This window comes from Cibotium barometz, chromosome 35 (assembly GCF_041138505.1).
Source record: "Cibotium barometz isolate CiBa-2024 chromosome 35, ASM4113850v1, whole genome shotgun sequence".
Lineage (NCBI taxonomy): Eukaryota > Viridiplantae > Streptophyta > Polypodiopsida > Cyatheales > Cibotiaceae > Cibotium > Cibotium barometz.
The window spans coordinates 10,283,009-10,355,097 of NC_141080.1; the positions used below are offsets into that span (position 1 = coordinate 10,283,009).

At 38.2% G+C, this 72,089-nt stretch overlaps 1 protein-coding gene and 1 pseudogene across 1 annotated transcript; one reads left to right on the forward strand and one right to left on the reverse strand.

Annotated features, from left to right (window-relative positions):
- Positions 1–10,742: 10,742 nt before the first annotated feature.
- LOC147618141 (E3 ubiquitin-protein ligase PUB22-like) lies at positions 10,743–12,210 on the reverse strand. The gene has a single exon (XM_086775093.1). The coding sequence runs from the start codon at positions 11,914–11,916 to the stop codon at positions 10,882–10,884; it is 1,035 nt and encodes a 344-aa protein (XP_086631219.1). The 5' UTR covers positions 11,917–12,210; the 3' UTR covers positions 10,743–10,881.
- LOC147618142 (U-box domain-containing protein 25-like) lies at positions 11,915–55,672 on the forward strand (annotated as a pseudogene).
- The last annotated feature ends 16,417 nt before the right edge of the window (positions 55,673–72,089 follow it).

Here is a 72,089-nt window from a genome sequence, read left to right on the forward strand (position 1 = left end):
AAACATAGCACAAAAGGCTGCTGTCCTGAAGAAAACAGGCCGCCTATGTCCAATCTCCACGTGGAAAAGAAAACGCTGATCAACAAGTACCTGATGGGGCTGTGTTGATGAAGCCAAACTGAAGGGCGCAACAACCAGCAAGTTCAGTCCAGAAAACACAGCAAAGGAAGCTACAGATCTAAGAGAAAAATGCAGAGGCAAAGTGACCAGGTTCAGTCCAGAAAACGCAGCAGTAAAGGGCTGCAAATCTGAGAGAAAACACAAAGGAGAGAGTGCTGAATCTGGGGCAGCAAAGAGGTTGCAAAACCGGGAGCGATGATACCATGAAAGAGTGCACAGAGCGGAAGCAGAGTGGCACTAGAATGTGCTGAACAGAGAGTGCAAGAGAGAGAGAGAGAGAGAGAGACATGGAGAAAACTATGCTGAATATACTGAAGCAAAACAGTCCCAAGCAAGAGACTACAAGTCTCATAAGTGAGGGAGCAAAATATGTACAAGACTGAATGAACAATGAGAGGCCAGCACACCCACTATTTATAGCATTAGGAAAAATATGGACTCAAAAAGGGGCCGTGTAAGAGAGCCCATGTGGTGGGGACGTGTAAGCAAAAGGCAAATACTTTTGAATATAATATTTGCTTGTGGAGCCTTGGATCCCTCTGAAAGGCCCAATTTTTTATTCAAATGCCTGACATGTGGTGTATTAGTTTATTCTAAAGGCTGACATGGTGTAATAATTTATTCCAATGGCGGGAATCCTAGTTCTTTTGAGCGGGAAGCTCTTTGGGTTTATCTCTTTTCCACCCTTTCTTTCCATTTTTGAGCCGAAATAGCTTGCCTGTTTCTCATTTCCCCTTCCATTTCAATGAGTGTCTCTCCGCCTCCACCTTTGAATTTGTTGCACATTCAATGAAACATTGATTTAGCACACGTCGAGCTTTGATGAGATCTTTGGGCGGCATTTTTGAAAGAAGATGGAAGGGGTCTTGATCTTCAAGCTCTCGCCTCTAGGCGAGAGACCATTCGTGCGCTCCGCTCCGGTAGATGAACATGGGATCTCTCGCCGTCCTCGGACCACAATTCAATTTGGGAATACAAGTTTGAGGTGTAGAATGCTTATTCCCCATGCTGGATGAAGAAGTCCAGATTTTGAATGATCCTCACAAGGAGATGAACGACAAAATCTTGCGGTGTGTTTTGAGGTATGTGATAAAGCTCACCTTCTCCAACCCCTTTTTTTGTAACTTACACTTTGTAACTTACACGATTCATCACAATGCGAGAAAGATAGTCCAGATTTTGAATGATCCTCACAAGGAGATGAACGACAAAATCTTGTGGTGTGTTTTGAGGTATGTGATAAAGCTCACCTTCTCCAACCCCTTTTTTTGTAACTTACACTTTGTAACTTACACGATTCATCACAATGCGAGAAAGATAGTGTTTAATTTTACGTAAGGTTCAACTCGCGTTGTGATGAATCGCGTGTACTCAAGGCTTGAATAAAATCGAGGTCGTGTTTGTCACGTTGGTTGCCACCAGTCATCACGGCGGCATCAACGGCGGAGGGCAATATGAGCGCGTTGATGAGAAGAAGAAAGAAGGCGGTGCACTAGCTAGAACTCATCGAAAGCACGTGGGACCTGATTGATGAGGCCCTGCGGAGTGATGGTGCCGTTGAGGGAGCCATCGTCGTAGGAGAGTACCTCCACCTTGTGGCTGGTGGAGGTGTAGCTGGCCTGGACGGTATAGCCCCGGCAGATGACGCCCAGCTGTGTGGAGGAAGGGTCGGCGCCCTCCGTTACGTTGAGGGCGAATGCTTCAGTCTCACCAAAGCTGTAGGTGGCGTTGGTGTCAAGGGCGTGGATGAGGCAGCCAATGTCATCCCCGCCAACCTCCACCTGGACGTAGTACTCCAACGAGGCCTCATCAGACGAGTTCGAGTTGGTGACATCTGCCCCTGGTTCTGGGATGCTCAAGTGGAACTCGTTGGAGTTGAGGCTTCTAAGACTAGCGCTGAAGTTGTTGGCCAACGCAGTGTCATTGTAAGGAGGAAGGGACACCGCCTGAGTCTTCTTTTTTGCATACTTCGAAGAGTGAGTATTTTTTTTGGAAGATGGCGTATCCATGACATGTGATGTTTTATTCCTCCCGCCACATATCGAAATAAACTAAGATATCCCTACTCATGCAGTTCCCACTGGAGCCTGGTACTCGTTGATGTGCAAACAGCAAGGGTGTACCTCACAAATTCAGTGGCGGGTGTCCACGCCAACGTCGAGCTGTAAGTACAACAAAAGTAATCTCAGACTTAGTTTGTGGATCTATGTAACTAATTCGTTAGTTTTTTATATTGCTGAAGGTCTGACAAACAAAGCTAATAAACATTATTTTATAATATGAGGGGCAGATAGCAGGCGTGACAAAAGAATTTAAAATTATCATAGGACTGACACGCAGGTTTTGTTAATATTTTTTGAAGATTTGGAGTATCTCCACGTTTTGGGTGGGTTTGTACAGAGGACCCACCACCAATGAAGCCCATTGGGAGGATTTCCTGCCACTGAACCCATGTGGTTATTATTATATAGAAGTGTGAAACAACCCCCTTTTGAGTCCAAATTTTTCCTAATATAAGGGAAGGCTAGCCGACTGGAGCTGCAAATTAGGCCCCGACTAGAGCTACTGGACATGGCCGATTGGAAAAAGCCAAAAAGGCTGGGAAAAATCCTAAAAAAAACTAGAAAAAGGGGTGGCCATCCCACAAGCAAGGGCCATGCAAAAGGGACCAAATGGGCACCATAAAAGAGCAAAATATGGGGATGAAAGTGCTAACACATCCAACACCTAGAGATGTTCAAGCAAGTATGTGAAACCTACAGGGAAGTTAATAATGTTACTAAACTTTGTGCCTTTAGTCTAGCTCTAGATGGAAGAGCAGGACAATGGTATCGTGGGTTAAAACTTGGGGAGAAGGTTGACTTTAACTCACTCAAAACACTATTCTTTCTCGGATTTGCACAAAGTGGTGCAAAGTGGAGTGCTCCAATTCAACTTGGTAATCTCCAGCAAAACAAAGGAGAATCTATTCGATATTACATATAGCGCACAAAACACTTGAACTCTCATCACTGCACACCAAGTGAACGGTTGAGTGATGAGATCAACTTTTTCTTAAATTCTAATTGGGAATCCATAACGAAAAACTTCATGACTATTTAGTCTTAAAGGACCCCTCGACTTTCAATGAATGTTGTAAATTGGGAATAAAAATCGACGATAATATGAAAGAGACTGAGGAACAAGGAACTGATTCCACTACTTATCCTATTTCAACCAAAGCCAATAAATCAAAAGACATTAGACTTAGGATATACTTCGATAGAGTAGTGAGTAAAATGATAGTTGATGAGCTTAGTAATGCATTACTAGTTAAAAGGAATCAAAGAAAATAATGTGCATGAACCCATGTGAAATCAGCACTTGTATCCTTGAAGAGATTTAGTTTGGTGCTCAATTTTGTGGAACAATCATTCGGGCAAAGAGTGTCCACATTTGAGAGCTAGAACACAATTGTACTACGCTCATTGTCAACGATATGGTAACCCCACTACACTTCTACTACCAAATAAACTTGCAAATCACAACAACCTAGACAAAGGCAATTTCCTCCCATGAAACAACCATTGGCACTACCTGCACCTCAGTTAGTGCAGCAAACCACTGGCCTTGTAGTTGAACAAGCACGAATACCACAACAAAGAGGATTGATTTGTTTTTTGGAAGCACCCATTCCAGCCCTTTTCTTACCACCCCAACCACCAAATTTCACGAGCGACCCCTATGCACCAAGTTGGAGTGGAAGAGGCACAAAACTTTGAGTAGTATGAAGGAGAATAAGTTGAATACCCAAAGATGCCCAAATTGAGCTACTACTACTGGGTACAAGATGAATCTTCTAAACTTGTTCCAGTCTACTATCAATCTAGCCCATGAGTAAGAGGAACAATGCCCCCATGACACCTGTGCATTAACAACCCATTCAATGTTACCATTGTTAAGGCCCATATAGAATTACCAAACGTCCAAATAAGGGTACACCAATAGCTAATCCAGCTATGCCACAAGCCCGACTTCAACAATCAAATCCATTAGCACCTATAGCTACTTGTAATGAGTGTGGAGTATATTCCCCACTCAAGGCACCTATTATACTTACAAGTGAGCTAACCCCCTCCACTAGCCTTAACTTACTAAGTGTGAGCAATGGTGTGATTTGCATGGTTCCACTCAATTTAATAACAAATCTACAAGCAAAGAATAAGGGAAATGAAGGAAAGTAACAAAATTTGGTGCTCAACCCAATAACAAAAACAAAGAAACCTCTAAACCCATAACTAAAGCCAAACCCACAAGGAACACTTGAAAGCGTGTAGCTAGAAGCTTATGTGAAGGAAATTTACAAAATTTGGTGCTCAACCCAATGACAAAAACAAAGAAACATTTACCCCCATAACCAAACCCAAACCCACAAGGAACACTTAAAAGCATGTAGGTAGCACCTTAGGTGAAGGCCACGAAGAGATCTCAATTCAAAGTGGCTCAGAAGACTTTGATGTTGCATCTCTAGCTTCCCAAGAAAAAGCCATAGCCTTATCTAATCAGAGAATAGCCCCAAAAAAGCTCAAAGGAAAACTTTATTATCCTAATCCCATTGTGGAAAAAGAGCATATTGAACAAGACCAACAACTTTTCCATCAACTCCAACAAGAGATGGAATTGATGCTTGAGCAAGTTTAAGATTACCCTAATTTTATACCCTCACCAACCCCGCCTAATCAAACCTCGACTCATGAGTCTTCTAGAGTATTCTAGTGTGGAAACTCTTCTCCAAGATTTATTGCAAGGACCATTATAACCAAACCACCACCAAATGTTGTTAGTGCAGAAGCCAAGGATAAGGAAAAAGATAATGATGAGTTATCAATGGACCAACACACCCTATTTTCACATGTAATGAGGGATGAGTTTCTAAACGATATAAAAGCATAAGAAATTTTAAAATTTTCCCCAAGTAAAGAGCCTATTCACATTTCATACACCATTTTTGACTAGTCCCCCATCAAGTGAACAAAATTATAGAACCAAGAACGTAATAGGCCTAACAGCTTTTCTATCCAACCATATCTAGGTCGTGATTGGAACCTTATTGATTGCAAGGAAACACTGACTTGTGGGAGGACCTTAGAGACTAGATGGAAGGAAGATTGCGAGACTGTGTAGCCGAGTAGGAGGAGTTTGATGATGACTCAAGTTCACAAGCCTAGTCTACATCGCCTACATCGAAGCCTACATCGCCTACATCGAAGCCTAAGATCGCTAGGGTACCAATGAATAATATTGGGTATTACTTCTGGGGATATGAATCTAATGCCACTCTACTCGTCGTGATCTTTAAGGACAATCAAGTCACCACAGTCCTGGACGATTGAGCTACTATCAGCATCATCACTAAGCAATGCTAGGAATCCAAGGGAAAACCACCTCTAGGGGATACTACAAAAGTGATTGTGAAGTTAGAATATGGAAACACAACTAAACCAATTGGAACCCTCTGAGATGTAAAAATCAAAAACCTTAGGCATGAGCTTTATGCACACCTTTATGGTTATGAATTTTGAGAGGCCAAGTTCCTATGAAATGTTCCTCGAACGACCCTATATGTGTGAAGTGTGTTTAGTGAATGATTGGGACACCAATCAAATCTATTTGTGGAAGGGCGATCAAACAATCAAAGTTGATCTTTGAGCTTGTAAAACCCACCTAATGGCCAAAAATATTCTTTTCGATGAATTTGATACTATGGCTAGGACTACAACAATCAATGTGTGCTAAGCTTGTAATCAAATGATCAAGGACAACAAACTAGAGAAGTCAAAATTTGCTTCAATTCTCGATGACATAGAAAATTGGATGCATATTCTTGTTGCAATGGATACCTTACCTAAAAAACAACGCACAAAATTTAGTCGACTTGGAGGGATAGAAATCACCTCATTATATGGATTACAAACAATTTCGTTAAGTGAGTATGTCTCCACAGAATCATCAATAGATAGTGATTTTTCCATGAGATCATCAACTACATACCAAAGACACTGACGTGATGAATCCGGCTCTAATAAGTTTTTCAATTTCTTCCTTGACCAATTGAGAATATTTTGGATTCATTGCCAATTGGGAAATTGATAAACTGGTCTTGTGTTCTCAACAATAGGAATTGTATGTTTAACAACTTCCATGGGAATACCTTTCATGTTTGTGTATTTCCATGCAAGTATATCCTCAAACTCTTGTATAAGAGTAAGTAACTCCTTTTCTTCGTGAGGGGTGAAGTATTTAGCAATGAATATTAGGATTTTAAGTATTCAGGAACATGTCCAAGATCTTCATCTACTTTTTTTCTTTTAAGCTCTTTCAATTTAGCACGTATTTCAGCATCAGCTTTCGCTTTTTCTTTGTTTTTATGCCGCCTTGCAATTCTTTAAAGCTTTGTTTTGGTGGAGTTATTTGATACCTTATCTTCTTGTGGTGCCACTAACTTGGTTGGAGTGAAAACCTAGCTTAAGTCAATTTCCCATTATTTAGTAAATGAGGTATGGGTTTTGATTGTGTGAAGGTTACTCAACCAATGAGAATGTGCTTGGGAAACTTTATTTCTTCTTTTGGTCTCATAGACCCTTTGGTCTTTTGTGGACATAAATATAACTTTCTTTCTTTCTTCTCTCTCTCTCAACAATTGAGCATATGGAGTGGGTCTTGCAGATTGTTATTGATCGAAAAAAGAATGAAAAATTGAGAGTTTGCGTAGACCTTAAAAAGTTCAATGCTACTACTATCAAAGATATATACCCATTGCCATACACAAAACATTTGTAAGAAAAGAAGCTTATAGCTTCTTAGACAAATTTTTCGGATATAGCCAGATACAAATTGATCCCAAAGATCAACATAAGACATCCTTTCCTAATGAGCAAGGAATCTATTCTTATAGAGTTATGCCATTCTAGCTAACAAATTCCTTAGCCACATTTCAAAGATTGATGTGCATTGCCTTCAAATAGTACCTTGAAAATTTTCTAGAGGTACTCCTTGATGATTTGTGTGTCAATTCCATGTGGCATGAACATATGGCTTGCCTAAGAAAAGTATTTGAAATATGCAGCTTATATCGCATATCCTTAAACCATTGAAATGTCGATTTTGGGTAAAACACGGAGTGATCTTGGGACACATCATCTCAAAAAATGAAATATCCACACACAAAGAAAAAATAAACCTCATTTTGGAATTGCCACCACCAAACAAATTCAAGAAAGTACGATGCTCATACAACGTTTCATGGGACATGTTGGTTACTATGTAGAAGATTCATCTTCATGTATGCAACCTATGCTCGTCTGTTATATAGATTACTGATTATTTCCAATACAAAAAGCTAAAGAAATCTTTAGCTAGTGCTCCAATTCTAAGAGAACCACAATGCCCATGACATTGTGTTTCATGTCCACATTGATGCCTCAGCATTTGCTATTAGATGCATGCTAACACACCACCCAGGGGAACACAACATGGAATTTCCCATGAGTTTTGCTAGTCGATAGCTTGACAAAGCTAAGTGCAATTATAGCACAAATAGAAAGAGAAGGTCTTGCCATGATCTATGTTGTAAAAAAGTATAGACATTACCTCCTGGTGGAAAGAAAACACCTTTGTCTTCTTTCTTGATCATCAAGCCTTGCTTTCCCTTACTACAACAAGCCATGTATGACAGGACACATCACATGTTGTTTTCTCATTTTGTTGGAATTTGATTTCTCTATCACTGTAAGAAAAGGCTCCAAGAATGTACATGTATGCCGATCATTTGCCTAGAATACCTAATGGAGAACCCTCGCTCGACATAGATGATGATCTTCGAGATGCTCTCTTGTTCAAATTGGACCTTGTCCTCGAATGGATCGAAGACATCTCTCACTACCTTGCAAATGGTGTTCCCACAAGATCCACAAATGGATAAAAGTGAAGCAAGACGATTAATAAAAAAAGGCACTCCCTACTATCAATTAACTCCTAGTCATATCAAGCCCTTACTATTTTTTAAGTGTCGAAAGTAGTCGTATTCGGGAGGCTATGTAACTCCTAGTCATATCAAGCCCTTACTATTTTTTAAGTGTCGAAAGTAGCCGTATTTGGGAGGCTATGTAACTCCTAGTCCATGATGTCAATGATGTGGAAAGTAATCAAGCTATTTAAGAAATCCCTAGAGTCGGGAGGCTATGTAACTCCTAGTCCATGATGTCAATGATGTGGAAAGTAATCAAGCTATTTAAGAAATCCCTAGAGTCGGGAGGCTATATCTCCTAGTCCATGATGATTTGGAAAGCAATTAAGCCCTTATTATTTAAAGATCTTGACAAGCTTTACAATTTTTGATGTCACGCTTCTTGTCCCAATGACTTCGTCTCAGGCTTCAAATTCAACATGCAAAAGGTGATGCTTATGGTGGTAATCTAAGAAGAAAATATAGCACAAAATGGCTTGTACACACCCACTGCTCCAAATCTGAAATTCGCTACAACTTTGTTATTCAAGACTTTACCAAACTCTCCATAGCTCAACTCACCTTTGACAATCCATAGCTCAACTCACCTTTGACAACTCACCACCTAACACTTGCACACGTGGGGTTCTCGAGAAAATATATAAGTGTATCACAATTGAGTGTTGAGTACTAGAAGGAGTTTTCAAATTCATATTTTTGGGATAGATTTACCGAAATGTATTTACCAAAGGGGGTTTTGAAATGAATTTTTACATAAATATATTTACCCAAGGGGGTTCTTAGATGAATTTACCTAAGGGTTTTTTTAAATACTAATATCCTTGAACGCATGTGTGTAGTGAAGCCCCAACAAATGTGGTATAACTTTGTTGTTGAAACAAAGCCACAATGCCAGAATCCAATTAATGGATCATTGCTTGTGTGTGTGTGAGAGGGAGGGAGAGAGCCTCGGATAGATATCCCCATAGAGCTTTTTATCAAGCGCTGTGTTTGCCCCAATAAGCTTTTGACACTTGAACTAGTGTGTGTTAAAAGAATTTTTTACACCGGAGAGAGAGAGAGAGAGAGAGAGAGAGAGAGAGAGAGATGTCTTTCCTCAACGTTGTGCTTCAATAGGTATGCAGTGCAGCGTTGTGCTTCGATACGTATGCAGTGCAGCCATTGTCCGTAGAAGAGTGTATAGAGATCAGACATGGAACTTTACATTGAATTAGCCTTGGCTCCTTCAGCTTGGACTGTTGCAAAATTGGGGTGAGGGGGGTTGTCCCCGAGTGTAAACTTTACATTGAATTAGCCTTGGCTCCTTCAGCTTGGACTGTTGCAAAATTGGGGTGAGGGGGGTTGTCCCCGAGTGTAAACTTTACATTGAATTAGCCTTGGCTCTTCGAGCTTGGACTGTTGCGAGACTGTCGTGAGGGGGGGGGGGTTGTCCCCCGGGTGTAAACTAGGCCTGCAGCTGATCATGAGGACTACGCTAGCTGCGGGAGGCTGGGCAGTGGGCAAGCTCTCGCTTAAGGTGGCGGCGATCTTGCGAGCAGCGAACCGTGTTTCATTGGAGGCGGCGCCGTGGCCCACGGCAATGCCCAGAACTGTCCTCAAAGTTGCAACGGGTTGACGCCTCTTTATGCTAACTTTTCGGGTGTTATTGGTTTGCCCGAGTCTTATTATATTAGTGTCCATTGTAGGACGCGGGTCACACTGCCCATTTGTGTTGTTTATTTTTTTTAAAATATTATTATTATTATTTGAAAATATTTTTGTCATATTTGTGTAAAATGATGTGTCTGCATGCAAATAGCTTGAAAGTGTAGGCATGTTTGCACTCACGAATAGCCTGAATATTTAGGCATGTTCGTGATGTGAGTGAGTTATTAAATATAAAAGTAATTTTTGATTGATTATAAAGAAAATATTATTATTTTATATTTAATTAAAAAAAGTGATTGTTATTACTAGTGGAGCACCCTTGGATCATCCTCTTAAGTAGAGAAATATCAAAGTTAAAATTATTTATGTTATTGAAATTATCTATGTTAAAGTTATCTATTTTTAAAATTAAAAAAATAAAAAAAAAGTTATTGTTAGTTGTTTTTTTTTATATAATAATAATAATGAAGGGAGTTGTTTTGTGTATGCGTGAGAAGACGCGGGCAGAAGAGGCTCCTTTTCGGAAGGGACTATGGTTTTATTAATAAGGCTCAATAAGCCTTATTTTAAATAGGATGCACCATTGAACGTAGGAGCAAGAGGGCACACAGGCCAGCACGAAGAAGAGGTAGAGGGCAGGAGGGTGCACAAGCCAGCAGGAAGAAGGAAATTGGTGCAACTACAGATACTGCATTGGGTGGCTGATTATCTAGAGACGGAAGCACGCAAGCCAGGCACCACAAGCACTCCAGGAAAGAGGCGATGTTACCATGTAGAAATGAGGCTACAGCCACATACACTAGAGGGACAAGGAGAGGGAGGCACGTGCTCCTGCAGATGATGAAACCATTCTGATTATATCGATTGATGTTGGTTACATTTATAACAAGTATAATCACCCGTTCATTTGCATCACTTCGTGATGGGCGTTCACACTCGTATAGTGGACACGAGCATTACTTCCCGAGTGTAAACTTTACATTGAATTAGCCTTGGCTCTACACCCCGAGTGTAAACTTTACATTGAATTAGCCTTGGCTCTTCGAGCTGCGAAATTGTCGTGAGGGGAGGGGGGTGTAAACTAGGCCTGCAGCAGCTGATCATGAGGACTACGCTAGCCGCGGGAGGCTGGGCAAGCTCTGGCTTAAGGCGGCGGCGATCTTGCGAGCAGCGAACCGTGTTTCATTGGAGGCGGCGCTGTGCGCCACGGCAATGGCCTTCACCAACGCGCCTTGCTCCAACGCCGTGATCTTCACCTTGGTGTCGTCTGGGGCCCACTTCAGCACCAGCCACACGATGTGTACCGCGTGCTGGGTGGCGCTCTCTGAAACGGAGCTCATGTGCTTCACAACCACGCCCATATGGCTGCATGTGGCGGCCCTTCCTTCGGCACAGTGGCAGAGCGCCTCCAGAGCCTTCATGGCCAGTTCTATGGTGGGCTTGTCCGGCCGCCCGGCCAGCACTTCCGCTAGCGCTTCTGCTGCGCCAGCTTCAGTAGCCAACACACGGTTCGTACTGCTAGCCGAGCAAACCTCCAGCAGCAGGGCGAGCCCCGCTTTGGAAGCCCTTGGAGAAGATCCCGCTTCCTTGATCAGCCCCACAGCCCCGCCCATGAAGCCCTGCACTGCTCCCACTTTTCTCTTCAAGCCATCCGACAGCGCCATCCTGGTTAGAACAAGTGCTGCATTTTGCCTAATTGCATCGGCTCTCCCTCGGACTACTACGTTGGCCAGGCACAAGACGAGCTCTTCGGTGGGCGGCTCCGCTGTTCCACCATGTCCCGCAGCTTCAGTCAAGAGATCCAATAGCCTCAGCGTCTCATCAGCCATGCCCAGAACTGTCCTCGGAGTTGGGCACCCAGTCATGTGAGACATATTATTAGCAGAGCCGTGCGACAGCTGGGTCGACCTGGACAGAAACTTCCCCAACTGAGGCAACGCCCCCGCTTGCACCATGTGCTTGCGAGCCCTGGGCCGATCTAGAGCTAGCCTGCTCAATTTCTGCAGCGCATCCAGGGAATCTCCATTACGTTGCCCGATCTGGTCGATGAGGTGCGGGATCTCCCTCAGAGAGGGGGGCTTCCGGGGGGTCAATACCCTCTCTATGCCTAGGCTCTTATTCTGCAAACACCAGCTCTGGATCATGCGACACCTCCTCCGCGTCAATCGGCTGGCGCGTTACCGGGCAAGTGCTGTGTCCGTCGTCCAGCCACTTCTCGATGCTGCAGCGGTCGAAGGTTTGGCCGGAGCTCAACGTGACGGGGTCTCGCATAAGCTCGAGAGAAATGGGGCAGACGAAATAGGATGGCACGGACACCTGCACCTCAAGCATACTAGTCTTGGACATGTGAAAAGCTGCTCTGGCTGGAGGGGCAGTTCAGTACGGGAATAGGATTTTGTGTGTGTGTGTGCGCGCGCGCTCGCGCGCGCGCGAGAGAGAGAGAGAGAGAGAGATTGCTTATCTGCTGTGAAGCAAACAGGAGAGCGAAGATCGCAATTGCCACAGATTGTTATGTACACTTTGGGGAGAGGGCTAAGTCAAAACAAAGACCACAAAGACGTCAACCCTTGACCCGTGTTATCCGCATGCGGGCTACTATTTGCTTCTATCACTGTTTTTCAACCCCTTCACTTACTTTATTAAATACAAACCTGTCCGTTTCGTCGACCACCAAAAACCTACCTCAATTTCTCTTTATCAATTTAAAAATGCACCTCTCTGAGTTTCCCTTTATCAATTTGAAAAACCTTTATATCTCTATTTAAAATTTCATCGACTTTATTTTGCATAATTTAGTAATGCTAGCTTACATACAAAGACTTTATTTCGGCGGGTGGGTAGGTGGGGGAGCCCTTAATTATTGGCTATGGATGCCCTATACCTAACCCGAAGTTGTCAATGGTCTTTGTTTCTCAAGTCTATGCTTGAGGTAACATGCACATTTGTCTATCAGTTTTTTTTTTCAATGGTGGTAAATGGCGACAAAAAAGTATGCGTTATATTGTAGGAAAAAATGATCGCTTTTCCTATTATGATGCCTCATCCTTGTAGGCTTAAAGAGGTGCTTGAATTCTAGTTGCCCTCTAACAATGCTTACGGTTTCTCCCCTCTCAAGAAAACATCAACATATCTACTATGCACTTCAAAGTTTGCAAGAAAGCATCAACATATCTACTTTGTACTTCAAAGTTTGCAAGAAAACAACTACGGTTTTCCTACCTCTCAAGAAAACATCAACATATCTACTTTGCACTTCAAAATTTTAAGATCCCCTCCGAGATGCCGTTCTACCGATTACTCTCGCCAAATTTACCAATCATTAGAACCTCTCTGCTACTTTGACATCTCACAACATCTAGTAGCTCTGCTAAATTAAAGAGAATCTTCAATATATATAAGCCCACGTGCATGCTCATGTACCAACTTTTGGAATATACAGCTCTCTTAAAGCTAACTGCTCCAAGGTTCATGGTGGTAATCCACTCTTGTGTGCATTCCATGCAATGAAAGCCAGGATGTGTGGACTCCATCCTCATTGAATGCTAACCTTTCTTGCATCGGTATCAAAGCCAAGCCTTTGATCCATGTTCTTCTTCCTTCTTTCTTACACTTCGTGCAAAACTTTAAAAAAAAAATGGGTATGTTTCTTAATTTTCCTGGTTTTCTTGATCTTTCATAACATTTTCTTGAGAATCTTGGTGCCTTTAACAACAACAAACAGGCATTATGCTCATCTACACAGAGTTTGACCGCTCAATCTGATATGGTGTGCATGTCTATGGACATAAGTGCCATGTTCGCAAGAGGCAAGAGCTTCCCAAGGATAAATAATGAAGAATGTATTATGAGAAGTGTATTTGCATATTGTATAAGGCCAAATTATGAGCTCGGGGGGGTCACTCACAAAAAAATGTGAATATCACGTACGTTCAACAGAAGCATAATTTTAATTTATGAAACTTACAGAAATATATTTACATAAGGGTATGATTTAAAAAATTTTCAAAAAAATTTAGAGATTCATAAAGAAAAGGGGATATTATATAGATTAAAAAATTCACAAATAAGGGATTTAAAATATAGGCCTTGAACGCACGCGATAGGGATATTTTACATATAGTGACCCCCCCGAGATTATGAGCCAAGCATTGCATATTGCATTGGGAATCTTGAGTAGACACACTTTGAGTGAGTGTGAACACTATTGCCTTGTATATATATCAAATTTCTATCGTAATTAAGCACTCTCCCCATTTTCCTCTACTACTGGTGTTGCTTTTATTTGCATAGTGTTCGCAATAGGTTTAGGTACCCTAATCCAAAAAAAACACAAAAAAAACCACTTGATATTCACTACTTTCCCTTAATGGACTAGTTTTTTCATTAAGAGAGTGATTAGTGAACTAAAAGTGAGTAATCCCCCCAAAAATGAGCTAAAACGTCTATCTTTAAGTACAAGGATAATTTTTTGATGAACCATAAGCGATTTGGAGTGTTTCTACACATCCACACATTATCTTAACTCAAAGATCAATCAAAAATATGGATTTGAGCTTCATTAAGCTCATTTTTGTCTTGTAAAATTAAGTACTAGTTTTTCATTAACGTATTTACAAATGAGTACTTGAATTGTTATTAATTCCATGAAGAATTCGTTAATATGTTCATTTGCATGCATTTATTAATCAACTAAGATTAATTAGAATTCAAAAATTGCATCACAAAGAGGAAACTTTAGTGGAAAGATTAATTTTTCTTAATCCTTAATTGCTTGATTACACAACTCAGTAGGAGTTAAGGGAATTCATTGAGAAGAATCCAATGGGGCATGTATAAGACAAAGGAGGACAAAATCCAAGGACAAGAAGAAGGGAGTGTCATTTAAGCATTTCCTAGCAGGAGTTGTTGACCTTTGTCACTTTGCACCTTTGCTATTAAAAAATACGCCCCCCCACATTATTTGGAGTGAAAATCACCACTACTATAGGATGACCCATTTTCGATGCCTAGTTTCAATGGTGGGCTACATCGTCGAAATACCCGTTGTCGTCGATATAAACGTCAAAATGATCGTCGAAATCACATGCGAAAATGAAGGTCAAAATAAGTGTCGGTATAAGTGTCAAATTTTTTTTTTTGCTTTTTTTTGTGTGACTTCTTAAAAAAATCAAGTGTGCAAAAAAAGAAACATTGACAAAAACCAAGTATTTCTTGGTAAACAAAAATTAAGTAAGATGTTATAGCTCATCATCGACCCTCTCATCGTCAACTAGATCCATGGCTCCAAATGTACATCTATTTCCAGAAATACCTCCTCATCTGCATCTTCATCAATGGGTGTAGCCTCTGTATCGTCCTCAGATTTCCCTTGCCTTCTTTGCCAATGGTCACCATTAAATTACATATGCAACTCCTAAGGTTTAGCAATGACGCAAGGAAGGGCTCCAAAGGCTTTCCATCAAGATCTTCAACAAATTGTAAGGTAATAAAGTTTTGGAGGTGCTTGAATTCGAGTTTCCCTCTAACAATGCTTACAGTTTCTCACCTCTCAAGAAAACATCAACATATCTACTTTGCACTTCAAAGTTTTAAGATCCCCTCCAAGATGCGATTATACCGAGTACTCACCAAGCTTATCACTCATTAAAACCTCTATGCTACTTTGATGTCTCACGATGTCTTACCACGTTGGTTAACATGGTTTCGGACACCACTCGTCGGCAACGACAAACATGCATTATGCTCATCTACACAAAGTTTGACCTCCCAATCCGATGGTGTGCCTGTCTCTGTGATGGCCATAAGTGACGAGTTTGCAAGAGGCAAGAGTTTCCCAAGGAAAAAATGATCCCTTTTCCTATTATGATGCCTCATCCTTGTAGGCTTAAAGAGGTGCTTGAATTCCAGTTGCCCTCTAACAATGCTTACAGTTTCTCACCTCTCAGGAAAACATCAACATATCTACTATGCACTTCAAAGTTTGCAAGAAAACATCAACATATCTACTTTGCACTTAAAAGTTTGCAAGAAAACAACTATGGTTTTCCTACCTCTCAAGAAAACATCAACATATCTACTTTGCACTTCAAAATTTTAAGATCCCCTCCCTCGGAGATGCCGTTTTTCAAAATTTTAAGATCCCCTCTGAGATGCCGTTCTACCGATTACTCTCACCAAATTTATCAATCATTAAAACCTCTCCGCTACTTTGACATCTCAAGACATCTAGTAGCTCTGCTAAATTAAAGAAAATCTTCAATATATATAAGCCCAGAGACATGCTCATGTACCAACTTTTGGAATATACAATCTCTCTTGAAGCTAACTGCTCCAAGGTTCATGGTGGTAATCCACTCTTGTGTGCATTCCATGCAATGAATGCTAGGATGTGTGGACTCCATCCTCATTGAGTGCTAACCTTTCTTGCATCGGTATCAAAGCCAAGCCTTTGATCCATTTCTTCCTTCTTTCTTTCACTTCTTGCAAAAATTTCAAAAAAAAATCGGTATGTTTCTTAATTTTCATGGTTTTCTTGATCTTTTGTAACATTTTCTTGAGAATCTTGGTGCAAGCATGGAAAATGTTTCAAGAGGATGCTAGGAACCATGGCTATGGTGATCTTAAATCAACCCGACATCAAATAGGAGGGATTTCTGTCAAGTTAGAGCAAATTTGGTCACCAAACAGGCACTTGGAGATGGAGATTTGGGTTTGGACTATTCCTTTTTTTTTTTCCAATGTGGCCATCACATGTGAAAACGTATTCTTCAAGAATTTTTTTTAAATGATGGAAAATGGTGTGAAGTGTTCACCGCCCTCTGGGCTCTATAATCTTCCTATGGCATCTTAGGGTTTTGTAAGCTAAGCTTGGCTTTCTTGCTAGGTGGGTTGAGAAGAATGAAACGGGCAAAATTGGCATCAAATCCAATTTGCAGTGTTTCAGGATTTCACTATGCTTTGCTAAGCTTAGCTAAGAAAAGAAGGCTTGCTTTACAAGTGTGGAAGGGTTGGGAAGGTGAAATCGGGTGAAAACGATGTCTATATCTTCAAAAGGGCAATTGGCAATGCGCATCACTCCTTTGATTGGTTGTTTTTTTTTCTTAAAACAGCATGATTGCGCTACCTCTTTCATAGCAAGATCCAATTTGCTATTCAAGAGGTTTTGATGGTCAACATTCCATTAGGAGGTGTTGATGTTATTGCCATTCATGTTGTAAATAGCCAAAAAATGTAGGGAAGCATTTGCTTGTATATGACATGAGCATTCAATGATATGTCCCACCAAAGATCTCTCTTCACAGGAGTGGATTGAATAGCTATCTCAAGGCAGTTTGGTCCTATTGATCAAATAACAACGCTAATGTTCATCATGAGAACCATCAGCTTAGGGATCTTCATGATTGTAACTCTCTAAGACTAGGCATAATTTTTTTGGAGGCTAGGGTAGTAGGGAGAAATAGAGCTTCATTACCTTTCAGCCATGGAATAGATTTCCCTTGCCTTGTTTGCCAATTCTCACCATTAAATTACATATGCAACTCCTAAGGTTTAGCAATGATGCAAGGAAGCACTCCAAAGGCTTTCCATCAAGATCTTCAACAAATTGCAAGGTAATAAAGTTTTGGAAGTGCTTGAATTCGAGTTTCCCTTTAACAATGCTTATAGTTTCTCACCTCTCCAGAGAACATCAACATATCTAGCACTTCAAAGTTTTAAGATCTCCTCCAAGATGCAATTCTATTGATGAGTACTCATCAAGCTTATCATACATTAAAACCTCTCTACTACTTTGACATCTCACGATGTTTAACCACCTTGGTTAACATAGTTTCGGACACCACTCGACAACAACAAACATACATTATGCTACACAAAGTTTGATGGCCCAATCCGATGGCATGCCTGTCTATGGACATAAGTGACATGTTTGCTAGAGGCAAGAGCTTCCCGAAGGAGGATAAAGAATGAAGAATGTATTATGAGAAGGGTGTTTTCATATTGTATAAGGCCAAATTATATATCAAATGTCTATCATAATTAAGCACTCTCCCCATTTTCCTCTACTACTCGTGTTGAAGAGCCTCTTGTGATTAGCTAATTAGTAAGCTTACAATTATCTAATTAGTGAGCGTGAGAGGTGAGGGAGAGTGATTACCTCAAGACTACCCTTGTGGACGACAAGGAAAGGAGAGGGAACCAAGTTTCCCCTCAACGGAAGTCTTAGGGGGGTCACTCATAAATATGTAAGTGTAGCACGTGGGTTTAACAGAAGGGATTTTTGAAATCCCCTTTTTACATATTTTTTACATACAGAAGAGTACCGTTTAAAGGGGTATTCACAGGTTGAATAGAAAAAGGGTGTGATTTATTCATTAAAAAAATCGCAGATAAGGGATTTTAAAAGTAGGCCTTGAACGCACGTGATCCAAAGAGTTTACATACAGTGAACCCCCCCAAAATGGAAGTAGCGACCTTATGATTCCCGAATGGTGGCAAGTCCCTTAACGACAAATAAGGTAAGGCCCAAGAACATGGATGAGCCTTAACATGGCAACGTTGCCGCGGATTAGCCCCTAGCTTTGTGTTCTTTCTCTTAATTAGTTTTGGGAGACTATTTGTCGTTCATAAAAAAAGGTTGTTTTGCTTATATTTTGATCAATTTGTGGTTTTTGTTGCGATTCGATTGATATGAGTGACTCTTTAGCATTCACATACATGTTGATAAGGTTAGGTTTCATATTGTTTATCAACTTTTGCATTAGGAAGTAAATTAGTATTCTCTTTTGTGCATAAGCATAGGCATATAATGCCTTAATTTTTACATTTTTGAGTGGTTTTGTTGCTTTTATTTGCATTACAATGTTAGCAATAGGTTTAGGTACCCTAATCCAAAAAACAAATAAATTAAAAAACCGCTTGATATTCACTAATTTTCCTTAATGGACTGGTTTTTCCATTAAGAGAGTGATTAGTGAACTAAAAGTGAGTAAGAAATCCCCAAAAAATGAGCTAAAACGTGTATCTTTGAGTACATGGATAATTTTTTGATGAATCATAAGCGATTTGAAGTGTTTATGCACATCCACACATTATCTTAACTCAAAGATCAATAAAAAACCTGGATTTGAGCTTCTTTAAGCTCATTTTTGTGTTGCAAAATTAAGTACTAAATTAATCCTATGTTTTTTATGAGCTTATTTTCAAATGAGTACTTGAATTGTTATAGTTCCATGAGGAATTTGTTAATATGTTCATTTGCATGTGCTTATCAATCAATTAAGATTAATTAGAGTTTAAAAATTATATCACAAAGAGGAAAAACTCGTGGAAGGATTAATTTTCATCAATCCTTAATTACTTAATTACACAAATCATTAGGAGTTAAGGGAATTTAATGAGAAGAATCCTAGTGGGGCATGTGTAAGACAAAGGTGGAAAAAATCCAAGGAAAAGAACAAGGGAGTGTCAGAAGCATTTCCTAGGAGGGGGTATTGACCTTTGTCACTTGCACCTTTGCTATTAAAAAATGCCCACATTATTTGGAGTGAAAATCACCACTACTATAGGATGACCCGTTTCCAATGCCTAGTTTCGACGGTGGCTCACCATTAAAATACTCGTCTATATAAACGTCAGAATGACCGTCGAAATAACAGGAAAAAATGAACGTCAAAATAAGCGTCGAAAAGTGCATCGAAATAAGTGTCGGTATAAGTGTCAAAAAGAGCGTCGATTTTCTTCCTTTTTTTGTGTGACTTCTATAGAAAAATCAAGTGTGGAAAAAAAGAAAACATTGACAAAAACCAAGTATTGCTTGGTAAATAAAAGTGAAATAATATGTTATATCTCATCATCGACTCTCTCATCCTCAACTAGATCCATGGCTCCGAATGTACATCTATTTCTAGAAATACCTCTCCATTTGCATCTTCGTCAATGGGTGTAGCCTCCTATCATCCTCTTTTATTTCATGCATTATAGGTGGTTGTGTTGAAAGTTATTCTTCTATTTCTTCTTCAAATTTTGGATTAGTTGTTGTGTTTGCTTCTAGTTCATGTGCTAGTAATTGTTGAATTACTATACCTTTATTTGGTCCTTCTTCTAGCTGTTTAATTGGATCAATATCTATTTCTTGTGCTTCTTGAGTGGGCTCCTCAACCTCTACTTCATCTGATATTTCCATATCTTCAAATATTTCTTTACTGCATGGATCAATTTTGATTACAAACAACCACATATGATCTCTTAGGTCCACCTTGAAGATGACCTGCTCACAATGCTCTGGTAGCACAATTGTGTTCCTTTGTTTGTCCATATATGTTTGTGGAGTCTACTTGAACAAATCCACTCTTATCTCTGCGCATGGTTGCTTTTGGTCCTTGAGTCACTACCTTGAACCACTTCACATAAAAAATGAACATAGAAAACTTTTTGAACCCAACCTTAATAATGTCTTGTATCGTTCCACAGCATGCCAAATTCACTACTTAGATCACTTGCACTTGAACGGCTTTCTTGCATGAAATCTGCTTTGACACCGTAATCAAATATTTTTCTCTTCTTATCTATTCTCTCCACTTGAATGCGTGACCAAAGTGCACCAAATTTACGAAACTGCAAGCAAAAGAAGATCATGAAATTGTATTAAGAACAAAAACTTATACAAGACTATGTATTATGGTTTCTTGTGTACATATAAAAACTCACATGGTAATCACAACCATATGAAAGCTTTTCTTCCTTGTTGCTTATAACCTCGCCACTCTGTTTTACTTGTTGTATGGTTTGATGATGCCATCTACTAGAAGGAAATTCTAGAAGTTGAGCGAGTGAATCTGGGTATGGCAATGATATAGTTGTTTGACTCTTTCTAAAATTCAACGATCTTGGTCTCTTTCCCTCTTTTATAGGTTATACCTCTTGATCCATTTTAGCATAGCGCTTGAGTTGAGGATGTGAAATTTATTAATCTTTCATAATGACATATCCATTGTTCTGTGAAGCCCTCATCCATGAGGCTATTCCCCAATGAGCCGATCATCCTCTTATTGTGTCCACAATCATGGCATAGCTAGGTTTGACGTACTAAGAAATTATGTTATGTATATAAGAGATTCTTAAACAATAACATACTGTTTGCATTCAACTTGAATATTACCTCCTTTGAGCCTGATTTACAAATGTGCATGTGACACAAAAGCATAGGATCATCGACGATGAGCTATAAGATCTTTCCATTCATCAGGCTTGCACAATTTGCAGTCCTCCACAGTCACTACCGATAGTGCATTGATGAGATTAAATACCCATGATTGGAACAAAATGTTGTAGGTATTTGTGTATCCTAAACCTTAGATCATGTCAACCCTTCTTACATTTATTGAGCTTATGATATATATACATAGTCATTTTACAAAAAATATATAAAATTCTTCCTTACCACTACATTAACGTGCGATTAGTATCTAGTGTTTGTGAGTTAAATTTTCAGCCAAGCATAAATATATGTGTGTGTGTGTGTGTGTGTGTGTGTGTGTGTGTGTGTGTGTGTGTGTGTGTAAATATAGGTAAAATCAATTCAGGGTAGGTTCGTTCTATGTGTAGACATTCGATTACCTCCCTTTCTGTCAAAATTAGTTGGTTAATAAACATATTCTCATTTTGGCTCAATCCCATGACTCTCATGTACACAAAGTACAAGTGCTTGCATGCTAAAGTAGGGTTTTTACTGGTTGATCCTTCCCAAAAAATATGGACATGAGCATGATGGATGCATTGAAAGGCCAACAATCAGTGCTTTGACTAAGTAAATTGCACTCAAAAGTCGATAAAAAGAAGCAGTTGTTCGATGGTATCTCAATGGTATTATCATTAGGAAAAATATGGACTCTCCATTTTGCCCCTTAGGAGTGAATAAAAAAATATTGGCTTGACCAATGAGAGAGCTGGGATTCTAGATCCATGTTACATGGATATTTTTTGTCATATCTTTGCCCAAATCTCTTAAGACAATAAAATAATAGAGCCCATATCTTAAAAAAATAGAGAAATGTCAGATTTCATGTCAAATTCCATATCTTTCATGTCAGCTATACATGGAAGTTTGAAAATCGAATTTCATTTTTTTCCTTTTTTTATGTTTAACTTTTTACTTTCCCTCCTTTTTTGCATTTCACTACCTTTTCATTTCCCCCCTTTTTTTTAGAATTTCATTTTACCATATCTTCTATAACTCTAGTTCTTTCTTCACGAAATTTTACAGGTATGTTGTTCTCCACCATAGCTCTCTCCTCATAAAATTTCATCTCATTTGGACAAAACCTCTATAAGTTATGTACGTTTTATTACATGAACTTTCTCTTCTTTGCGCCATAAAAAGCTATCTTGATTTGAAGTGGCATCAAATTCTTATGAGTAATGATCATGTGCTTAGGGTTTGTTTATGTTTTGTCTTGATATAAGATAGGTTTGTTTAAATGTTTTGTCTTGATGTGTTGTTTATTTTCATAGGAGCAAGGTTGTGAGCAACAAGATTGTGCAAATCAAAGCAGTAAGTTGCTGTTTATTTTGTGTTGTTTTAATATTTATTTGTTGTTTATAATCTTCTCTACACCACAAATAATTATCTTGATTTTAAGTGGCATAAAATACTTGTGAGTAATGATCATAGGTTTAGAGTTTGTTTATGTTTTGTCTTGATGTGTTTATGTTCATTTTCATAGCTTATAAGCAACAAGGTTGTGTGTATCAAAACAATAGGTTGCTATTTATTTCTTATTGTTATAATGTTTATTTGTTTCTTACAATCTTAACATAGATATTTATTAATCATGCAATTTAACTTTATTAATTTGGTGCTTTGTTTTTTATTGTAGATATCCTCAAGGAGGATGAATATCAGTAATATTCACACAGTGGAGGTGTTTAATAGGAGAGATGATGAAGGTAATTTCATCCCTGATTAATACAATAAGTTAAATTGGATTTTAATGAGACCAAGTACTCGTGGGAGTTTCAAGGTCAAGCTCAAAGATGTAACAGACCCCAAAAAACAATGTGATTGTTTATAGTTTTTATTCATAAGTACTTCATTGTTGCAAGACATCGATCGTTGATTGTTGTTGTTGTTTTTATGTTGTTATGTTTGTTGTTGATTGTTGATTGTTGTTTTTATGTTTTTATGTTTGTTGTTGATTGTTGATTGTTGTTTTTATGTTTTTATGTTTTTATGTGACAGGTACTTCATTCCAAGACAAACTTTGTGCATTCGCTTCAAGTATAGGAGGTGACCACTTCTACGAGGGGAGTGGCTCAGCTTGGACTAAGACATGCGAGATGACATGCATTCAGCACTCATTGATGTGAATATTCTTTAGGAGGGTCATGACCCTTTTAGCGTTAATGTAGAAAGTCATTGGCCCCTTGGATTTCTAAGGCAAGAAATCCAACTCATGTTCAATGATCCCCCTTGTAATTTTTTATTTCAAGTTGGATGGTAGGAAGGTTGGGAGTCAAAGTGAACATTGTAAAACATGCAAGTAGTGTGTTGCTCCACACATCCTTGAAATTGTAGAGTCCATGTAATTATATTTCTTCCAAGTAAATATTAAAAACTGTTTCTCTAAAAGTGTTGTAAATTTACTTTTATTTCATTTTCATAAATTGTAGTGGTTTTTTTAATTCTATTGTGTTTTGAACCTATTAATATGTAAGAAAATAAAGATAAGTAGAAGTAAGTACAATTGTAAATATAAGTATAAATATATATTTAAGTGTAAATAATAATATAATTAATTATCCTAGAAATATAAATATGATTTATGATTTCTTATAGTTTAATGAAGTGTCATAAAAACTGTTTCTCTAAAAGTGTTGTAAATTTACTTTTATTTCATTTTCATAAATTATAGTGGTTTTTTTAATTCTATTGTGTTTTGAACCTATTAATATGTAAGAAAATAAAGATAAGTATAAGTAAGTACAATTATAAATATAAGTATAAATATATATTTAAGTGTAAATAATAATATAATTAATTATCCTAGAAATATAAATATGATTTGTGATTTCTTATAGTTTAATGAAGTGTCATTAATTTTAAGTCTATGGATATATAAAAATAAATATAACTTTAAGTATATATTTAAGTGTAAATAATAATATAAGTAACTTTGTAAATGATATAATAATAATAATAATAATAATAATAATAATATATAACAAGAAATAGAAGTATGATTTATTATTTATTATATTTTATTAAAGTGTCCTTTATTTACTAAAGTATAAACATAAGGTGTTAAAATACGTATAAGTTTATAAATATTTTAGGTATAATAATAAACATAAGTATAAATTGCATCCATCCAGCCTCGCGAAACCCCAAGTCATGACCCACCACTAGCGTCATTGAGTGCCATCACCACCACTGAAGGGGTGGAGTACCTCCTCATGTAGGATGTGTTGGAGCTCTTGGATTTAATGAAATAAATATTACTCCATTAATATTTTAATAAAATATATATTACTTTATTAAAGTTTTAATGAAATAATATATATTTTTATATTTATAAGTATAAGTAAGGATTATTTTCATTCACTTCTATTGCATTCTCTATCTCTCACTTTCTATCCACCTTGCTTGTTGCTCCCTTTACGCCTTCACCATGGCTTCTCATCATCATGATGTGTTCGCACACAGTGGATGAGTGAAACCCGTTAACAGTCAGATGTGGGACCAGATTTATCCTAGGTTTTGTCATAGTGTTGAGCTAGATAATATATTTAGGACTCTAGAGCCCGATAGCTTAGTGCTTGCATTTTTTTACGCGGGATGTGATGATATCACATTTTTTATCCTTGACTCCACTGCTCGGGTGGATACCCCTAGAGTTCCTCTTCTCCATATGAAGAGTGGTGGTAACCATAGAAATGTTGTGCAAAGAAAATTTACACATGTCCCCCCCCTCTCCCATTTCCGATCTACCTCTCTGCCCCTCACTTTTGAGGAGGTAAACCCAATCGATCTCACATCAAGCGGGATATTGCCTTTGCTATTTATATATTATGCTCTGATTTTGAAGAGGAGAATAATGAGGAGCCAGTGGTGCCTCTTCTCACCTATAAAGAGAAGGAGCCAGAGAAGACAGTCCTGGACAAGCAAGAAGAGAAGGCACGTAGCTTGTCTTTGGACTTGTCGACTATCCACCAGGAGGCAGCCCATCCTACTGAAAATGCAAAACTTGCATCATTGAGTGCCATCACTATAGATGGTGTTGAGTACTTGCTCATGCAGGATGTCCTTGAGGTCTTGGATTTGAGGGAGGAAGAGATCTACTGGCACCTTATCCGGGATGTTGATGAAGACCTCACATGTGTGGGGTCCCCAAGCCCCTAAGGCCCGCCATAGACAATTTTATCTCATTTGAAAATATTTTTTTCATGCAATTGTATTTTGGAAAAAAAATTTATATTGTATTTTTGCATGCAAATATTTTCTTTAGGAAATTGTCTATGTCAATGAGTTTGCATCAAGAGCTACTGGAACAAGGGGTGGCAGAGGAAGAGTCCAGGATGCAACTTTGAAGGAGTACATTGGCAAAATCTTCCAAGTCATCATTGTCTTTCACAAAGTATGCTCCCCTAATGGACAAGTCTCTCTCATGAAGATCAAGGCTTTAACAAAGGGTGCTGCATTCAAGTCCATGCCTATGAAATCAAGCTTAGAGAAGGTAGTGCTTGTGAAGCGCTGCAACCTCCTATATATGTTCGAAGCTTAGCGTGGAGGGAAGATTCATTCACTAGTTGGCCTAGGCCTTGCTACTACTGGGAAGATTGATCTTCATTCTATCCAGCTCGAGCTCAAAGAAAATTTTGTTGTAATTCCTTCGCTAACCTCCTGCTGCTAACTCTACTAAGCCTAGTACTAAGAGGCACAGAGTTTAGGGTTTTTGTACTTACTTCTATGTCATGATGTAACAATTTTTATATTAATAAAAATATATTTTTACAGTTTTGTTGTATTCATGCGATCAACAAATAGTATTTAATCATTAATTTGAATTTGAAATCACAATACAATTATGATTGCCAGATATAATCAAGTAAACACTTAGCAATTATGATTGCCAGATATAATCAAGTAAACACTTAGCAAAGGATCAAAAAAAATATTTTCATTAAGTAATGCATTTACATCATGATCACATGAGATTACATTGTGAAATATACATGCGATTATCCTAAACCCTAAACTATGGCTCATCACCATAATCTTCCCTCCACTTCCGCATGCGTAGAACTAGCCGCATATCTTTGTCTCAGTGATGGTGACTCTCTTGGCATAAACTGCTACATACACTCTGTCACCATATATGTCCACCAAAAAAGCTTCAGCAACCTCTTAAAGAGCTTCCAAAGCTACTGTTGTCCATTGTGTGGGAACCTCACTATTGCTGACCCGACGATGCCAGCGAGATAGCCGGCTCGCATTGAAATCATCCATAATCTCCCTAACAAGGCGATGAAAAGACCTCCTCAGGGGATCAGAAGGTATGTCGTCTTCTAATACTTTTTGATTTCTCGAAGAACGACGATGCCGGCATTAGGAATTTTTTGGACCCAAAGAGGGTCTCTTGGATTAACTTTTGATTAGGAATGGACCAATAGCAAGAGGGCTGGGTGCACATTTTTTACTTCTTTGACCCTAGGGGGCCTAGGCTTTGGTTTGCTAATGGGGCCTAATTACTACTCTTGTCCCCCTACCTCTTGGGCCCAAACTTAGAGGTCCCCCCACCTAGAATCACACAGATGAAAAACCCTAAAAATAAAAAAAATTCAAATTTTTTCCAAAAGTGTATTTTCCCTCTCAAACTTCCCCCCAACATACTCTAGGTTTGGAAAGCTTATTTTGAACCTCTTTCTTCCTCTTCCAAGCTCTCCATTGCAGAAACTCCATACTTCTCAAGCTCTTCCTCCTTGTCAAGCTCCCTCTCCCTCTTTCTTCCTTTTCTAAGCTCTCCATTGCTGCAGAAACTCCATCCCTCTCAAGCTCTCCCTCCTTCTCAAGCTCCCTCCCTCTCAATCTCCCTCTCTCTCTCTCTCTCTCAAGCTCCCTCCCTCTCCATTGCTGCAGAAACTCTATCCCTCTTTAGTCTACCCTAGGTTCAGGAAGCCTATTCTCAAACTCTAACCCTCTTTTAAGCTTTCCATTGCTGCACTGAAAACCCTGAACTTTCTCTCCTCTCCACTCTTATGTTGTAAAACAAGCTTTTCTTTTTCCTTCTTCTCTTTTCTTACCACCATGGCCTCTTCCAGTAATGTGAGAAGACCTAGGGAGAAGGTGGAAGAGCTTGTGCTGCATAACACAAGAGATAAGAATGGAGTTTGGGCTCCAACAAGATTCCGGGTTGGGGCTTGGGTTATGTTGAGGAACAACCACTACAAAGCCTCGCTAGAGTTTTCTATGCTATGCATGCATCCACCATTGGAGAGGCAATGTTTGTATCTCAAAGCCCAAGTGATCTTGTACAGAACAATATCTTTTTCTTTTCTCACTCATATTTTGTAGATAAAAAACCAGGTTTATTTGGCAAGCTAGAAGAGATCCCCAACCCCCCTCTTAACAATCCCAAATGGCCCAAACCTGATGCTTGGACCATCTTATGCTTAAAGTTTAAGATGGTAAGTGATATCAAGACATCACTCAAGTTTTCAAAGGCATCTAGGTCAGTAGGGATAAATTGGTTTTGTCCTTTATATGTTTTTGTGCACATGTTCAATTCCATACCAATGCACCAAACAAAAATAATGTATATTTGTAAGGAGGTACGGTCTAACCTCATTCAAGGATTACTAGGAGAGGGTTGGGAGGTTAATGAGGGGTCACATCAAGGTGATGTGTACAAGTGCAAAGTAGTAGATTCTACAATGTCTTTCGGGTTCTTGAAGGCACGCTCTATTTTGTACATGCGTCTGCACTACCAAAGATGGATGCAAAAGCACAGGACATGGATCCCACTTCAAGCCTCAGAAGAAGAAATTATGCCTATTGAGGTAGCTGTGATGATGCAAAATGGATGGATTGAGCGAGTGGCAGCAAGCAAGCATTGGAGCCTAGCAGACCTGCATCAACACTTTAGCATCATGGGCTTTGACAATGTGGAAGAGTCAAGTTTCAAGTTGATGAGAAGAAAGGTATATCTGATTCCACTACATGTCTAGAGTTGATGAGAAGAAAGGAATATCTGATTCAAGTTTCAAGTTGATGAGAAGAAAGGTATATCTGATTCCACTACATGTCTAGAGTTAACCCTTACACTTTCTGGCTACTGTGCCACTTTTTATATTTTTACAAATTGGGAAGCATAAGGAGGGGACAACCATGGTCTCAGAATCATGGCAAATGGGGGACCTTGAATTTTCAGCACAGCAAGGTGCATAGCCCTACCAACACATAGTAGGCATGTGGAAGAGCTTGAAGATGAACTGAGTATATGGGAAAATAGCCTCTGTTCTGATGCACGTGAGGGGCAAGAGTTTCAGGATCGAGGTGAAGGCAATGACAAGCTTTCAAGTCAACAAGGAGATGGAGATCAACATGAAGCAAATGTCACAAGAGGGGCAAAAAATGAAGACATTATAACAATTTTAGATTAGATGACATGCTTGTAATTTTGTAGTAGGCTCTTTTTTAACCAATCTTTATTTAATTGAAATCTTAATATTTTTGCAAACTGTAATTTTTTTGTCTAGTGGTCTAGTGTGAAAAGGCCAAACTTTAAATTTTAACTATAAATAGCCAAAGGTGCCTTCTTTCTCATTTTCACGCGATAAAAACCGAGCACGAGCTCACACTATCTCTTTGCATTCACATGGCTACCCACTTTGACAACTTCTGTGAGTTCCTCTCCACCACCCCATGGGCGGGCAAGAGCGAGCTCTTTGTCATGTTCTCTCGTGAAATCGACTTTGAAAAGTCGCTCGCCCTTGCATCCTAACATTATGAGACGCAGATTGCATACATGGAGTAATACTTGGCTCCCCACTCCATCTCCTTTCCCCATTGCCCCAATGATTGATGGGTGCGTGTTGAGCTGCTTCAGTACATTCAACAATATGCCCGTCCCTACATCCAGTGCCTTAAACGCTTCATCAACATCTGCATCCCCGCAGGAGCTTACTGTACCTTCAATAAGCAGGAGGTGAAGAGGTTGGGGAAGGGCAATTTAGGAACTAGGTTCCTCTCATGGCTCGCCACTTTTGCGTTCCTCATCACAGCGATGAGGATTGGATGAGGAGGTAGAGATGCCTGCATTGCAGTTGGCAGGGTATTTGAGGGATGAACAGGAAGTGAAGGCAATAGGAACGAGTGCTGGTGTAGAAGAGCAGCTTGCATCAGAGCACTTTCAAGAGGGTACACAATCTGCAGCTGAATAACCCACTGTAGTAGAAGATGCGGGGCCATCTTCCCCACACCAGGAGAGCAAGGTGCTGACAGAGCAACCAAATTTCAAGAATCATCATTTTTCAATCAGAATCCAAATCAACTCATCAGTTCACAACTAGAATTTAAAAATCATATCAACCACATTCGAATTCATCATCTGGATAGCATTAATGCTTATAATTTCAAGTCTTAGATTTACTCGTATATACTGCCAGTAAAGAGCTGCAGTTATACCCTCGGTATATACGGGTAGTCATGGGTCTTGGAACTATAAGGTAAATACCATCATGTCTAGGCCTCAAGCAAGTCAGGGATTCTATATAATTGCGGTACTTCCATCTGAAGACCCAATTACCAATTTACGAATTTCAATTTGAATATCAAATTGTATGAATTTTATCACACAATTACAACCTTTTAGTGCTTCTTGAAATTTTTTTGACATATTTGGCTTCTCGGTTGATCCTCATTAGCCAAATTGGCTCTAATATACGGATTCGGGGTGCTAGCAGTGAAAGTAGCACATCTTGCGCGGGGCAGCGTCCCACACTCGGGGCCTCGCCCACAGATATCCGGACAAGTGACTAACTCCTCGATTCTTCCAACCCGAACTCAGAAAAACTTCTCTTGCTCGGAAAGCACGGGCGATTCCACAAGGATAACGTTTCCCTAACGTAGTCAAAAGCCTTACCTAACTGAGCTCATTTGACCGAACCCGTAAGTCCCATAGTCAATTCAGGAAAAAAGACTGTACTTGGATCATAGAGACCAACGCTTTTTTCCTCATTGAGAGGAACATCCGTTGATTCTTTTCCATAGAACAATTTTTGTCTGGGATTTACTTCATCTATCGAACTAAACAGAAGTTGAGTCTCGATTTACAGATCTATCAGTCCAGCCTAACCCCATCCGGAGTCCCATGGGTCAACCAATGTAGTGATGGGATCCAATTAGGAATTTGGTTAGGTTTTGTCCTAGGTACCAGGGAAAAGAGTTCCCAGGCCCCCTAGCCAGAAGTTCATGCAAACATAAAACTAGTCACACCACTTACACACCCAATATGAAATTGCCTTTTTCTCAGCATCAGCTAACTTTAAAACAATCCTTTAATGAAACCATTATGTCACTGATGACAATCCTCAAAATCTCTGGTTGAATCCATATTTCCAATCTTTCATTCATCGGTGTACTTATGGCATCATTGGCAACCAGAACGCTCACCACCTGTTCACTCAGGGGCCTTTTCAATAGTCCTAACTCATAGTATCCGGCAATATTTTCACATATAAAAATCAAGATGGAATCCCCGTTGAAGATCAGCAAGATCAATCAACAGATCCATATAAGAGAGCCATGGACTCATCCGCCGTTGAGGACCAGCAAGGTCAATCAACCAGATCCATGTCCGGTTTTAGAAAACAACTCTTACTCCTTGTTCTAATATCTTCCACGACGCACGTGTGGGTATCTTCCGGGACCCAGAGCTCGAGCACCGTATAGTCAACACCCTCTAGGATCCTTCGTAGGTCACCTAGCACTTCACTCATAGGCCGCTTCCTTGGTCCCTCATCCAATGTACCAGAAGCTCACCATTTAAATCGAACCGAGGCTGGTCAAGACCTCGGCCGACCTTGCTATGTGAGACGTCCTCCATTGACTCTCCGCCGTCAGTTTCAGCAGTTGCAATTATATCAGTTAGGTCTCCACGACCTTAATCACAAGACGATCAAAATGCTTCCCCAGCATTCTTGACATAAAATAGTCATTTACAAATAGGTCACAATTTTCGTTTCTATAATGAACTCACGTCTTTCTAGATTGTTCCACATCAATCCATATTACTTAACCCAATTCCAAATCATATGTGTATCCATTCTTGACCAAATACATCATTTTCAATCCCATCACATCAGATTCATTCACTTCACATAACATCCATTCCTATCTTTCTTAATTTACATTACGTCTCATCACATCCATTTCTCATTACATCTCATTCGTTCACATTCTTGTATTATTCATTCACATTCTAATTCACATGACATGACATCTCATCTCATCCATTCGCTCATATCGACTTCATATCCATTCACATATATTTTTGCATTCATTATTCCACATACACATCCACATTCACATCTACATCCATACATCCATTTTCACATCCACATCCACATCCACATTCATACATCCACATTCACATCTACATCCATACATCCATTTTCACATCCACATTCATACATCCACATCGATACATCCATTTCCACATCCATATTCATACATCCACCTCCACATCCATACATCCACATCCACATCTACATCCATACATCCATTTTCACATCTACATCCACATTCTTACATCCACGTTCACATCTACATTCATACATACACATCCATACATCCACATCTATATTCATACATCCACACCCACATCCACATCCATACATCCACATCGACATCTACATCCATATATCCATTTTCACATCTACATCCACATTCATACATCCACATTCACATCTACATCCATACATCCACATCCATATCCACATCCATACATCTATATTATACATTCACATCCACGTTCACATTCATACATCCACATCCATACATCCATATCCACATCCATACATCCATATCATACATTCACATCCGCGTTCACATTCATACATCCATATCCACATTCACATTCATATACATCCACATTCTTACATCCATATCCTTATCCACATTTCATATCTACATTCATACATCCACATCTACATTCATACATCCACTTCCATACATACACATCCATATTCATACATCCATATCCACATCCACATCCATACACATCCACATCCATGCATCCACATCCACATCTACATCCATACATCCATTTTCACATCTACATCCACATTCATACATCCACATTCACATCTACATCCATACATCCACATCCATACATCTATATCATACATTCACATCCGCATTCACATTCATACATCCACATCCATACATCTATTTCTACATTCCCATTCATATAACCACATACGCCTTCACATCTATTCTTTTACATCACATCCATTCTCGCCCTATCACAACCCATATACATCTTATCCCATCAGATACACTTCTTACCTCATCCCATACACATCTTATCACATCCTAACTCATCTTATCACATCCTAACTCATCCCATATGCATCTTATCACATCCTATCACTTCTCATACGCATCTTATCACATCCTATCACTTCCCATACGCATCTTATCACATCCTATCACATCTCATACACCTCTTATCACATCTTATCACATCTCATACGCATCTTATCACATCCTATCACTTCTCATACACATCTTATCACATCCTAGCACATCTCATACACCTCTTATCACATCCTATCACATCTCATATGCATCTTATCACATCCTATCATTTCTCATACACATCTTATCACATCCGAGCACATCTCATACGAATACACATCTTATCACATCCTTTCACATCTCATACACATCTTATCACATCCTATCACATCTCATACACATCTTATTAGGCATAAAGATAACTTTACTAAGAATAACACTTTTATAATAATCCTTTTATGCATTTTACTATGCATAAATTCCAATTTAATGAGAATAATACTTTCGAAATAAAAATAAATCTTTTATACATCTTTCTATGCATAAATTTCCATCTTAATGAAATTAACACTTTTAGAATAAATCTTTTATGCATCTATCTATGCATAAAATCGAAATTGATAAGAATAACTCTTTTGAATTAAAAAAAAGTTCTTTATGTATCTTTCTATGCATAAAATCAAAATTGAAAAGAATAACTCTTTTGAGTTAAAAATAAAATTCTTTATGCATCTTTCTATGCATAAAATCAAAATTGATGAGAATAACACTTTTGGGTTAAAATAATTTCTTTATGCATCTTTCCATGCATAAATCCAATTTAGTAGGAATTACACTTTTAGAATAAAAGAATTTCTCTTATGCATCTAATTTGTGCATAAAATTCAATTATGATGAAATCTCACTTTTAATATAAAAAAAACTTTTATGCATATGTTTATGCATACAAATCATTTATGATGAAAGTAATTCTTTTGATATAATCTTTTATGCATCTAATTTATGCATAAAATCTAATTATGATGAAAATCTCACTTTTAATGTAAAAAAATCTTTTATGCATATGTTCATGCATACAAATCATTTATGATGAAAATCATTCTTTTGATATAAAAGAATTTCTTTTATGCATCTAATTTATGCATAAAATTCTTTATGATGAAAATCACACTTTTAATATATATAAAAAATTTCTTTTATGCATCTACTTATGCATAAAAATCAATTATGATGAAAATCACACTTTTATAAATAAATATTTCTAGTATACATTTTTCTATGTCTAGAATGAAAATAACCCTCTAAGAATACTTATACGATGGGGATTACTCTTTTTACCATAAAATTTAATTACTAGAAATCCTCTTTTTCTTAATTCATCAATTATGCATAACATAAAAATCAATTTCTCCATGATTACAATGAAATTCTTTCAATTAATCTAGGATGATAATTCCTAGAATATGGTAGGAAGTCCTCTTTTCATGCTTTGGATGAAATTCTTTCAATTAATCTAGGATGATAATTCCTAGAATATGGTAGGAAGTCCTCTTTTCATGCTTTGAATGAAATTATTTTATGTGTAATTTTTTTAAAAAATTTTACCATAGCTCCACTGCTATGACTGATAAATCTCAATTAGTTTAAAGGATAAAGCTTATCATTAAGGGAATGATTAGAATGATCCCTAATTGGATCATTAACCCATAATGGATTAAATCATCAATATTCATGAAATACATAAACTAAAAGCATAGAAAAAAGCCATTAATTTGGCCTCAAGCATAGATTAATCTTGGATTAAAGAAAAGCTTTATTTGGATTGAGAATAGGCCATGAGAATGACCATTCTTTGAGTGAGAGAGAGAAATTACATAAAAACCATTAAAATTAAGCATAAATGGAAATTTATGTAATTCTTTACTACCATTCATCAACTAACTTCAATAGCATTCAAAAACCATTCCAATTAAGCTTCTCAAGCTTGAGAGGGGTTGAGAAGAGAGAAACATTGAGAATTTATAGAAAAGATCAAAATTCACCATTTACCTTACAAATTGCTTGATTCTTTGTTCACGGTAGAGGCCCCCAACCAATCAATTGGTTTGGTGTGCTGATGGAGTCACCAATGGAGATTGAAGAAAGAGGGAAGCTCCAATTTCTTTAATTGGGAGAGAATTTTAAAGAATAGTAAAAATTAGCATTATTTCAGCATAATTTTGGCATAGCATAATTCTCATATTTTTTTTACAAAGACTCAAGTTCTATTAATAGGAGAGGGAGGCTCTAACCAAGACAAGTTGATTTCTAGAATTTTTTAGATTTTAGTTTGGTTGAATTTGGACTAGATTTGGACCTAGTTTGGTTCCTTTTTTATTCGGTTTGATCCAAGAGAGAGGAGAGATAAAAATATCACATTATTTTTTAGTTTAAAACTCATTCAAGCATGTGAAGTATGCACCTCCTTGAAGGGACTCCCCTTCCTTACATATGTGTCAAAATGGAATGATTATACCCAAAATATCTCATTTTTTTAGTAATACTCATAGTTTTTTACTAATAACCCTTGTACATAGTCAACTCTTTATCTTATGTGAGCATTTACTTATTTTTGGATAATTTATTTTACAAATTAGATTTATATCCTCCCCACACATGGTTTGATCTTATTGGCCCATAGGAACCTTAATTTAAAATTTTGAAAAAATCTTGACCCTCAGGATAATGCCTCTTGAGCAGATTATACTTGATTTCTAATGCACCTTCTGGAAATCTTTTTGAGCTTCTGTTTCAGGGGAACTTATATTAATAGGATGAGAAATTTTTCTATCCAAAAATATTCAAAATCTAAATAATCTCTCTCTAGAATATTTTCTCTCTCTAGGTCAAAACAGGTAGAAACAAGATCTTTTATATTTCTGAACAGGGGATTAATTACAGGGGAAGATACTGGACATCCTGAGAGGCTGGGGAGGAATCTTACATTCTACCCCACTTAAAAAACGCGAGATGTCCTCATCTCGCAATACTAGAGGAGAATTCTTTTTCTTAAGATCCAACTGATTATGGGTTCCTTATATTTTGGAGAACCCAAACAGAATCCTCGGATAAAGATCCCTTATATAAAACTCATTATTAAATAACAATTCACTCAAATCATAACATTCAATTCCTTATCACAATAATGGTCCATTAGACCGAAATTTCTATCTGAACAGTCCTTCATGGAAATTTTTCATTTATGCAGATTTTAATTTGACCTCCTTTAACTTGATCCACTAGGTCAAGTGTTAACAGCACGAATCTGCCAGCACAATCCACTAATCTCATAGTGATTTGCTGGAGTTATTAACGTCATTCCTATTATGAACATTATCACAGGGACTCGTCCCATTCATCCTCATTGTGGTTTTGCTCAGCTTATTACCTTTCAACCAAATTTCAAGAATCATCATTTTTCAATCAGAATCCAAATCAACTCATCAGTTCACAACCAGAATTTAAAAATCATATCAACCACATTCGAATTCATCATCTGGATAGCACTAATGCTTATAATTTCAAGTCTTAGATTTACTCGTATATACTGCCAGTAAAGAGCTGCAGTTATACCCTCGGTATATACGGGTAGTCATGGTTCTTGGAACTATAAGGTAAATACCATCATGTCTAGGCCTCAAGCAAGTCAGTCAGGGATTCCATATAATTGCGGTACTTCCATCTGAAGACCCAATTACCAATTTACGAATTTCAGTTTAAATATCAAATTGTATGAATTTTATCACACAATTACAACCTTTTAGTGCTTCTTGATAAATTTTTGACATATTTGGCTTCTCGGTTGATCCTCATTAGCCAAATTGGCTCTGATACCAACTGTAAGATCCCTGTCCCCACCACGCAACGGATTCAGGGTGCTAGCAGCGAAAGTAGCACATCTTGCACGGGGCAGCGTCCCACACTCGAGGCCTCGCCCACGGATAACCGGACAGGTGACTAATTCCTCGATTCTTCCAACCCGAACTCGGAAAAGCTTCTCTTGCCTGGAAAGCAGCACGGGCGATTCCACAAGGATAACTTTTTCCTAACGTAGTCAAAAGCCTTAACTAACTGAGCTCATCTGACCGAACCCGTAAGTCCCATAGTCAGATCAGGGAAAAAGACTGTACTTGGATCATAGAGACCAACGCTTTTTTCCTCATTGAGAGGCACAGCTGTTGATTCTTTTCCATAGAACAATTTTTGTCCGGGATTTACTTCATCTATCGAACTAAACAGAAATTGAGCCTCGATTTACGGATCCATCAGTCTAGCCTAACCGCATCCAGTCCCATGGGTTGCCAACCGCCCAACCACTGTAGTGACGGGATCCAATTAGGAATTTGGTTAGGCTTTGTCCTGGCCCCCCTAGCCGAAAGTTCATGCAAACATAAAACTAGTCACACCACTTACACACCCAATATGAAATTGCCTTTTTCTCAGCATCAGCTAACTTTAAATTAATCCTTTAATGAAACCATTATGTCACTGACGACAATCCTCAAAATCTCTGGTTGAATCCATATTTCCAATCATTCATTCATCGGTGTACTTATGGCATCATTGGCAACGAGAACACTCACCACCTGTTCACTCAGGGGCCTTTTCAATAATTCCTAACTCATAGTACCCGATAATATTTTTCACATATAAAAATCAAGATGGAATCCTCGTTGAAGATCAGTAAGATCAATCAACAGATCCATATAAGAGAGCCATGGACTCATCCGTTGAGGACCAGCAAGGTCAATCAACCAAATCCATGCCCGGTTTTAGAAAACAACTCTTACTCCTTGTTCCAATATCTTCCACGGTGCACGTGTGGGTATCTTCGGCGACCCAGAGCCCGAGCACCGTATGGTCAGCACCCTCTAGGATCCTTCGCAGGTCACCTAGCGCTTCACTCATAGGCCGCTTCCTTGGTCCCTCATCCACCGTACCAGAAGCTCACCATTTAAATCGAATCGAGGCTGTTCAAGACCTCGGCCGACCTTGCTACGTGAGACGTCTTCCATTGACTCTCCGTCTCAACAGTTGCAACTTTATCAGTTAGGTCTCCACATCCTATCACTTCTCATACACATCTTATCACATCCTATCACTTCCCATACGCATCTTATCACATCCTATCACATCTCATACACCTCTTATCACATCTTATCACATCTCATACGCATCTTATCACATCCTATCACTTCTCATACACATCTTATCACATCCTAGCACATCTCATACACCTCTTATCACATCCTATCACATCTCATACGCATCTTATCACATCCTATCACTTCACATCTCATACACATCTTATCACATCCGAGCACATCTCATACGAATACACATCTTATCACATCCTTTCACATCTCATACACAGCTTATCACATCTCATACACATCTTATTAGGCATAAAGATAACTTTACTAGGAATAACACTTTTATAATAATCCTTTTATGCATTTTACTATGCATAAATTCCAATTTAATGAGAATAATACTTTCGAAATAAAAATAAATCTTTTATACATCTTTCTATGCATAAATTTCCATCTTAATGAAATTAACACTTTTAGAATAAATCTTTTATGCATCTATCTATGCATAAAATCGAAATTGATAAGAATAACTCTTTTGAATAAAAAATAAAATTCTTTATGCATCTTTCTATGCATAAAATCAAAATTGAAAAGAATAACTCTTTTGAATTTAAAATAAAATTCTTTATGCATCTTTCTATGCATAAAATCAAAATTGTTGAGAATAACACTTTTGGGTCAAAATAATTTCTTTATGCATCTTTCCATGCATAAATGCAATTTAGTAGGAATTACACTTTTAGAATAAAAGAATTTCTCTTATGTATCTAATTTGTGCATAAAATCCAATTATGATGAAAATCTCACTTTTAATATTAAAAAAAACTTTTATGCATATGTTTATGCATACAAATCATTTATGATGAAAGTAATTCTTTTGATATAATCTTTTATGCATAAAATCCAATTATGATGAAAATCTCACTTCTAATGTAAAAAAATCTTTTATGCATATGTTCATGCATACAAATCATTTATGATGAAAATCATTCTTTTGATATAAAAGAATTTCTTTTATGCATCTAATTTATGCATAAAATCCTTTATGATGAAAATCACACTTTTAATATATATAAAAAATTTCTTTTATGCATCTACTTATGCATAAAAAGCAATTATGATGAAAATCACACTTTTATAAATAAATATTTCTAGTATACATTTTTCTATGTCTAGAATGAAAATAACCCTTTAAGAATACTCATACGATGGGGATTACTCTTTTTAACATAAAATTTAATTACTAGAAATCGTCTTTTTCTTAATTCATCAATTATGCATAACATAAAAATCAATTTCTCCATGATTACAATGAAATTCTTTCAATTAATCTAGGATGATAATTCCTAGAATATGGTAAGAAGTCCTCTTTTCATGCTTTGAATGAAATTATTTTATGTGTAATTTTTTTAAAAATTTTGCCATAGCTCCACTACTATGATTGATAAATCTCAATTAGTTTAAAGGATAAAGCTTATCATTAAGGGAATGATTAGAATGATTCCCAATTGGATCATTAACCCATAATGGATTGAATCATCAATATTCATGAAATACATAAACTCAAAGCATAGAAAAAAGCCATTAATTTGGCCTCAAGCATAGATTAATCTTGGATTAAGGAAAAGGTTTATTTGGATTGAGAATAGGTCATGAGAATGACCATTCTTTGAGTGAGAGAGAGAATTTACATAAAAACCATTAAAATTAAGCATAAATGAAAATTTATGTAATTCTTTACTACCATTCATCAACTAACTTCAATAGCATTCAAAAACCATTCCAATTAAGCTTCTCAAGCTTGAGAGGGGTTAAGAAGAGAGAAACATTGAGAATTTATAGAAAAGATCAAAATTCACCATTTACCTTACAAATTGCTTGATTCTTTGTTCACGGTAGAGGCCCCCAACCAATCAATTGGTTTGGTGTGCTGATGGAGTCACCAATGGAGATTGAAGAAAGAGAGAAGCTCCAATTTCTTTAATTGGGAGAGAATTTTAGAGAATAGTAAAAATTAGCATTATTTCAGCATAATTTTGGCATAGCATAATTCTCATATTTTTTTTACAAAGACTCAAGTTCTATTAATAGGAGAGGGAGGCTCTTACCAAGAGAAATTGATTTCTATAATTTTTTAGATTTTAGTTTGGTTGAATTTGGACTAGATTTGGACCTAGTTTGGTTCCTTTTTTATTCGGTTTGATCCAAGAGAGAGGAGAGATAAAAATATCACATTATTTTTTAGTTTAAAACTCATTCAAGCATGTGAAGTATGCACCTCCTTGAAGGGACTCCCCTTCCTTACATATGTGTCAAAATGGAATGATTATACCCAAAATATCTCATTTTTTAGTAATACTCATTGTTTTTTACTTGTACATAGTCAACTCTTCATCTTATGTGAGCATTTACTCATTTTTGGGTAATTTCTTTTACAAATTGGATTTATCTCCTCCCCACACATGGATTGATCTTATTGGCCCATAGGAACCTTAATTTAAAATTTTGAAAAAATCTTGACTCTCGAGATAATGCCTCTTGAGCAGATTATACTTGATTTCTAATGCACCTTCTGGAAATCTTTTTGAGCTTCTGTTTTAGGGGAGCTTATATTAATAGGATGAGAAATTTTCCTATCCAAAAATATTCAAAATCTAAATAATCTCTCTCTAGAATATTTTCTCTCTCTAGGCCAAAACAGACAGAAACAAGATCTTTTATATTTTTGAACAGGGGATTGATTTTACAGGGGAAGATACTGGACATCCTGAGAGGCTGGGGAGGAATCTTACATTCTACCCCACTTAAAAAACGCGAGATGTCCTCATCTCACAATATTAGAGGAGAATTCTTTTTCTTAAGATCCAACTGATTATGGGTTCCTTATATTTTGGAGAACCCAAACAGAATCCTCGGATAAAGATCCCTTATATAAAACTCATTATTAAATAACAATTCACTCAAATCATAACATTCAATTCTTTATCACAATAATGGTCCATTAGACCAAAATTTCTATCTGAACAGTCCTTCATGGAAATTTTTCATTTATGCAGATTTTAATTTGACCTCCTTTAACTTGATCCACTGGGTCAAGTGTTAACATCACGAATCTACCAGCACAATCCACTAATCTCATAGTGATTTGCTGGAGTTATTAACGTCATTCCTATTATGAACATTATCACAGGGACTCGTCCCATTCATCCTCATTGTGGTTTTGCTCAGCTTATTACATTTCAACCAAATTTCAAGAATCATCATTTTTCAATCAGAATCCAAATCAACTCATCAGTTCACAACCAGAATTTAAAAATCATATCAACCACATTCGAATTCATCATCTGGATAGCACTAATGCTTATAATTTCAAGTCTTAGATTTACTCGTATATACTGCCAGTAAAGAGCTGCAGTTATACCCTCGGTATATACGGGTAGTCATGGTTCTTGGAACTATAAGGTAAATACCATCATGTCTAGGCCTCAAGCAAGTCAGTCAGGGATTCCATATAATTGCGGTACTTCCATCTGAAGACCCAATTACCAATTTACGAATTTCAGTTTGAATATCAAATTGTATGAATTTTATCACACAATTACAACCTTTTAGTGCTTCTTGATAAATTTTTGACATATTTGGCTTCTCGGTTGATCCTCATTAGCCAAATTGGCTCTGATACCAACTGTAAGATCCCTGTCCCCACCACGCAACGGATTCAGGGTGCTAGCAGCGAAAGTAGCACATCTTGCACGGGGCAGCGTCCCACACTCGAGGCCTCGCCCACGGATAACCGGACAGGTGACTAATTCCTCGATTCTTCCAACCCGAACTCGGAAAAGCTTCTCTTGCCTGGAAAGCACGGGCGATTCCACAAGGATAACTTTTTCCTAACGTAGTCAAAAGCCTTAACTAACTGAGCTCATCTGACCGAACCCATAAGTCCCATAGTCAGATCAGGGAAAAAGACTGTACTTGGATCATAGAGACCAACGCTTTTTTCCTCATTGAGAGGCACAGCCGTTGATTCTTTTCCATAGAACAATTTTTGTCCGGGATTTACTTCATCTATCGAACTAAACAAAAATTGAGTCTCGATTTACAGATCCATCAGTCCAGCCTAACCCCATAGTCCCATGGGTTAGCCAACCGCCCAACCACTGTAGTGATGGGATCCAATTAGGAATTTGGTTAGGTTTTGTCCCGGGTACCAAGGAAAAGAGTTTCCAGGCCCCCTAGCCGAAAGTTCATGCAAACATAAAACTAGTCACACCACTTACACACCCAATATGAAATTGCCTTTTTCTCAGCATCAGCTAACTTTAAAACAATCCTTTAATGAAACCATTATGTCACTGACGACAATCCTGAAAATCTCTGGTTGAATCCATATGTCCAATCATTCATTCATCGGTGTACTTATGGCATCATTGGCAACCAGAACGCTCACCACTTGTTCACTGAGGGGCCTTTTCAATATTTCCTAACTCATAGTACCCGGTAATATTTTCACATATAAAAATCAAGATGGAATCCTCGTTGAAGATCAGCAAGATCAATCAACAGATCCATATAAGAGAGCCATGGACTCATCCATTGAGGACCAGCAAGGTGAATCAACAAAATCCATGCCAGGTTTTAGAAAACAACTCACTCTCCTTGTTCCAATATCTTCCACGGCACACGTGTGGGTATCTTCGGCGACCCAGAGCCCCAGCACCGTATGGTCAGCAACCTCTAGGATCCTTCGTCGCGCAGGTCACCTAGCGCTTCACTCATAGGCTGCTTCCTTGGTCCCTCATCCACCGTACCAGAAGCTCACCATTTAAATCGAACCGAGGCTGTCAAGACCTCGGCCGACCTTGCTACGCGAGACGTCTTCCATGGACTCTCCGTCAGCAGTTGCAACTTTATCAGTTAGGTCTCCACGACCTTAATCACAAGACGGTGAAAATGCTTCCCCAGCATTCTTGACATAAAACAGTCATTTACAAATAAGTCACAATTACAGTTTCTATAATGAACTCACGTCTTTCCAGATTGTTCCATATCAATCCATATTACTTAACCCAATTCCAATTCATATGTGTATCCATTCTTGACCAAATACATCATTTTCCGTCCCATCACATCAGATTCATTCACTTCACATAACATCCATTCCTATCTTTCTTAACTTACATTACGTCTCATCACATCCATTTCTCATTACATCTCATTCGTTCACATCTTATATTATTCATTCACATTCTGATTCACGTGACATCTCATCTCATCCATTCGCTCATATCGACTTCATATCCATTCACATATATTTTTGCATTCATTATTCCACATACACATCCACATTCATATCTACATCCATACATCCATTTTCACATCCACATCCACATCCACATTCATACATCCACATTCACATCTACATCCATACATCCATTTTCACATCCACATTCATACATCCACATCGATACATCCATTTCCACATCCATATTCATACATCCACCTCCACATCCATACATCCACATCCACATCTACATCCATACATCCATTTTCACATCTACATCCATATTCTTACATCCACATTCACATCTACATTCATACATACACATCCATACATCCACATCTATATTCATACATCCACACCCACACCCACATCCATACATCCACATCCACATCTACATCCATACATCCATTTTCACATCTACATCCACATTCATACATCCACATTCACATCTACATCCATACATCCACATCCATACATCTATATCATACATTCACATCCACGTTCACATTCACATTCATACATCCACATCCATACATCCATATCATACATTCACATCCGCGTTCACATTCATACATCCACATCCATACATCCATATCCACATCCATACATCCATATCATACATTCACATCCGCGTTCACATTCATACATCCACATCCATACATCCATATCCACATCCATATCCACATTCACACATCGACATTCACATTCACATACATCCACATTCTTACATCCATATCCACATCCATATCCTTATCCACATTCCATATCTACATTCATACATCCACATCTACATTCATACATCCACTTCCATACATACACATCCATATTCATACATCCATATCCACATCCACATCCATACATCCACATCCACATCTACATCCATACATCCATTTTCACATCTACATCCACATTAATACATCCACATTTACATTCACATCTACATCCATACATCCACATCCATACATCTATATCATACATTCACATCCGCATTCACATTCATACATCCACATCCATACATCTATTTCTACATTCCCATTCATATAACCACATACGCCTTCACATCTATTCTTTTACATCACATCCATTCTCGCCCTATCACAACCCATATACATCTTATTCCATCAGATACACTTCTTACCTCATCCCATACACATCTTATCACATCCTAACTCATCTTATCACATCCTGACTCATCCCATATGCATCTTATCACATCCTATCACTTCTCATACACATCTTATCACATCCTATCACTTCCCATACGCATCTTATCACATCCTATCACATCTCATATACCTCCTATCACATCTTATCACATCTCATACGCATCTTATCACATCCTATCACTTCTCATACACATCTTATCACATCCTAGCACATCTCATACACCTCTTATCACATCCTATCACATCTCATACGCATCTTATCACATCCTATCACTTCTCATACACATCTTATCACATCTGAGCACATCTCATACGAATACACATCTTATCACATCCTAGCACATCTCATACACATCTTATCACATCTTATCACATCTCATACACATCTTATTAGGCATAAAGACAACTTTACTAGGAATAACACTTTTATAATAATCCTTTTATGCATTTTACTATGCATAAATTCCATTTTAATGAGAATAATACTTTCGAAATAAAAATAAATCTTTTATACATCTTTCTATGCATAAATTTCCATCTTAATGAAATTAACACTTTTAGAATAAATCTTTTATGCATCTATCTATGCATAAAATCAAAATTGATAAGAATAACTATTTTGAATAAAAAATAAAATTCTTTATGCATCTTTCTATGCATAAAATCAAAATTGAAAAGAATAACTCTTTTGAATTAAAAATAAAATTCTTTATGCATCTTTCTATGCATAAAATCAAAATTGATGAGAATAACACTTTTGGGTTAAAATAATTTCTTTATGCATCTTTCCATGCATAAATCCAATTTAGTAGGAATTACACTTTTAGAATAAAAGAATTTCTCTTATGCATCTAATTTGTGCATACAATCCAATTATGATGAAAATCTCACTTTTAATATAAAAAAAATCTTTTATGCATATGTTTATGCATACAAATCATTTATGATGAAAGTAATTCTTTTGATATAATCTTTTATGCATCTAATTTATGCTTAAAATCCAATTATGATAAAAATCTCACTTTTAATATAAAAAAAATCTCTTATGCATATGTTCATGCATACAAATCATTTATGATGAGAATCATTCCTTTGATATAAAAGAATTTCTTTTATGCATCTAATTTATGCATAAAATCCTTTATGATGAAAATCACACTTTTAATATATATATATAAATTCTTTTATGCATCTACTTATGCATAAAAATCAATTATGATGAAAATCACACTTTTATAAATAAATATTTCTAGTATACATTTTTCTATGTCTAGAATGAAAATAACCCTTTAAGAATACTCATACGATGGGGATTACTCTTTTTAATATAAAATTTAATTACTAGAAATCCTCTTTTTCTTAATTCATCAATCATGCATAACATAAAAATCAATTTCTCCATGATTACAATGAAATTCTTTCAATTAATCTAGGATGATAATTCCTAGAATATGGTAGGAATTCCTCTTTTCATGCTTTGAATGAAATTATTTTATGTGTATTTTTTTTAAAAATTTTGCCATAGCTCCACTACTATGACTGATAAATCTCAATTAGTTTAAAGGATAAAGCTTACCATTAAGGGAATGATTAGAATGGTCCCTAATTAGATCATTAACCCATAATGGATTGAATCATCAATATTCATGAAGTACATAAACTAAAAGCATAGAAAAAAGGCATTAATTTGGCCTCAAGCATAGATTAATCTTGGATTAAGGAAAAGCTTTATTTGGATTGAGAATAGGCCATGAGAATGACCATTCTTTGAGTGAGAGAGAGAAATTACATAAAAACCATTAAAATTAAGCATAAATGGAAATTTATGTAATTCTTTACTACCATTCATCAACTAACTTCAATAGCATTCAAAAACCATTCCAATTAAGCTTCTCAAGCTTGAGAGGGGTTGAGAAGAGAGAAACATTGAGAATTTATAGAAAAGATCAAAATTCACCATTTAGAGGCCCCCAACCAATCAATTGGTTTGGTGTGCTGATGGAGTCACCAATGGAGATTAAAGAAAGAGGGAAGCTCCAATTTCTTTAATTTGGAGAGAATTTTAGAGAATAGTAAAAATTAGCATTATTTCAACATAATTTTGGCATAGTATAATTCTCATATTTTTTTACAAAGACTCAAGTTCTATTTATAGGAGAGGGAGGCTCTAACCAAGACAAATTGATTTCTAGAATTTTCTAGATTTTAGTTTGGTTGAATTTGGACTAGATTTGGACCTAGTTTGATTCGGTTTTGATCCAAGAGAGAGGAGAGATAAAAATATCACATTATTTTTGAGCTTAAAACTCATTCAAGCATGTGAAGTATGCACCTCCTTGAAGGGACTCCCCTTCCTTACATATGTGTCAAAATGGAATGATTATACCCAAGATATCTCATTTTTTTAGTAATACTCATAGTTTTTTACTAATAACCCTTGTACATAGTCAACTCTTCATCTTATATGAGCATTTACTCATTTTTGGGTAATTTCTTTTACAAATTTGATTTATCTCCTCCCCACACATGGATTAATCTTATTGGCCCATAGGAACCTTAATTTAAAATTTTGAAAAAATCTTGACCCTCAGGATAATGCCTCTTGAGCAAATTATACTTGATTTCTAATGCACCTTCTGGAAATCTTTTTGAGCTTCTGTTTCAGGGGAACTTATATTAATAGGATGAGAAATTTTTCTATCCAAAAATATTCAAAATCTAAATAATCTCTCTCTAGAATATTTTCTCTCTAGGCCAAAACAGGCAGAAACAAGATCTTTTATATTTCTGAACAGGGGATTAATTACTGAACAGGGGATTAATTACAGGGAAAGATACTGGACATCTTGAGAGGCTGGGAAGGAATCTTACATTCTACCCCACTTAAAAAACGCGAGATGTCCTCATCTCGCAATATTAGAGGAGAATTCTTTTTCTTAAGATCCAACTGATTATGGGTTCCTTATATTTTGGAGAACCCAAACAGAATCCTCGGATAAAGATCCCTTATATAAAACTCATTATTAAATAACAATTCACTCAAATCATAACATTCAATTCCTTATCACAATAATGGTCCATTAGACCGAAATTTCTATCTGAACAGTCCTTCATGGAAATTTCTATCTGAACAGTCCTCCAAAATATAAGGAACCCAACTGATTATGGGTTCCTTATATTTTGGAGAACCCAAACAGAATCCTCGGATAAAGATCCCTTATATAAAACTCATTATTAAATAACAATTCACTCAAATCATAACATTCAATTCTTTATCACAATAATGGTCCATTAGACCAAAATTTCTATCTGAACAGTCCTTCATGGAAATTTTTCATTTATGTAGATTTTAATTTGACCTCCTTTAACTTGATCCACTAGGTCAAGTGTTAACAGCACCAATCTACCAGCACAATCCACTAATCTCATAGTGATTTGCTGGAGTTATTAACGTCATTCCAGTTATGAACATCATCAGAGAGACTCGTCCCATTCATCCTCATTGTGGTTTTGCTCAGCTTATTACATTTCAACCAAATTTCAAGAATCATCATTTTTCAATCAGAATCCAAATCAACTCATCAGCTCACAACCAGAATTTAAAAATCATATCAACCACATTTGAATTCATCATCTGGATAGCATTAATGCTTATAATTTCAAGTCTTAGATTTACTCGTATATACTGCCAGTAAAGAGCTGTAGTTATACCCTCGGTATATATGGGTAGTCATGGTTCTTGGAACTATAAGGTAAATACCATCATGTCTAGGCCTCAAGCAAGTCAGTCAAGGATTCCATATAATTGCGGTACTTCCATCTGAAGACCCAATTACCAATTTACGAATTTCAGTTTGAATATCCAATTGTATGAATTTTATCACACAATTACAACCTTTTAGTGCTTCTTGATAAATTTTTGACATATTTGGCTTCTCGGTTGATCCTCATTAGCCAAATTGGCTCTGATACCAACTGTAAGATCCCTGTCGCAACGAATTCGGGGTGCTAGCAGTAGCGAAAGTAGCACATCTTCCGCGCGGCAGCGTCCCGCACTCGAGGCCTCACCCACGAATAACCGGACAGGTGACTAATTCTTCGATTCTTCCAACCCGAACTCGGAAAAACTTCTCTTGCCCGAAAAGCACGGGCGATTCCACAAGGATAACTTTTCCCTAACGTAGTCAAAAGCCTTAACTAACTGAGCTCATGTGACCGAACCCGTAAGTCCCATAGTCACATCACGAAAAAAAACTGTACTTGGATCATAGAGACCAATGCTTTTTTCCTCATTGAGAGGCTCAGCCGTTGATTCTTTTTCATAGAATAATTTTTGTCCGGGATTTACTTCATCTATCGAACTAAACAGAAATTGAGTCTCGATTTATGGATCCATCAGTCCAGCCTAACCCCATCCAGTCCCATGGGTTAGAGCCAACCGCCCAACCACTGTAGTGATGGGATCCAATTAGGAATTTGGTTAGGTTTTGTCCCGGGTACCAGGGAAAAGAGTTCCCGGGCCCCCGAGCCGAAAGTTCATGCAAACATAAAACTAGTCACACCACTTACACACCCAATATGAAATTGCCTTTTTCTCAACATCAGCTAACTTTAAAACAATGCTTTAATGAAACCATTATGTCACGACGACAATCCTCAAAATCTCTGGTTGAATCCATATTTCCAATCATTCATTCATCGGTGTACTTATGGCATCATTGGCAACCAGAACGCTCACCACCTGTTCACTCAGGGACCTTTTCAATAATTCCTAACTCACAGTATCCGGCAATAATTTCACATATAAAAATCAAGATGGAATCCTCATTGAAGATCAGCAAGATCAATCAACAGATCCATATAAGAGAGCCATGGACTCATCCGTTGAGGACCAGCAAGGTCAATCAACCAGATCCATGCCCGGTTTTAGAAAACAACTCTTACTCCTTGTTCCAATATCTTCCACGGCGCACGTGTGCGTATCTTCGGCGACCCAGAGCCCGAGCACCGTATGGTCAGCACCCTCTAGGATCCTTCTCGCAGGTCACCTAGCGCTTCACTCATAGGCCGCTTCCTTGGTCCCTCATCCACCGTACCAGAAGCTCACCATTTAAATCGAACCGAGGCTGGTCAAGACCTCGGCCGACCTTGCTACGCGAGGCGTCCTCCATTGACTCTCCGTCAGCAGTTGCAACTTTATCAATTAGGTCTCCACGACCTTAATCACAAGACGGTCAAAATGCTCCCCCAGCATTCTTGACATAAAACAGTCATTTACAAACAGGTCACAATTACAATTTCTATAAAGAACTCACGTCTTTCTAGATTGTTCCACATCAATCCATATTACTTAACCCAATTCCAAATCATATGTGTATCCATTCTTGACTAAATACATCATTTTCCATCCCATCACATAAGATTCATTCACTTCACATAACATCCATTCCTATCTTTCTTAATTTACATTACGTCTCATCACATCCATTTCTCATTACATCTCATTCGTTCACATCTTATATTATTCATTCACATTCTGATTCACATGACATCTCATCTCATCCATTTGCTCATATCGACTTCATATCCATTCACATATATTTTTGCATTCATTATTCCACATACACATCCACATTCACATCTACATCCATACATCCATTTTCACATCCACATCCACATCCACATTCATACATCCACATTCACATCTACATCCATACATCCATTTTCACATCCACATTCATACATCCACATCGATACATTCATTTCCACATCCATATTCATACATCCACCTCCACATCCATACATCCACATCCACATATACATCCATACATCTATTTTCACATCTACATCCACATTCACATCTACATTCATACATACACATCCATACATCCACATCTATATTCATACATCCACACCCACACCCACATCCATACATCCACATCCACATCCACATCTACATCCATTTTCACATCTACATCCATATTCATACATCCACATTCACATCTACATCCATACATCCATATCCACATCCATACATCTATATCATATATTCACATCCGCGTTCACATTCATACATCCACATCCATACATCCATATCATACATTCACATCCGCGTTCACATTTATACATCCACATCCATACATCCATATCATACATTCACATCCGCGTTCACATTTATACATCCACATCCATACATCCATATCCACATCCACACATCCACATTCATATCCACATCCATACATCCATATCCACATCCATATCCACATTCACACATCCACATTCACATTCACATACATCCACATTCTTACATCCATATCCTTATCCACATTCCATATCTACATTCATACATCTACACATCCATATTCATACATCCAATCGTGTAGCCAAGAAGGACGAGTTTGATGATGACTCAAGTTCACAAGAATCTACATCACCTTAAGCAAAGCCTAAGATTTCTAGGGTACCAATGAATAATGGTTAGGGAGATGAATCTACTTCCATTATACCCATGATATTTGAGGATAATCAAGTCATCGAAATCTCGGATTGTGGAGATGGTGTTAGCATCATCACTAAACAATGATGGGAATCCTGGGAAAAACCTCCTCTTGATACTATAGAAGTGATTGTGAAGTTCGTAGATGGAAACACAACTAAACCATTTGGCACCCTCCAAGATGTAAAAATCAAATCCTTAGGCATGAGCTTTATGCACACCTTTATGGTTATGAATTCGAGAGGCCGACCCTACATGTGTCAAGTGTGTTTAGTGCATGATTGGGATTCCAATTAAATCTATTTGTTTGCGGAAGGGAGATCGAACAATCAAAGTTGATCTTTGAACTTGGAAAACCACCCAATGGCCAAAATAATTCTTTCCGAGATGAATCTAACAGTACGGCTAGGAATAAAACAATCAATGTGTGCCAAGATTGTAATTGAATGATCAAGGACAACAAACTAGAGAAGCCAAATTTTTCTTCAATTCTCGACAACATAGAAAATTGGATGTATATTCTTCCCTGCAATGGACACCTTACCTCAAAAACAAGGCACATGATTTAGTCAACTTGATGGGGCGGAAATCACCTCATTATATGGTTTAGGAACAACTTCATTAAGTGAATATGTCTCCTTGGAATCATTTGTAGATAGTGATTATGCCATGAGATCATCAACTACATACCAAAGACACTGATGTAAGATAAACCAAACAAGAAATAAAGTTCCCCATGTAATTCCAATGGAAACAGATTCTCATTGGTTGAGTTATATTCATGCAATTCAAACCCATACCTCATTTACTAAATAGTGAAAATTTGACCTAAGCCAAGTTTTCGTCAACCAATTTAGTGGCACCGCAAGAAGATAACATACCAAATAACTCCACCAAAACAAAGCTTTAGAGATACTCGGGGGGTTCACTCATAAATATATAAGCGTAGCATGTGGGTTGAACAAAAGGGATTTTTACAATCCTTTTTTAACACATTTTTTACATACAAAAGGGTACCAGTTAAAGGGGCTATTCACAGGTTGAATAGAAAAAGAGTATGTTTTACTTATGAAAAAATCATATATAAGGGGTTTTTAAAGTAGGCCTTGAACGCACGTGATACAGAGGGTTTACATATAGTAAACCGCCCAAGCAGAGATATGCAAGGTAGCATAAAAACAAAGCAAAAGCAGAAGCTAATGGTGAAATACATGCTCAAAAACACAAAAGAAGATAAATAATTTTGACCTGTTCTAGAATCCTCAAATCCTATAGCATAGGAGATTGCACGGTCCATTCTGAGAAACCCGAAGTGTACTACGGCTGAAGGACTAAATGCATCATATGATGACCTTGTTGAGGTTAAGGAAATAAAATTGGTTGGCCCAGGTGAAGAACCAAGACCAATATTCATCACCAACAAAGACCTCACCCCTCAAGAAGGAAAGGAATTACTTACTCTTATATGAGAGTTTGAGGATATATTTGCATGGAAATACATTGACATGAAAGGTATTCCCATAGAAGTTAAACATACAATTCCTATTGTTGAGAACACAAGACCAGTTCATCAACACCTACTCGATGAATCCAAAATATACTCAATTGGTCAAGGAAGATATTGAAAAACTTATCGAAGCCGGATTCATCTATGAAATTGAGCATACATAGTGGGTATCACCAATTGTTATTTTTTCAGAAATAATGGAAAATTGAGGGCTTGCATAGACCTCAAAAAGGTCAATGCTACTACTATCAAAGGATGGATATCCATTGCCATACACAAAACATGTGTTGGAAAGGGTTACAAAAAAAGAAGCTTATAGCTTCTTAGATGGATTTTCTAGATTATAACCAAATACAAATTGATCCCAAAGATCAACATAAGACATCCTTTGCTACAAGGAATCTATGCTTATAGAGTTATGCCATTCGGGCTGACAAATTCCCTAGCTACATTTCAAAGATTGATGTGCATCGCATTTAAACACTACCTTCATAAATTTCTGGAGGTATTCCTTGATGATTTATGTGTCATCTCCATATGGCTTGTCTAAGGAAAGTATTTGAAATATGCAGGTTATATTGCATATCCTTAAACCCATTGCAATGCCAATTTTGGGTAAAACACGGATTGATCTTGGGACACATTGTCTCATAAAATGGAATATCCATAGATGAAGGAAAAATAAAGCTTATTTTGGAATTGCCACCATAAAAAAACTTCAAGGAAGTACAACGTTTCATGCGACATGTTGGTTACTACAGAAGATTCATCTTCATGTATGTAGCCTCTATGCTCATCCGTTATATAGATTACTGATTATTTTTGCATGGAAAAAGGAATGCCAATGGGAATACAAAAAGCTAAAGAAATCTTGAGTTAGTGCTCTAATTCTACATTGTGTTCCATGTCCACATTGATGCCTCAACATTTACTATTGGCATGCTAGTCAAAAACTTAATGAAACATGAATGCCTCAACATTTTCTATTAGATGCGTGCTGGAACATAACATGGATTTTTTCGGTGAGGTTTTCTAGTCGAAAACTTAACAAAATTGAGCGCAATTATAGCACAACAGAAAGAGAAGGTCTTGTCATGATCTATTCTGTAAAAAAAGTATAGACAGTACCTCCTGGCAAACACCTTTGTCTTCTTTCTCGATCAAGACTTGCTTTACCTTGTAATAAGCCATGTATGACACACATCACACGTTGGTTTCTCATTCTCTTGGAATTTGATTTCTTTATCACTGGAAGAAAAGTCTCTAAGCATGTGCATGCCAATCATTTGTCTAGAATACCTAATGGAGAACCCCTGCTTGTTGGCATAGATGATGATCTTCCCAGATGCTCCCTTGTTCAAATTGAACCTTGTCCCTTAACGGAGCTAAGACTTCTCTCACTACCTTACAAATAGTCTTCCACAATATCCACAAATGGATAAAAGTGAAGCAAGACGATTAATCAAAAAAGCCGCTTGCTATATCAATGAATAGTAGGTATGCTTTATCTAATGGGAAAAGATAAATTTCTTTGCCTTGTGTACATGAAAATGAATTTGTAACTATTCTAGAGCAAGCACACTCAGGCATTGCTGGAGGATAGTTTGTAGGTAAGCTTACTCCTTGGAAAGTTCTTTATGGAGGCCTTTGGTGGCCTCCCTTATTTGGAGATGCTATAGAATTTGTCAAAGATTATGATGAATGCCAACGCATTACCATTGTGCAAGATATAGGATGCCATTGAAACCCATTATATCCATATAGCCATTTGAAAAATGGGGCATTGACTTTATTGGTCCCATCAGTCTTGTAGCTAGATGAACCCAAGCTAGATATATTATTGCAGGATTATTGCACCAAGTGGGCAGAAGCTAAAGCCACACACCTGAAGCCGATGCTAAATCAACTGCCAAGTTTTTGTATGAAATCATTACTCGTTTTGGATATCCACTAGAGATAGTGAGCAACCAAGGAACTCATTTCATTAATGAGACTATAACACTATATTCGTGAGTTTGGGAATTTCCCAACTCCCATTTTTTGAATACTAAAAAGGTGGGATCTGAATAACATGCCTATAAATTTTTCAAACCATATCATGTGACCTATTGTTGGAAAGCGCTTGGAAAATGGAATCTAGTGAGCTATAGAGAGTGCTCAAGTTGGAGTAACGGTGTTCAAGTTATGATTGATCCAAAGATTTGACCACGTGTCCCAAACTTATGGAAAATTCCCATATTCCCCAATATGGTGTTCTATAGACTTCCCTAATGGAAGAATTTTTTATGGTACATCATAAAAAGCAACTCCTTACTATGTCCCACGAGAAAACGATCAAGATGAAAGCACCAACAAAATCTTGTGTGTTGTATTGAATAATATAGTAAATGCCAAAAGGAATGATTGGGAACAAAAATTACCATCCATGCTTTGGGCTTATAGAACAGCATACAAAGTGGCCACTAATAACACACCCTTCGGACTCACTTATGGTCTTGAGGTAGTTATGCCAATGGCACTATTATAGGTGGGTTGATTTTTGATGTTTTTTTTGACGGACTTGAAGATCCAGAGCTGGTGTGTTCAGAACAAGAGCCTGGGCGTAGAGAGGATCCTGACCCCCCGGCAGCCCCCCACTCTGAGGGAGATACCGATCCTGACCCCCCGGCAGCCCCCCACTCTGAGGGAGATACCGCAGCTCGTTGATCAGATCGGGCAACGTAATGCAGATGCCCTGGATGCGCTGCAGAAATTGAGCAGGCTAGCTCTAGATCGGCCCAGGGCTCGTAAGCGCATGGTGCAAGCGGGAGCATTGCCTCAATTGGGGAAGTTTCTGTCCAGGTCGATCCAGTTGTCGCACGGCTCTGCTAATAATATGTCTCTCATGAGTGGGTGCCCAATTCCGAGGACAGTACTGGGCATGGCTGATGAGACGCTAAGGCTTCTGGATCTCTTGACTGAAGCGGGACATGGTGGAACAGCGGAGCCGCCCACTGAAGAGCTCGTCTTGCTCCTGGCCAACGTAGTATTCCGAGGGAGAGCCGATGCAATTAGGCAAAATGCAGCGCTTGTTCTAACCCTGAAGAGAAAAGTGGGAACAGTGCAGGGCTTCATGGGCGGGGCTGTGGGGCTGATCAAGGAAGCGGGCTTTTCTCCAAGGGCTTCGCCCTGCTGCTGCAGATTTGCTCGGCCAGCAGTACGAACCGTGTGTTGGCTACTGAAGCTGGCGCAACAGAAGCGCTAGCGGAATTGCTGGCCGGGCGGCCGGACAAGCCCACCATAGAGCTGGGTTTGAAGGCTCTGGAGGCGCTCTGCCGCTGTGCCGAAGGAAGGGCTGCCACATGCGGCCATATGGGCGTGGTTGTGAAGCACATGAGCTCCGTTTCAGAGAGCGCCACCCATCACGCGGTACACATCGTGTGGCTGGTGCTGAAGGGGGCCCCATACAGCACCAAGGTGAAGAGCACGGCGTTGGGGCAGGGTGCGTTGGTGAGGGCCATTGCCGTGGCCCAGAGCGCCGCCTCCAGTGAAACAAGGCTCGCTGCTCGCCGCCGCCTTGAGCGAGATCTTGCCCATCTCCCGCACACCATCAGGCTAGCCTAGTAGCGGCTCCCCCTCATGATCCTAGTTTACCCCCCCTCACCACAATGTCGCAACAGTCCAAGCTCGAAGAGCCAAGGCTAATTCAATGTAAAGTTTTTGCCCTCGTAAGGGTTTTCAATTCTCTCATATAACACAATGTCTGATCTCTATACACTCTTTTGCGGCTTGGATACACAATGGCTGCACTGCAGAAGCTGTAGAACATTCTGTCTCTCACACACACGCGCGGCTTGCCTTGAGGTGTAGGAAATTCTTGGTTTACACACTAGTTCAAATGTCAAAATCTTATTGAAGCTCTATCGGGGATATGCTCTCTCCCTCTCTTACACACACACAAGAAGGGAAGAGCTAGCATAACGTCATAGTTCGTATAGTTCTTCGAGTGATAGTCCGTATGGATTACAATCCCTGTTGTCCATAGTACATACCACTGATCACCCACGTGTGCCAATATTAGGTGGGCAGTTATCAAAGGTGAGAGTTGGGCTATGTAGAATTTGGCAAAGTGTTGAATAACAAAGTTGTAAATAATTTGGGATTTGGAGTAGAGAAACTATCTGATTTGGTTATCTTGATTATCAAACAATAGCCTATTGGAGTGGGTGTTTACAAGACATTTTGTGGCATATTTTCTTCCTAGATTTTTGTACATCGACTTTTGTAGGTTGAATTTGAAGTCTCACAAAGAGACGAGTCACGGATTTGGACAACAAATGTGACCTTGAAAATTGTAGAGCTTGTAAAGATCTTTAAATAGTAGGGGCTTGATTATTTTCTCGATTATCATGGACTAGGAGATATAGCCTCTCGAATATGGCTACTCTTAACACTTAAAAAATAGTAAGGGCTGGATATTTTTCTAGATCATCCTCGACTAGGAGATACAGCATCTCGAATATATGGCTACTTTCAACACATTAAGCAAAAAGAGAGAAAAGTAAGATTTTTTTCAATTCTCATGACGTGCAAATTTTCTAGGTGTTTTATTTGATATGCCTTGAGGTGTTTTCTCTCTCTCTCTCTCTCTCTCTCTCTCTCTCTCTCTCTCACACACACACACACACACACACACACACGTGCATGCATGCATGGGGTTCTCAATATGGCTACTATAGAAATACCTATGTTCAAAAAAAGGAGTATAAAATTCTTATATACACACAAATGTCAAAAGCTTATTAGGGCCAACACAACGCTTTGATAAAAGATAAAAGCTCTATGGGGATATCTATCCAAGACTCTCTCTCTCTCACACAAACATTGTGGCTTCATTTCAACAACAAAGTTATGCTAGTGCTTGGGGGATTCACTACATGCATCCAGGGATATTAGTATTTAAAATAATCCCATTTTTCATACAAAATAATCCTTTTTTTTCAAGGGTATTAGTATTTAAAATAATCCCTTTTTTGTCAAGGGTATTAGTATTTAAAATAATTATTTTTAAAGTTATAAATTTTCCTCAAATCCATTAAAAAAACCCCTTAGATAAATAGAGTTACGCTAAAAAAATTTAGGGCCAACACAACGCTTGATAAAAGATAAAAGCTCCAAGGCTCTCTCTCTCACACAAACATTGTGGCTTCATTTAAACAACAAAGTTATGCTAGTGCTTGGGGGGCTCACTACATGTGTCCAAGGGTATTATTATTTACAATAATCCTATTTTTCATACAAAATATTCCCTTTTTTTAAAAGGGTACTAGTATTTAAAATAATCCCATTTTGTTCAAGGGTATTACTATATTAAAAATAATTACTTTTTTCATAAAACGTTATAAATGTTTCTCAAAATACATTTAAAAAATCCCTTAGATAAATAACTTAACGTGAAAATATGAATTTAAAAACTCCTTCTAGTGAGCACTTAAGTATGATACACTTACATATTTTCTCATACACCCACCTATACCGGTGTTAGGTGAGTTATCGCAACTGAGTTGGGTTTTGTAGAATTTGGCAAAGTGTTGAACAACAAAGCTGTAGAGAATTTAGAATTTGGAGTAGAGAAACTATCTGATTCGGTTATCTTGATTATCGAACTATAGTTTGTTGAAGTGGATTTACAAGCCATTTTGTGCTATATTTTCTTCTTAGACTTTTGTACATTGACTTTTCAAGTTGAATTTAAAGTTTGAGATGAAATCATTTGGACAAGAAGTGTGACGTCAAAAATTATAGAAACAGAGAGAGGCCTAGATCAACAACCTATGCTACTAACTGTTACATTCTTGTTTCATTAATGGGTGGTTACAAGATGAGATTATCTAGTTTTGTTAAGCAAGTGGCCTTAAGTTTAGCATGAAAATAGGTAGTTTTTATAAATAATGGCCAATCTATCCTAGTTAGCCCTAGCTAGCCAAGGAATTTCACATCAAGCTCTTCTAATGAAGCAGGGTGGTTGCAAGATCAGGGTGCCCAGTTTTGTCCACTCAGGCACCCTATAAATAGTAAAAAAACAAGCATTTGTTTACCTTTAGTAGCTAATCTCTCCTAGTAAATGAAGGAATTTCGTTTCAAGTTCTTTTGTTGGAACATCATATTCAAAGTTGGTAATATAGTTGCATAATTTGATTAAGCATTAGATAGTCAAAAGCTCTCATTTTCTTAGGTACAAAGTCAATGTATATGCCCTGTCCCAAATTTGAATTGATTCCATAAAATGTTAATATCTTTTACATATAAACTCATATGAGATTCTCACTTTGTACCTTAGATCTTCACATAATATGGAGCTTAACTTGATTTTTTGAGAAAATTTTAAGATATCTATCTATTTTCTTTAAATATTTCAAGGTCTTTAAAGTGTTATAATATACGCCACTTTTTGTACCCACAATAGCTACCACTTAAAATCCTCAATCTTGTAGATCAAAAGAGTGGGTAGATACTGAGACATTAGTAGAATGTGGTGGTTAGTAAAAATTACAAATCCAATGGTTGGATTTTTAATAATCTCTTTTTCAAAATTCTTCTAGACTATCAGAAGGCCTGCAAATATCAATAATCTAATTAGTAAAATTACATTTTTGATGTGAATCATCTAAAACCTATAGGGACTATTGTACTTATAATGGTGCATCTATGGAAAAATAAATTGGATCACTCTAAGTATGGAAAGATCATTTGTTTATCATTTCATCATATTTTTGATTAATTTTGATTAATTAGAATAATTTATATTAATTTAAGTTATATTGGATTAATTTAAGAGCAAGCGTATTTTCTATTATTTGCTTGATCTCATTTTAAGTACCTTGCCTCCCAAAATTTGCTCTCCAAGCATTGTCCCAGTCCAGCATAAACTGGATAAAACTGGATACCCTGATCTTGCAACAACCCAGCATCACATGCAAATTTGGGCACCTAAAAGTATAATCCGATCGAATATCCAATAATTATAAAGCCCATTTTGTTTGGGTACAAAAACTATGTACAAGCTCTGTCCCAGGTTTGGATAGGTAGACTAAATAAGAGTTAATTGTCCATAACTTATACATAATTATTCATATGATGTTCCCACTTTGCATATCACAACTTCACATAACATAGAGCTTAAATTGATTTATCGAGTATTTTTTTAATGTGTTTTTCTTTTTTTTTATATTATTTAAAAGGTATTAGAATTATTAAAAATACACTATTTTGTCCTCCCACCACATCTACCATTTAAAATGCTCAATTTGTATGGATCTAGTGATCATGAGATTGGAAAAGATTATTAAAATATGGATATAAGGTAAAATTACAAATCTAATGGTTGGATTTTGTAGATGTAATATTCATAAAATTTGTTGTGACTGTTAGAGGCCCAGTAAATCAATTGTAATTTAATTCTAAAAAATTAAATATTGAATCTTTTGATCTAAAAATTCTACAGATTACTATCCCTATTACCATGAATTTATTTAAAAACATTTTGGCTTAATTTAAGTACGAGAAGATCCATTTTCACTCCTCCCAAGTGAAAATCCCCATATTGTGTCCACTCTTCCCTTTTCAAGTCTAACACCAATCCTAGTTAGGTTTGGAAATCTAGGCTTGGTAATCTAGAAAGCCTAGTGATCATGCCATTGTGAGCCTTGGGTGGGAACAAATCTTACAGGTACATGCCACTTTGTGTCCACATCAGCTTGGAGAGGATCCACATCATCTTGGAGACATCCACATAAGCACCTAGTTGCCTTTCCAACTCATCATCCTAGTCATCATTAATGCTATATTATCTTGTCACATTTGCATGCTACCTACACTTACATGGCATGCCACATTATGGAATGCCAGGTCATGCATCTTTCCACATCATCCCTCCACATGTCAACCCATGTAGACATGGGGAGCATAGCCACATCAGCCACCCATAATGATGCCATATGGTAGGTGAGTGTCAAGTGGTTTGCATGCCTACCACATGTGACACACCTCCCTCCTCCCTTCCCATAAAATTTTAAATATTATTATATTTTTTTTTACTTTTTTAAATTAATTTAATATATATTAATCTTTTGAAGATAACATCACACACAAGAAACATACATAAAAAGAGAATAAAAATATAAAATTTTAAATACTAAAATATATCATCTATAAATTAAAAAAAATAACTAATTTCTAAGGATTACGGTTGTTTAAAAGTCGATGTTATTTAATTTTCAAAAGGGATTTAGATATGGTAAATATTTATTATAATAATAGATTTTTAAACAAGTGGATAATAGATTTCTTTTTATCCATATGTCTATTTTAATTATTCAATCAATCATGTAGTATATAGATAGGAAATCCACTGAGATGTGAAGTGGATAAGCTAATATTCTTATATAAGCACACATCTCTAGTACTATCCCATCATTAAACTCTCATAAATTTTTCTCTCTTAGCTTCCTTTGAGAATGGGTTCTCAAAGTCAAAAATACGATAGTACTAGACTTCTCCCATCCACCAAGCTCAACAGGAGGAAAGGAAAAGGATAGCTCATGAGAGAAAGAGAGAGTGGAGAGTATTCCAGCCAAGCAACAGATACCATTGGTGACAATCCAAGCCTTTCCCCTCCTATTCCTTCTTCCTCTGTACTCTTCTCCACCACTAATATCCCTTAGTTTAGATAATCCACATGATTCACCCATTTTTCCTTCTCAAGACCCCTCCCCCCTCTTTCTTCAACAAGAACCCAACCCCCATCCTCTGGGTGCCCAAGTGTGGATAGGAAAGAACTATCAAGGTCGGGGGCACATCATCGTGCCCATGCAATAATCCAATCCTATTTCAAATACCTTATGCCTTTATCACAGTAAATGTGCTTGACGATTTGATATATTATCCCAACATGGACGAGTGGAAAAAATGAAGTAGAGAGGGTATAGAAAAACATAACTTAACTACCCCTACATGCATATAAAAGCATGCACTTGCATGGATTTAGTTGAATTGGATGATTCTTTTAGTTATCTATCCTAATTCTTATCTTATGCAAGCATAGCTGAGCTATTGTAAGCTTTCCTAATTATCTCTCCATGCATTAATTTAATATTTGAATAAATTGACCTTTAGTCCCTTTTTAACCATTCCCAACACATCTTTTAATTTTTCATTGGTTGCTCAATGGGCTATTGTGGCGACCATAAGTAGCTCCTAAATGAATGGTAAGTGAGTGCCACTTCTCACATCCTTTCCATATCACCACCACACTTAGAGTTGGCTCTAGTAGACATCAAAATTTAGATGCAAATGAGGCATGCTTTGTGGGTGATCGTGTAGCTAGGATGATCACCTACTAAACAAAATTACTAGAGCCTTGATAAAAAGGTTTTTGAGGAGAACTACCATGCCTCAATAGTTCTCAAGAAATCTTTGCACAAGAAGAGAAGTGTTCATTAAGCATGGTGCTGCTTGCTTTCTTGAAATGACCCAAACCAAGTTGTATTCTCAATTTGTGACATCATTTCTTGACCTTAAAATTGGTCAAGGGTCATTTTAGGGATGTAAGCCTTGCTTTATGAAGTACTCAAGAGAGCCCAACATGCCATGTGATTGAGCATCATCATATTCCTCTCGTGATGCTAGGAGTGTGAGGAGATTTTTTTAGTGTATGGATAGTGTCCTTATTGACCATAGAGGCCCACATGATTGTGGCACAATACTTGGTACCTTGGGCTTACATTCCATCAAGATCACCCCCCACAATATACACACGATGGTTTGCATGCTTTTGTGGAGCATGTATGGATGGTGATTATTCATATTGTGCCTCAAGAGGATGGGCATATTGATACAGATAATGCTCTCTCCTCAGCCTCGATCACATCCACAATGTTGTTCGTTGATGAGCATGTTGGGTCCTATGTTAATGGCCAATTTATGAGAGCTGACAGATTTGTTGTGAGCGGTTGTACGATAAGGGTCCTCACTTTGGTACCATCTCGTGTACGATAAGGGTCCTCACTTTGGTACCATCTCGTGTAGATGGGACACTCTTGAAGTAGCTTAGCGTACCTCGATCAATTTTGAGAATCAATCACAGTCCCCCAACAAGTGGTAGCTAGTCGAGGTTTGGGACACATATCTCGACCGAGTTAACGATATTTTCACATAAGGTAATGTCAACCACCACGTAACTCAGCTGAGTTACATGCCATATGGAACTATTTAACTCGGTCAAGTTACCAAATGAACATCCACGTATGCTTGTTTGAGGTGTGAGGTGGACATCCACGTAATTTTAATGAGGAGGCCACAAGTATATGCTTATGAAGAATCTTGTCCATGAGCAGTCAAGTGTGCTACCCTCTCTGTCGATGTTGCCACCTGCTTCAGCTCCATGTATCTTGGAAGTCAGCTTCATTTCCAAAAGTCCACAAGGTGAGTCCTCCCTTGGGTCTTGAAATTACAACACCCACCAAGTAACTACACTCTAGAAATCAATACATCGTTTTCTTATGTTTTTAATATTTCCATCTTGGTTTTTGTTTGTTCCTTTTCCTTACAAGAAACTCAATAGCGACCTCAATGAACCTTTTATCCGGACCTCATGCCTTCTCACTGGGTCTTATGGGCGTTTGGGTAGGTATCTCTCTGAGCTTTCTCCTCTGACTTTCATGCCTTTTTATCCAGGACTTATAGGTGACTCAGTAGGGATCTTTAACTGGGTTCCTCCAGTCCTCATGCCTTCTCAGTGGATCTTACACGCAACTCGATATAGTATCCTGAAGGCAAGACTCTTCATCTGGCCCTCATGCCTCATTGTAGGACTTACAGGTGACACAGTCAGGATCTTGCATGGGCTTCCTCTAGACCTCATGCCTTTCCCTAGGACAAAGCATGGACAAGTCTCCCTATTGAGCTTGAGGAGTGTATTTAAAAAATACTCAACATGGAGGCGGGAGAGAAAGAAGCAGTTCAATTGGTTCTTTTGATTTACAATGGGAAGATATATCAACATGGAAAGGGCTCAAAGCTCAAGAATTGTCAAAGCTATCAGAAAGGAATAGAAGATAAGAAACCAAGGAAAGTGGAGAAATAGTTCAGGAGTTGCCAGCCATGCAACGCCAAGGATCCGAATGGATTCATAATCACTAGTCAATCACTTCACCACGGCTCAAGAATCTTTATTTTTGACTATTTTTGGCATCTCTTGAACCTTATCTGGAGGTGTTTTTAAATTTTTGTATTTCTTTGAAGTCATCTTGATTTATGTACAAAACATTAATGGGAAAGAAAGTGTCAATATTAATTGTACGTGTTGATAGATAAATGACATTTAATTATTTTTGAGCTCATTTTCTTTGGCTAGTACCACAAACCAATTCTGAAAGGACCTATTGTTAAGCCTAACATACTACCTTGCATACAAGAGGGAGAAATAAGAGAAGAGAGACATATGCAAGGGTCAAGTCTGGAGAGTTACACTTAGCCAATCCTAATGAGGGTTAACTCCTTGTTGATGTGGAGCAGCTAGGGGCTCACTCCACCTCTACTTGTGTCACACAAGCAGAGATTCAACATTAGGGAAATAATTAGCTCATTTTTGGACACTGTAAGGAATTTCATGATCTTTCTCACTCTAAAAAATGTGGCCGGGTGAAATTTGAGAACATCTGTTATGTGCTACCACACTTCTAAGAAGAGGGAACTCAACACATTCACCTAAAGGATGAGCAATAGATCACAACTATCGTAGGGCACTTACCAATGCTTCGAACTTGAGTCCCTTGAGGCCTCCAAGCTCGCTTGTTAAACTCCAACATCCAAGATCCACCTCCACACTATCAGCGTAGAGTCACTCACTTGATGGTCCACGAAGAATACGAATTTGTTGGCCAAGAGGTAGTGTTGATATTTCTTGACGGCGTAAACCATGGCCAATCCTTCCCTTTCCGTGGTGGTGTAGTTCACCTCCACATCATTTAGCTGACGACTAGCGAAGCAGATTGGATAGTCCAATTTGAACTCACCAGGCTGGGCTAGTATGCAACCAATAGAAAAATTTGATGCATCAATATGCATGTGAAATATGAGATCCCAATTGGGGGGTTATAGAATTGGCACGCTAGCCAATGCTTGCTTCAGTCGATCATATGCTTCCTAGCATTCCTTAGTCCATTCAAAGACAATGAGGATCTTGTACAATGATCTAGCTATTTTAGCATAGAAAATTATGAAGTGGCGATAATGCCCCACATGGCCCATACATCTTTGCACACCCTTGTAGTTGGTAGGCGGTGGTAACTCCAATATCAGCTTGACCTTGCTATCATCCATGGATATACCATTCTTTGAGACAATGTGTCCCAATATCACACCATGCTTGACCCAAAACTGACACTTCAAAGGGTTCAGGGATATACGATATAATCGACATCGCTCGAACACTTTCCTCAAGTAGGCCAGATGGTCTGCCCATCAAGAGTGTGCACATAGATCATCAATAAAGGTATTGTTATCATTAAGCTCAAAGTAAGGCCACACATGGGTGGTTGTACGATAAGGGTCCTCACTTTGGAACTGTCTCATGTGGATGGGACAAACTTGAAGCACCTTGATCAAGTTAGACATCTAATCGTAGCATCCTAAGTGTCAGTAGAGGTTCGGGACGTAACTCAACCGAGTTACCAAAACTGCCACCTAGGATAATGCCAATTTGACCATGTAACTCGCTCGAGTTACGTGGAGGGCACTGTGTAACTCGATTGAGTTACACAGTGGACGTCCATGTATGGTTGATCGAGGTGCGAGCAAGACATCCACGTAACTTGGTCGAGTTATGTGGTTGATATCCACATGTGTGCCACCTATATCGATAAATTTGCCTGTTAGACATCCACCATGAAACTGGACCAAGTTACAAGCTGCATATATGGATGTCCAATATGTAGCTCGACCGAGGAACATATTTACACCATGGCATACATGTACATCAAGCATGCACCTCGATGACTATGTAAATAAAGAAAAACATCCCATGTAACTCGATCGAGTTACGGGAATACCTAACTATAGTTAGACACGTGTGCAATTCGACCACATCCCAAATGATAAAATCAATTTTTAAAAAATTTTACATGTAACTCGACCACGTTACGTAACTCAGTCAATTTACCAAAAAACATCATTTTTTTAAAAAAATAAATTTTTGTACCAATTTTTCTAAATACGTAACTCAATCAAGTTTTGGAAAAAAATCAATTTTTTGGGTAACTCGATCAAGTTACCTAAAAAAAATTTGGAAAAAAAATTCTTTTTTGTAACTCGATTGAGTCTCCAAAAAAATCAATTTTTTTGGTAACGAGTCGAGTTACCATATAAAAAAATCAAACTTTTTTCAATTTGAAAAAATTTGAAAAAAATTGAATTTTTTCACTCAATCTTGTTACCAAAAAATCATTTTTTTTCTAAATTTTTTTTTTTTTTTGTGGAAAAAATCTCCCAAAAAATAGTTTTTTAAAAAATACTTTTTGTTGATGTAACTAGGCTGGCATCCTTAGGTTTAAGTTCCACAATTCGTCCTATGTATTATTTTTTTATATTTATACATCATCCCATTTCTCTCGAGTCTGCACACATGCACAAACATTCACACACACACACACACACTCACATGAATCTCTATAATGCACACATTCACACACACACTCACGTGCATCTACATAATACACACAAGCATTCACATGCACACATGCACAAACTTATTCAAACACATCTTTTTCTTTCACTAATGTTTTGTTCCTTTTGGTTTCTATTTGTTTGGTGGCACTTTGGCTTGTAAATTGCAACCAAATGGGTTCCGATGGCGACCAAACTTTGCAAGAGAGGGTGGGGTCCATTGCAAAGTTTGGTCACCATCGGAGCACATTTAGTTTGGTCACCATCGGAGTATATTTGGTTTCAATCTGTGTGCCAAAAATGTCGTGGCCTTAGAGAACCCCCTCAAAAATTGGGCCTTTCGCCTGCACATTGTCACCAAATATGCTTCGATGGTGTCAAAACTTAGTGAGAGTGAGGGTGGGATCTACATTTACACACTTACAAAGTTTGGTCACCATCGGAGCACATTTAGTTACAATGTGCATGCCATTTTCCTAATTTTCAATATGGCATGGCTTTAGAGAGCCCTCTCAAGATTGGGCCTTTAGTCCACACATTGCATTATTGAAGAGTACTCCAATGGTGAGACCAAACATTGCAAGAGCTAGGATTGGGTCCACATATACACACTTGCAATTTTATTCCACCATCATAGCATACTTGATTGCAATATGCATTCCATTTGCCCAATTTTGAATGTGTCATGACCTTCGAGAGTCCCCTCAAAATTGGGCCTTTGGCCGACGTTTCAAAACTAAATGTGCTCCGATGGTCACTAAACTTTGCAAGAGTGAGGGTGGCATCCACAGATACACACTTGCAAAGTTTGGTCACCCATCAAAGTATATTTAGTTGCAATGTCCATGCCATTTGCCCGGTTTTTAATGTGTCGTGGCCTTAGGGAGCCGTCTCAAAATGGGGCCTTTGGCCCACACATTACATTAAAATGTGCTCTTAAGGTGACAAATTTGTAAGAGTGAGGGTGTGGTCCACACATATACACTTACAAAGTTAGGTCACCATCAAACCACATTTGGTCACATTGTGCATTCTATTTGCTTGGTTTCTAATGTGTCATGACCTTAAAGATCGCCCTCAAAATTGGGCCTTTGGTCTGCACTTTGCTGAACCATTTGCTTGGTTTTCAATGTGTCGTGGGTTAGAAAGCCCCCTTAGAATTGACCCTTCAGCCTCTACATTACAACTAAATGTGCTCAATGGTGACCAAACTTTCTAAGAGTGAGGATGGGATCCATACATACACATTTTCAAAGTTTGATCACCATCGGAGCACATTTGGTTGCAATGTCTGTGCCATTTGTCCGATTTTTAATGTGTCATATCTTAGAGATCCCCCTTGAAACTGGGCCTTTGGCCTACACATTTCATTCAAATGGATGGTAACCAAATTCTAAAAGAGTGAGGATGGAATCCACATATATGTACTTGCAAATTTTGGTCACCATCAGACCACATTTGGTTGCAATGTAAGGCCACAATGCATTGAAAATTCAGCCTCTCCAAACACACAATGTAACTAAATGTTGTCCTATGGTTGCCAAACTTTGCAAGAGTGTATATGTGAATCCCACCCTTACTTATGCAAAGTTTGGTCACCATCATCAGACAACACTTGGTTGCAATGTGCATTGGAAAGACCTAATTTTCAGGCATCTCTCTAAGGCCACAACACATTGAAAATTGGGCCTTTCAAATGCACATTGCAACCAAATGTGGTCCGATTGGTGACTAAAAATTTAAAGAGTAAGGGTGGGGTCCACATATACGCTCTTGCTGCAAAGCTCGATCGCCCCATCGGACCACATTTGGTTACAATGTGTGTAGGGAAGACCCCATTTTCAAGGGGCTCTCTAAGGTGACAACACATTGAAAATTGGGCCTTTCCAATCCACATTATAAACAAATGTGGTTTGATAATGATGAAAGTTTGAAAACGTTAGAGTGGGATCCGCCATTAGTATTAGGACTTGGAGCCCCCAAATGGATTGTGTTTCAATACGTGGTCTATTTTAACACCTCTAAACCCTCCCCATGGCCATAACCTGAGATCTATGGATTGGATTAAGGAGATATAAAAAGAAAACATGTGTGGTTTTTAATGATCTACCCGATGGTTCCATTTGCTTCTATTTATAAGCTTTAGAACCCCCAAAATGAACCATATTTCAATATATTTTCTATTTTCACATCTCCAAACTCTCCACATGGCCATAACTTACGATTTGTAGCTTGGATTAATAAGTTTAAAAAGAAAGTGTGTCATTTTTATTCTCTACCAAATGGTGTTAGGATAAGGTGATTAGCCAGGTTATAAACATTGGGATGAGTATTGATGGGTGTGAAGGGAGGTCAATGAGACGAGTTTTGACAGAGAGATTGCAAACAAGAGGAATTTTATGTTTTTATCAAGGAAAATGTTCTTTTTGTGGGAAGGGAACCACATATTGATAGCATTGATGCAATTGATCAAGTATTGCTAAAGAGAGACTAAATCCTAACATATCTGTGTGGTGTGCTATGTCATTGATCCAAGACAAACTTTAAACATTGTCTTGTTTGCATGCCTTACCTTACCTCATTCTAAATATAAAATCCATTCATGATGTTGTTATTATTTAATAAATCCAAGCCAAACTTCAAAGATTGTCTTGTTTGCATGCCTTACTTACCTTAAATACCTTACCTAACGCATTTTGAATATATAATCCATTCATGATGTTGTTATCATTTAATAAAATCCATTCATGATGTAGTTGTCATTAATACCTAGTTTGACATTTGAATTTGATGTTTAATGGATGAGAATGAATATGCCATTGTCAAACCAAGCTTGAGAGATGTAGTGTGGAATTGAAGATGGGTGTCCAAAGTACTAGAGCTCAAGTACCACAGCAAGGACTTAACCATTACTTTGTAGAAACTGAAGATGCTTGCAAATATTGAGATGAGACATGAAAAATGGCTCATGCTTCTGTCATTGGTGGATTCCACTAAATGACCGAGGAACATGTACTTTATTCTTACAAGTGATAACAACTTTTGGATGTAAATTTTTTCAAGACGGTGTGTTGTACTATATTTATACTTTATGCATGGATCTTTGTACTCTAATTTATGCGGTCTGTTTTTTGGTGAGGTGCAGATGGCTCGCTAGGGAATGTTTCCTCGATAGGGTGCAGGTGGAGGCACATACCACCTTGGAAGACATAGAGAGGATATACGCTTTGGGAATTGCATTGGCATTGCCTCATGATTATTCATTCCAAGAGTACTTAGTTGGAAGCTAGGAAGTACATGTTTGTTTCTCTACATGCATAGAAGCTAGAGAACAAGGGGACTAAAAAGAGTGGCAGTACCATTGTGCATAAAAGGAATGAGCCATGTGGTGTTTAGATAAGCCCCCATTGCCTTCTCATATTTTCTTTGTTTAGTGTTTGCTTAAAGTCTATTAATTAATTCCCACCAATGATTGCAAGGTATCTCTCTCACTTGTTGGGCGAGAAACGAGATTTAGTAGGGGTACTAGATCATGATAGTAGGGTTGGTTGGATTTGAGTAGTGAGGACACGTGTATGTATCCTAAGAGCATGCACTCCCAAAATAGACTAGGAGATATTACCTTGAGCATTGTCAATGGTGGATAGACTTTGTTGTAGATCACATTCTAGCAAGAGAGAAAGATTTGTTCAAATAACGTAGAGGGAAAGAGTGTGAAAAAGGAGAAGACAAATAGAAAGGAAAATCATTCCAATTGATGAGACCTGCAAAGGCAAAAGAAGGTGCATTGTTTCGTTCTCAACTAGTCATGTCTAATATTCTTTTATTGCGGTACAACCAAGCTATGCAAAAGTCATGGCACAAGAAATGGTTGTGAGTAACCAGTATGATAAATCAAGAAGGGTGAGGAATGTCATGTCAAGCTTGTTTTTATGGATGATCAATGCTCAAAGACGTGACACCTGTCCATATCAAGAATATTTTCTTAAAGTTGACACTAATTTAAGATGTTTTTTTTTGGCGAACACTCTATTGTGTGCCCACATGAAGCATTTGTTTTCTACTTTATGTTTTTTGCTATAACCATTAGGTTTTTCTATTTTTGTCATGACTATACAAAACACTTAACTTTCCTTCATAAATCACATAAATTGTGGTTCATATTCACTAGCTTTTTCACTTTTCATTGCTCGCTTGGTTTTGTACAATAACTATCATTGGATCATAACAAATTTGTCAATGAGACTATTGTGAAAGCCATTACATAAGATGTTTACCAAGTTCGCTCCGTTTTCTTCAGTCCCGCTCGGTATTCTCTACTCGCCTTTTTAAAAACCTCAAATGAGGGCAAGTGGTTTGTGAAAACATTGGTGAAAACATTTCACCACATGATAGTGCATTAAATTACCACAAGGATCCTCTCATCAAATTTGTTTTAGTTCTATCCGATCATCCATGAGCACTCGTTGAGTGTGTACATTTTGAGGAGACATGACTCAGTGAGACATCAAGTAGCAAGGATTCCATGAAGGCTAAGGAGGCATTTGGAGAAAGGGTAACCCCTTCTCCAATTAGATCAAGCAACTTCTTTGAGATAGCCAAGGTATGCTTGGATTTCTAAACGGAATTACACACGGATTTCTAATAGAATTACACATGGATGCCAATTCAATAGACATAGGTCAGCAATTAAATTGGATATTTTGCACCCCCACGCCAGCTTCCAAAGGCGGCTCCTTCTCTGAAGACCTGCGGGGCTGGCTCTCCTCTCTCACGGCCCTTCCTCTTGTGCTGGCAGCCGGTCCCCCAGTCGACCAGCAGCCCACGCCTGCAGCTATCCCAGCAGCCCTCACTAGGTGCCTCCCTTCAGCAAGCTTTGTAGCTACGCTCCAGAGGGTCCCCTCGTCTGCGCCAGCCAGCCCTCTCAGTCACCTTCTCTGTCTGCAGCAAGCGCCGGCGGCGGCTCCTTTTCGTCCAGCCAGCACACACACCAGAGCCTCGCCTCTAGTGCTCTTCGCCTGGGAAGCCCCTTGAAAACAACACCGACGGCCCTTTTCTCTCTCCGCCTCACTTCTGGAAAGTGGCCCTCCCTCTGCACATTTCCGCCACCTTCTAGACGTCAAGGTGGCCGTTTTCCATGCCTTCACGTGGCCTTTTAAATTGGCTATATTACATATTTAATATTTTTCTAAAAAGCCTCCAAACCACATAATTATGGCCACACACAAATGCTAAAAGAGCCTCTTTCTCCTTTCTTTTCCAGAAAATACGGTGCCCGCTCAGCTTCCAGATATATGCGAGAGTACTTGCCCGTTGTCTTCATCAGCATCCACTTACTAATCATGACCACTTCCAGCCGGTGCTCTGCTTAGTAACCACCCGCACACCATATTATTGCCATGAAAACTTCAGATCTCCAGCATTTTCTCCGGAACAAACACGTGCAAATACCAGCTCACAACAAAATCACTCGGCCTGTACACTTGCCAGGGCATTCAGGGCAAAGTTTATTCACACACCACACGCACCATATGTACACTGACCAAAAAACCCTCTCAGATTTTAGCCTGACACCAACCTTTGAGGCATGGGGGGCAAACCTCTACAACGCCTTATACTTTACAGAAACCTATGATGCCAATCAACATACTGGTGAAGTATTGGATAATGAGGGCCAAAGACACAGAGTTCAGCTCAGTGTCGAATTGATCAGAGATGCCTTAGCACTCCCCCACATGGACCAACAATATGTCAGGCTCACTAATGCACCTAAGCTGACTAGAGGACTATACAGGGATAGCCCCAACAAGGATGGCATAGAATGGGCCACTATTAGTCAGGAGGATCTTATCATGCCAGCCAGAGCTCTGCAATTCTTGCTCACCACACCTGGTGGACCGATCACTTTAGCCGGTGAAGCATGACCACCTTGACACAAGTGCACCAAGGTCAAATGGTCAATTGGGCATATTATCTTTTCTAGGAGCTGCATTCCAACCCACAAGGAAAGCTAGCAGCACTGAGGAGGAAGAGAGACAAAAGCAAGATTTTTCAACAGGAATGTATTGGAGACACCACCTCTTGACCTCTTTGCCGACATTCCCTCATTTGCAGAGGCGGCCCCTTCTTCCCCCTGTGCAACAGAGAATACCATGAACACTCTCCATTGAGCATGCTCGGGAAGTTTCCGCTCCAGTCAAGTGTATGCAGAAAGTGTTCATGTGGCCCACGAAGATGTGCCAAACTTTGTGCTCGGATTCTCACTTATAACGCAGATGATGGATTGCATCTACCGTCAACAGGAGGTAGCGCAAGTTTCACAAAGAGAGATGCTGCGCTGGGGCTGGCCAAGGCTCAAGAGCGCCAATTGTACCAGACAAACTTACTCTACATGTAGCTTCAAGAAAATCTCAACGAGCAAACACAGTAACTGGGGCATGCCCTCGCCCACACCA

Bases quoted from the DNA above. Each gene is read 5' to 3' on its own strand.
- LOC147618141 (XM_086775093.1), bottom strand. From the start codon at position 11,916: ATGATCCAGAGCTGGTGTTTGCAGAATAAGAGCCTAGGCATAGAGAGG.